We start from the raw sequence: 72,089 nt of genomic DNA, 5'->3' as shown, positions 1-72,089 counted from the left end.
CAAATAACATAAAATCTTACTTTTTTTTATTTTCACTAATAAATTGTAAAAACTACTATAGCGACATCTCTCTTACATTATATAAGGGGTTGTTTGGGATGTCCTAAATAAGTGTTTTTTATGAAATATGGGTTGGGTATGGGTTGAATTTGAAGTGATGCGGTAGAAAAATGATGTGACTTAAATAGGATAATGACTTTTTAACTTTTTTAAGAAATGACAAACAAGGCCTAAATTATTTGTTTTGATGGCATTAAATTTTAATAATTTAATAATGTAGCTACAAAAAAAAAAACACACACACACACACACACACACACTAAAATTCATTTACAATTCGAGTAATTCGGGCAATTCGGGTTTAACTTAGGTCGGGCTTGGGCAGGCAACCTCAGGTTACAATTCGGGCCTGAACAGGTCTCAGCACAACTTAGGCTGGACTTGGATAACCTTCCAACCCGACCGAGTTATACCTCTAAGATAGTCATGGTGCAAAAGTGACACAATGAATTAGCAAAAGGGGCGATCAAAGTGGAATAGAAGAAGTCGACAAAATAGCCTTTATTGGATGGTTTATATGAAAAGCTCGCAATAATCTCATCTTTAATCATATGCTAGTTATCCCAAGTAAAGTCATTCAGTAGTATTACCAAGCTTGGTTTGAGTATAAACAACATTGGAATCGGTCATCCGCTAGGCCTTTTTGGAGGGTCCTACATTGTATTCACCTTCTATAGGTGGCGTTTAGCCACGCACGGTGGATGTACGAGCACAAAATATTCTTCTCGTATAATCCTGTTGATCAAGTTTGCGCTCCTCCGTACGTCGTCGCTTTACTCCCTAAAAACACAAACGTGAGCTAGCCGGCGAGTGTGTGTCGGATACGTCTCCGATGCCTAAGTCAGCAAAATAGACAAATAGACAAAAGTTCTGTGTATTCGGGAATCAAAGTCGTGTTACCTCTTCCATAGGTTATGTTGTAAGCTTTTATAGGTTCCGTGTGGCACAATCCTAGTAGGACTCTTATTCCTCCATATAGAGTCCTCCTAGGAATCACTCTCCTGAAAGATAATGCTTATCCTTCAACACCCCCCTCACTACTTAAACCAAGTGAGATGGTTTTACCTCGGTAGTATGACAAAATGACCGAGATAACATAGCCATACTAAACTGGCAGACACGACCGAGCTTTAACTATCTCGGCTTTTCCTTTTACAGCTTGTATCTCGATTTCACTTATTGAGACCGCGCTATCCACAGCGTGCTTGGACCGAGCTATTCAATAGCAAGGTTCTGAGAAAAAGCCCAAAATACCCCGATCCTTAGTGGTATGACCGAGCTAATGCTGCTGCTCAGACTGTAGTAACCAAGCTAACTACAAAACTCTTTTTGGACCAGGCTAACTACAAAACTCTTTTACTCAGCCCTTTTTACTGTGGCCCACAGAACGACCCATCACCCGCTCGGCCCAATTTACATATAAATTACCCTCTCAATTGCCCCTTAATTCCATCTGCGCATCATGATAGGGATTATCTTTTACTAGCCGAGCTAAAAACTTTAGCCTTCAACCGGGCTAAACTCACACCGAGCTACCAACCTGTCCGGTCAGAACGTCTTTCAGCCACTATAACTGAATCGCTTCCCATTTCGTCGACACGTGGTGAACACTTATTGGCCCAGCGTAGCTGTCACGCCGTCTTCGTACTTTGGGAAATTTGAACAGTCCCGCCCTTTTTCCTTCTTTTCACAAAACCAAACCCCTAAGCCTTGAACCATCCATTTGCACTATTCATCTTCTCTCTCTTTCTTGCTCAAGCCTCCATTTTTCCAATCTCAGTACCTGCGAAGCTTGCACCCTCTTCACCATTTCGTGGTTTCAGATCTCCATTCTTGCGTCTTCAATCCGTAAGTAACTCAATATTTTCTTGCTTTCCATTCATTTTGCAGATACACATAATATAGATATATACGTATACATATATATCACAAAGCATGCTCTATATAAACATGTTATGGGTAAGAACAGAAAAGGCAAGACCCCCAAACCATAGGTTCATGTTTTTTAAGAGCACACCCTCTGGGTGTGACCGAGCTACAAACCTGTTTGGGCAATCTCAAGGTTTAGATTTAACCGAACTAGGGAACCTTCTAGGTGTGCACCCAGCCAAACTAGATAACTCTTCAACTAACCGAACTAAAACTTCATGCCGAATCTGAAATTTCAATAGGTCCAAGTACCTCTTGCTTTACTTAGCCGAGCTAGCAAACTGCCTTAAGTTTGCGCAATACCGCGCTAGAAAGCCCTAACCACCGACTGAGCCACAACTTGGGGCTAAACCAACTTCCTTAGTCAAAACCGAACTAAGAATGCTGCCCCAAATGCTCAACCGGGCTAAAGACCCTTGCTCAAACCGGGTTGAGAATGGACAGTATCCCATGTAGCCGAGCTAGGACGTCATTCATCTTGCCTTTGTTTCTTTTAGCACGGTTCAACAATCTGTGCTTAACACCTTTCTTTTTCACCTTGCTGACTCTGACTAGGTTGCCCAGCCACTCATTTGAAAGTCTAATCGAGATAACCAACGTCATCTCAGCACCGAGCTAGTACTCTGCTAATTTATACGTAATTTAAGACCTCATGGGTAAATATAGGTTTTTGGTAAACACACCAGGTGCTATAGCCGAGTTCCGAAGGGACTACCATATCCCTGATGATGTCCATCTTACCTTAGCCGAACTAGATACCACACCCTGGGGAAACCCTGGCTTTGTTCCCTTTACCCTTTTTTCAATTGTAGAAACTGGACTTAGATTCCCTGTACAGCCTCTTCTTTGCGAATTCCTTAGACAAACAAACCTCTACCCTACCCAGCTTTCCACAAATTCATACCGCATAATAAATGGCATCGCTGAGCTAAACCGCCAGGCTGGCCTTAATCTCGGTTTAGCCGAGCTCTTCCACCAATATTCCATGGGTTCAAATAAGGATGGCTGGGTTTATTATTTAAGAATAAGGCGCCGGCGTGAAAAGATAATAAAAAATACCCCAGACAATGATGTAAACGACGATGATTTCTTCTGGGTTTCTGGGAACTTCGAAGACTATGAAGCCCAAATCCCGAGTGACCGAATAAACTAGAACAAAGGAGTCGCCGGTATAATTACCTCGGCTCAATTTCGTGTTTTTCTTTTACTTCGATTTTCTCATTCTTGACTGGACTAACCGTTGTCTTTTTTCTTTATGCAGATTTGAACTTTCTCAAGTCCCAGTACAGCTACCCAAACCTTGATGCCCTCCACGCCGCACTAAGATATCCAAATCGAAGTTGGGTTGAGCTACTAGACTTCGAGCTGACCTACAGATACAGTAGTAGGAGGAAGACCAGAGTAACAAACTTCCTCTTAGAGCCCTCTCCTGAGCCTGATCCAACCCTTCCACAAATCAATCTTATCTCTTTGACCGCAGAACAAGAGATGGCGAAGAAGAGAGCAGTGAGGGCTCTAATTACCGAGACAAACCCAGCCGAGTTATAATAAGCCGGACAAACTCAAGAGACTATGGTGGCACTTCCAACCCATCAGCCTTCATCATCTCAGCCTCGCAAGGGTGCTCGGTCTGCTGCAATCGAGCCACACCTCGTTGATGAAGACGAACCTGTGCTTCTCCCAACCGCACCACCGAGCCCACAACCTGAGAGCTCAGACCGAGCTAACTCTTCTGATTAGGCACCGAGACTATCATACCAGAACTGAGCCATCAGAGAGACAGACTCAGTGGTGGCAGACAAGGACCACATGTTCGCCTTCAACCTGGCTAAGAGCGTGTGCCTGCCCCCCTGACATGGATCATCATGCCCACCTTATTGAGCTAAAAGCTATCTGTTCGGCCACCAAATCAATGGTGCTGGTGAGTACTCCTTCCTTTGTTTTCCCATTTTGTGCATCGGTTAGCTCGGTTCTGACTCCAAATTTGCTTACCTCTCTTATGCAGGCCATGCAAAAAAACCATATTGCACATAAACGTGTGCTAGAGCTGCAAAAAACAACAAGGCAAGCTATGGCTGACGCTGATAAGAAAATGGCCGAGCTAAACAAGGCCAAACAAAAAATGGCCGAGCTTCAAACTGAGCTCGCTAGGCTCACCAGGCTCGTAGACTCGGCGGAAGTGGATAAGCAAAAAGCTTTGACCGAGCTGAAAAATCATTATCTGCGCGAGCTTGCCACAGTTGAGCAGAATAAGCAGGCCGAGATAACTGCGCTTGAAAAGAAGATGGAGGACGCGGAAGACCGCGGTTATAAAGAAAGTGAAGCAATCTATACCCTGCAGTGCGAAGCTGCTAAGGATATCTTTTTTAAGTGTAGGTGGAAAGCGGTCATGGTTCAGCTCGGTCACGGATCTGAAACCGAGGTCTTCCTCAATCCTCCTCCGCACTTCATATCAAGCTATATGGCAGAGTACGCTCAAGCCATTCAACAAAAATTCCTTCAAACTGAGGATGATGAAGAAGAATCCAAGCCTCACGACACCCCGATCGTCAATGATCCCGCTGTTCGGTCGAGAGGAGCCACCGGTGGAAGACTTGGTTGACAATGTGACCGAGCTACCTGCTGAAACTGGGCTTCGAGTTGACCTGGATGCAGATCTTGATGACCTCTTTGCTTAATCTTGTATTTTTTTCTTTTTGTTTTTGGAAAGAAATTGTAACCGGGCTGAGGCCCACCTTTTGTTCTTGACTTGAATTTCTAATGAAAATTTTCTTTTGTTTGCCTCTACTGTTTGTTCGATTTACTTTCATGCTTGTACTTTCCAATTGTTATATGAATGTATCATAACATTTTATGGCTGAGATACCTATCTCGGTTTTAACCTTGAAATCTACCTGGTCATACCTGCCAATCTCTTCACCCAAGGTTTTTACCTCAGCTGAAGATCATAAAAAGGTGTTTGTTCCAGCCAACCACTCTTCAGCCTGGATCCTTATCCCGGTTGAAGAGTACTAAGTGCTGGTTTGTCCAGCTAACCACTCTTTAGCCTGGATCCTTATCTCGGCTGAAGAGTACTCAAAGTTGGTTTTTCCAGCCAACTTTCTTCAGCCTAGATCCTTATCTCGGCTGAAGAGTACTCAAAGTTAGTTTTTCCAGCCAACCTTCTTCAGCCTAGATCCTTATCTCGGCTGAAGAGCAATAAATATTGGTTTTTCCAGCCAACCACTCTTCAGCCTGGATCCTTATCTCGGCTAAAGTGTACTCAAAGTTGGTTTTTCCAGCCAACCACTCTTTAACCTGGATCCTTATCTCGGCTGAAGAGTACTCAAAGTTGGTTTTTCCAGCCAACCTTCTTCAGCCTAGATCCTTATCTCGGCTGAAGAGCAATAACAGTTGGTTTTTCCAACCAACCTCTTCAGCCCAGATCCTGATCCTAGCTGAAGAGAACTCAAAGTTGGTTATTCCGGCCAACTCTAAGTGAAGTGTTTGGTTTTTCCAGCCAAACGTCCTGCAGCCTGGATCCTTACCCTCAACTTAAGAGAAGTGTTGGTTTTTCTAGCCAACCTCTTCAGCCCAGATCCTAATCCTAGCTGAAGAGAGCTCGAAGTTGGTTATTCCGGCAAACTCTGAGTGAAGTGTTTGGTTTTTCCAGCCAAATGTCCTGCAGCCTGGATGCTTACCCTCGGCTTAGGAGAAGTGTTGGTTTTTCCAGCCAACCTCTTCAGCCCAGATCCTGATCCTAGCTGAAGAGAGCTCAAAGTTGGTTATTCTGGCCAACTCTGATTTTATTGCCCCCAATTCACTAAAACAACTTTTACAGAATAAAACAATATATGCTGGAAAAAGAAACTACTTGTTTTATTGAAAAAAAATAAAAAGCTACAATTATGTTTTTTTTTTAAAAAAAAAACTAAAAATAAAACAGTTTGATATTGACAGTGTTCCATGGCCTGGGAATGGCTTTGCTGTCCTCGTCTTCCAAGTGATATGCTCATTTTCCTGCTAACCCAATCACTTTGTAAGGTCCTTCCCAATTGGGCCCTAACTTGCTGTCTCCGGGTACCAGGGTGTTTCCCATTACTTTGCGCAGTACCCAATCTCCAACCTTGAATTGCCTTGAATGTACTGTCTTGTTGTATTTTCTGGATAACTGTTGCTGGTACGAGGCAATGTGAACCAGTGCTCTTTCTCTTCTTTCTCTGCAAGGTTGAGCTCCAATGCTATGGCTTTTCCATTTAAGTCTGGATCGAAATTTTCACTTTTAATTGTGGGGAGGCCAACTTCCAGTAGGATTACTGGTTCCACGCTATAGGCCAAGGAAAAAGGTATTTCTCCAGTAGACCGCCAAGGTATGGTACGGTAAGCCCATAAAACATGAGGGAGCTCCTGCGCCCACTTGCCTTTTGCTTTCTCTAACCTTTTCTTCAATCCATCCAAGACGACTTTGTTTGATGCTTCCACTTGGCCATTTGCTTGGGGGTATGCCGGTGTAGAATTGTAGAATTCTATCTTGTACTCTTCACAAAAGCCTCTAAAGATTTTGCCATCAAACTGAGTGTCGTTGTCGGATATTAGAGCTTTTGGTATTCCGAACCGAGTGATGATATTCTGCCAGACGAACTTTTTCACATCTTTCTCCTTTATGGATGCTAGTGCTTCTGCTTCCATCCACTTTGTGAAGTAGTTTGTTGCCGCAATGAAGAACTTTCTGTTTCCGGGTGCCGTTGGAAGTGGTCCTACTATGTCCAAGCCCCACATTGCGAAGGGCCATGGGCTAGTTAATGGTAGAATCTCTCTAGCTGGTTGATGTATTTAGTGTACGAACTTCTGACATTTCTCGTACTTCTTGACATACTTCTCTGAATCTGCTTGCATGTAAGGCCACCAATATCCTTGCGGGATTACCCTGTAAGCCAATGATCTTGCCCCTTGGTGGCTTCCGCATACGCCTTCGTGTATCGCGAACAAGAATGCTTCAACTTTGCTGGGATGAACACACTTTAGGTAAGGTCCTGTGAAGGATTTCTTGTACAAGGCCATTGATAGGGAGAGCCAAAATCGTTGCGACTTTGCTCTAATCTTGTTGGTTTCATTATTTTCTTCAGGTAAGACGCCGTCTTTTAAAAATACTATGATGGGATCCATCCATGAAGGGTTTAGTTTGGCGTAACATACTTCAGCTACTTCAGGCTCTTCGATGCTTGGTCTTGGCAAGAAGTCGATCAATAATGGGTGTGAGATGGATGTATCTGCCATTGAAGCAAAGCATGCTAGTTCGTCCGCTCTACTGTTTTCTTCCCTGCCTATCTGCTCTATTCGCACTACTTCAAATTTCTTGATCTCTTTTCTGACTAACTCTTGGTACTTACCCATCCTGTCATCCTTTGCCTTATAGTCACCTGAAATTTGGTTTACCACCAGCTGTGAGTCATTGTAAACCGTTAGCTTGGTGGCCTTCATGTAGAGTGCTGATTTTAGGCCTGCCAGAAGCGCTTCGTATTCCGCTTCGTTGTTTGATGCTGGGAAGCCAAGGTTGACTGCTTATTCCACTATTAGGCCGTCTGGTGAGATGAGAACTATGCCAAGTCCTGCATCGTGCCTGTTGGATGCTCCATCTACGAAGAGCTTCCACATCTCTCCAATGAACAGCTTCCAGCAAGTGGAGGGATCAGATGATGCCTTGGGGTCATTAGTGTTACTGGTATTTTCTTCAAAGTCCACACTTATTGTCTGCCTCTAATTATCTGATTGTACCAAGTTTTTACTTGTTGATGAGTCTTTGCTTGGTGTAGCATGGTTTGTTTTTTCCTCCCTTCGTTCACTCTGGTCTGTTCTGGGATGTGGCTGGGTATCCTGTATCATGGGTTGCGCTATTCCGGCGACACTTTCCATCCCTTTTTCGATTGTACCTGTTAAGTCAACTAGGCAGATGTGATGACTTCCTGGTGTGAATTCTGCGACAAAGTCTGCCAAAGCTTGGGCTTTTATCGCGGTTCTGGGTTGAAACTTGATGTCAAACTGTCCCAACTCTACTGCCCACTTCAAGATTCGCCCAGAAAAGTTCGCCCTCTCAAACAAAGCTTTTAATGGAAAAGTTGTAAGGACGATTATGGTGTGGGCGTGAAAGTAATGCGACAACTTCCTTGAGGCAATCATCAAGGCTAAGGCCAATTTTTCCAATGGTAAGTACCTGGTTTCTGCGCCCAGCAATGTCATGCTGACATAAAAGATGGGCCGATGTTGGATTCATTCCGCTCGGACCAATACTGCGCTAATTGCGTACTACGAAACTGCCAGGTACACAAATAGTTCTTCTCCAGGTATTGAGGTTACTAGCAATGGTGGAGAAGACATGTATTCTTTTGAACTTTCTAGGGCGCGGTCGCATTCTTCGTCCTACTCAAACTTGGCCTTTAATGCTTGAAAAAATGGTCGACATCTGTCAGACGACCGACTTATGAACCGGTTGAGCGCAGCTGCCATACCGGTGAGATGTTGTACTTTTTTTACTGAGTTGGGCCTCTCTAGATCCTGAATTGCTTTGATCTGAGAGGGGTCTACCTCTATACCTCGGTTGGTCACCAGGAAACCTAGGAATTTGCCTGATCCTACGCCAAACGCACACTTAGATGCATTAAGGCGTAACTTGTGCTTCTTCAGGATCTGAAACATCTCACCTAGGTCCCTGAGATGGTCATTCTTATCCTTGCTTTTGACTACCATATCATCGATGTAAGCTTCCATTGTTCTGCCTAACAATGGTTCAAAAATCTTGGTGACCATCTGCTGGAATGTTGCCCCTGCATTTTTTAGGCCAAAGGGCATGACCTTGTAACAATACAGTCTTCTTGGCATTGTAAAGGATGTGACCTCCTGGTCTGGTTCATACATAGCAATCTGATGGTAACTTCTGTACGCATCAAGAAAGCTAAGTCGATTGTGTCCTGCCGTTAGGTCTACTAGTTAGTCTATCCGTGGTAGGGGAAAGCTATCTTTTGGGCACGCCTTGTTGACTGTTTTGTAGTCCACGCAGACACGCCATTTTCCATTCTTCTTGGGCACCACTACTGTATTGGATATCCACTTGGGATAGTGCACTTCTCTGATAGCTCCTGCCTCTAGAAGATTTCCCACTTCTTCCGCCACTATCTCGGCGTGGTGGAGTGTTGATCTGCGAGTGCGCTGTATAATTGGTCTGGCAGTTGGGTGGACGTTCAATTGGTGATAGATGAAGTTTGGGTCAATGCTAGGCATGTTATACGGCGTCCAGGCAAACACTTCGATGTTAGAGGTAAAAAATTCCATGACCCCTCTTCTCTCAGTGCTAGACATAGATGAGCCAAGCAAAAATAACTTTTCTGGGTTCTTTTCATCTATTCTTACCTGTACCAAGTCTTTCATTGCCTTTTGTTCAGCGGCTTTGCCAACATCCGCAAACAATTCATTGCTCTAAGGTTCTTCCACCATTTGAACAAACCCTTTGGTAGCGCGGCTGCCATTTACGGTGATGAAGCATTGTTTGGACATGGTCTGGTCTCCAAAAACCTTTTCAATTACTCCGGCTTCATTGGGGAACCGCATTACTTGATGGTAGGTTGACGCTACTGATCGCATGGCATGCAACCATGTCATTCCCAAGATTATGTTGTCAGTGAAATGGACTTTTAATATCCAGAATTCCACTTGTTTCGTCATGCTTCCTGCTCTGACTGGGAGGATTATTTTGCCAACTGGCCACTCTGGCATTGAGTTAAATCCAATCAGGGGAGATACGGCGGGTGCAAAGTCTTTGTCCTCTAGTTTCAGTTGTTTGAAGGTTTCGTAATACATTATCTCACATGAGCCCCCTTGGTCAATCAAAATTCGCTTGATATCGTAATCCTTGACGTGGAGAGTGATGACCAGTGCATCACTGTGAGGGCAACATATCCTTGCCAAGTCTCTGTCTGAAAAAGACATGACGTTCGTGGCCTCTGTTCTTCCCTTTTTAATGGTAGGTTATGCACTTAATACCTCCCTTAAGTGCTCAGCCTTCTTGATCATTCCCCTGAGCTCACATACTCGCTCAGGTTCGAATACCCCATGTATTACGTTTATCACATCTTGAGGTGGGGTGTCGATCGGCATTCCGTCTGGGTGGTCGTGGTTCTGGGGGGGCTGGCTGTGTCCCTTCTTCTATGTATTTGTCCAAGTGCCCAGCTGCCACTAACTCCTCCAGATGCTGTCTCAACGGTGTGCAATTCTCTGTACGGTACCCCTTTTCATTATGGAAGGTACACCAAGATCCTTCGTCATAGTCTTTTTGTGCTTCCCCAGCTTAGCTGGCCATCGGACGAAAGGCTCATCGCGTATCTCATTGAGAATTTTGTAGACTGGTTTTTTGAACACCGTGGTAATGGCAGTGCGGACTCTTAGCCACTTTTTGTCTGAGTCCTCTTTATTGGTCCGCCTGCCTCGCCCATTCCTGCTTGATCGTTCTACCGTGTTGACTTTTGCCGTAGTCTTTTTATCTGACGTTGCTGTTGTGCCAAATTTTGCTTTAGCACGGGTGCCATCCTCCTCCACTCGTATATGCTGGTACACTATCTCCATCAAGGCCTCTATCGTGAGGGGTGGCGTCATGGTAATTGAGTCCCTCAACCTGTTTCCGACTGGAAGACCTCTTTTGTACTACGCGATAGCAAGATTTGTGGGGCAATCTCCTATCTGGTTGAAGGTCTCCCAATAACGACTGTTGTAGGATCTCAACGGCTCTTTGTCGCCCATGTCAATGGAGAGTAGCTGATCGATCTCCACTGGCGTCTTGGTGCTCGTTCTGAACCTTGTCACGAACGCCTCTGTCAATTGCGCCCATGAGGTTATGCTGCCTTCTGGTAGCCTTTCGAAAATGGCTAAGGTGCGTGTAGGGGTCTGTCTTCCCCTCATACGTGGTGAATTTGAGCTGAAGAAAGCCTGAAGGTAGGGGCGCGTTCTCAATCGCTGGAACGAACGGCGAGGTCTGCAGCCTTGCTAATGCTTTGTCTGTCGGTTCGTAAGTAAGGTGCGGTATTGGCATTCCTACCTCGACGCTCCCATGCGTCTGAGGAGCCAACCGCTGAAGGGCTGAAACTCTACGCGGGTCGCGCGCCCTGGTATCTTCCTTCCATCGCGCCCTCTCTTCTAGCACAGTTCGCAAATCAGATGATCTAGGTAGCTCCGTCTGCTTGGATGACGTTTGGTGTGTGCGCGATGGCCGATATGTGCTTCCCTCAGTATAAGACCTCAATGTTCTCGCTCTCTCAGACTTGGAGTAACGAGTCCTGGAAGTACTTGATTGAGTGTCGCCTGTTTTGAGGCTCCTATTCTCTACTTGCGATGGCGTGGTATGCCTACCACGATCTTCTGAGTGGCGAGGAGGCGTGTTGCTTTTGTGTCCCTCTCTTGTCGCCACCCATTTTCCTTTGATCTGGCATTTCATAGCCTCCATATCCGCCACCATCTTCCTTATTAACTCGTCTTGTTCCTTTACGCGATCCTCCAGAACTTGAGGATCGATCCTCCGCCTCTATCTTTCTGGACTTTGAGAGCGACGGGGGTTGTTAGTCCGCCTCCCCCTTGCATCCCTCCAGGGGTTTTGTCGCTGGGGCTCTAAACCCGCCATGGAAGGGATAGAAGGCAAACCTTCGCGCCTCCCAACCCCCTCTGGGGTTTGTCCGTCGATGACGGACTGCGGCAAATCTTCATTGTGCGCCATTATTTCCAATTAGAGAGGGAAAGCTTGATCAAGAGGTTTTGTTCTTTCTAGTCTTCCCACAGACGGCGCCAATTGTACGAGCACGAAATATTCTTCTCGTATAATCTTGTTGATCAAGTCTGCGCTTCTCCGTACGTCGTCGCTTTACTCCCTGAAAACACAAACGTGAGCTAGCCGACGGGTGTGTGCTGGATACCTCTCTGATGCCTAAGTCAGCAAAATAGACAAATAGACAAAAGCTCTATGTATTCGGGAATCAAAGTTGTGTTACCTCTTCCATAGGTTATGTTGTAAGCTTTTATAGGTTCCGTGTGGCACAATCCTAGTAGGACTCTTATTCCTCCATGTAGAGTCCTCCTAGGAATCACTCTCCTGAAAGATAATGCTTATCCTTCAACACCCCCCTCACTACTTAAACCAAGTGAGATGGTTTTACCTCGGTAGTATGACAAAACGACCGAGATAACATAGCCATGCTAAACTGGCAGACACGACCGAGCTTTAACTATCTCGGCTCTTCCTTTTACAGTTTGTATCTCAATTTCACTTCTTGAGACCGCGTTATCCATAACGTGCTTGGACCGAGCTATTCAATAGCAAGGTTCTGAGAAAAAACCCAAAATACCCCGGTCCTTAGTGGTATGACCGAGCTAACTGCTACTACTTAGACCGTAGTGACCGAGCTAACTACAAAGCTCTTTCTGGACCGGGCTAGCTACAAAGCTCTTTTACTCAACCCTTTTTACTGTGGCTTATAGAACGGCCCATCACCCCGCTCGGCCCAATTTACATATAAATTACCCTATCAGTGGAGTTAAGATCAATTGCGATTCAAGTTTAAATCATGCACATCTGAATGCATTTGTAGTTGCTATTATGCGTGACTTAAAATGAAGGCTTTTGGACGGTTTGGTTTCATCTTTCTCAGCGTCCTCTACTTTATAAGCAAAAGCTCATGCAATCCATCTGGCTGTTATTTAGCTCAAACACATAATGCCTCAATGGTTGAGATTAAAAGTGATAATCAAGCTTTGTGTACCACCTTAGGTGATTGAAAATGTGCCACCTTAGGAGTGTATGGCAGTGGTGCTTGACATTCATAGTCTCTCAAAGCTGAGGCAATGGAATTTTGGATGGACCTGATGAGCAAACAATAGGATTACGCACTGGGTCGCTAATTCCTACGCTGGAAAAAGGGCTTCTTACTAATTGGGTAGACTATTCACCTTTAGCCTTTATAGTGATGTATCTAGTCCGATGTTTTAATATATATAAAGCTTCATCTATTCAAAAAAAACAAAAAAGAAAAGGAAAACAAAAAAAGAAGTGATAAAGGTTGGCAATAAAAGGGCAGTGAAAGTTTGGGGGTGAATTTGTAGAGTAGAGAGCGTTTAGATTTTGGGTTTTGAATGTTGGAAGATTTTAAATTTCAGGTTAATAAAAAATAATTTTGAAAGTAAATTATAAATATTAGGGAAATTAAGAAAAATATAATTTAGAAGTCAAATTCGAAAAATTATAAAATTTAAAGAGACAAGCAATTTACTCATTTTAAATTGGTTTGGAAAGTTGGTTATTCTCTTTATTTTTTAACTATTTTAGCCTGACAAAAAAAATTGTGTTTGGGATAATAATTAACTTTTTTTTTTGTTGTTGATTTGATAGTTTTGAAAAAAAAAATGAAATGATTATGGTTTAAATATGATATTTTTATCTTATTGATTATTTTAACTAATTTTGTCTTTATTAATTATTTTATCCAAAACTATCTTCCCAAACGTATTAGGTTGTCAACGTCTTATATTTTTTTTTTGGTCCAAACTAATTAGGCATATTGAAATGTCACAATTTTAAGGAAAAACTATTTATAAATCCTATTATGATAACTTATTTAATATGAAATCCTGTGTAGTTTCTTATAAAGTTGTTAGTCTTATTTAAATTGGAAGGTATTCTATAAGGTCCTATGCATTGTGATTAAATGGTATTAGTGTACTATTATACCCTTTATATGTTTCCATATTATAAATTATTCTATCATTTATCCTATTTCCCTTTTGGAGACTTTTACGAAAGCGTAATATGTATGCGCAATCCGTTGGAGTGAATGTCGCATTGATCGCAGATTTCGATGGATTTTGAAAATGTTGCTGGTTTAGATCTAGATATAGGTGATGCTATCGTCAAGGTTGGGGGTGGTGTTATTTGTTTTTGCCAATTTGGACTCCAAGTGTTTGAGGGAAAGAGGTAAGGTTTTTTGCTTCTGATATGGCTTTCACAATCTAGTACAGCCATCCAATGTTAACCCACATATACAATGTGGTTATATATTGCGTGTTATGTTTGGTTGTATTTGTCTTTGGATTTGTGCTGTGTCGATGTTATAGTAAGTGTTTACATACGTGTCACGTTACGTTTCGCAAACTTACTAATTTTTTTAATTTTTTTAATTAAATGTGAAAATGTTACTGATTTATGAAAAATGGTACATTCATACATTGACACACTTTCATTAGCCTCCAATGATGTAATATTTAGGTTGTAATGTTAACCCACATCTGCAATGTTGCCATGTTTTGTTCGTGTTACGCTCGGTTGTAGTTGTCTTTGAATTTGTGTTGTGACGTTGTTGTAATTAGTGTTTATGTACGTGTCACGTTATGTTTCGCAAACTTACTGGGTTTTTAATTATTTTAATTGAATGTGAAAATGTTGTTGGTTTATGAAAAATGATACATCCATACATTGGCACACTTTCATTAGCATCCAATGACGTAACATTTAGGTTGTAATGTTAACCCACATCTGCAATGTTGTCATATTTTGTGCATGTTACGTTCAGTTGTAGTTGTCTTTGAATTTGTGTTATGACGTTGTTGTATTTAGTGTTTATGTGTGTGTCATGTTACGTTCTGCAAACTTACTGGGTTTTTGATTTTTTAACATTGAATGTGAAAATGTTGATGGTTTATGGAAAATGGTACAACCATACATTGGCACACTTTCATTAGCCTCTAATGACGTTACATTTAGATTGTAATGCTAACCCACATCTGCAACGTTGTCATATTTTATGTGTGCTACGTTTGGTTATATTTGTCATTGAACTTGTGTTGTGATGTTGCCATATTCGATATTTCTGTATAAGTCACGTTACGTTTCGCAAACTTAATGGGATTTTGATTTTTTAAATTGCATGTGAACATGCTGCTTATTCGTGGAAAGTCTTGGAATCACTATGAATGAAACTTACTATTTTCATTATATATTATTGAATTCGAAGTTAGATTGTTTATCTGTAAACTAACGTTTGGTTGTATTTGTCTTTGAATTTGTGTTGTAATGTCGTCGTATTCAGTGTTTATGTATGAGTTTTCAAATGAACCAACAGTTCACAATATAATAAAGACACAAAACATATTTAATTTATTTTATTTCCTAAAATTTTGCCTAATCAAAGCAAAAATATCCAAATATCACGTGGATTTTGAATTTCAAATTCACATCCACGTAGCTATGATATATGGTAAAATTTAATTTTCTATATATGGTTTTGTAATTATTTATGATATTAACAACTAATTCTGAGGGTAAATGTGTCAACCAACTTCTCACAGAACTTATGAGAACATAAGTTTTTACTTAGGATCATATGTAGCATAAGTCTCTATAATAGGACTTAAAAATAATTTTCCCTAATTTTAACTAAAAAATTGAAAAGTTACTATAAAAAAGTTAATTACTTTATTTACCTTTTCGTATATATATATATATATATATTTGCATCAAATTTTTTAAAAAATACTGAAAAATCAATTCTCAAAATAATCTTTAATTTTGAAATAAATAAAAAAATTACAAATATCCAAATAATTTTGACCATTGTAATAAATTTTAAATTTTATTAATTTAAACACTAAGGTGCCATTTGGTAACACTTGGGTCTGTTTGGTAACATTTACGTTTTCAGTTTATATTTACAAAAATTTTATAAACTGATTTTTGTTTATTTTTTATTTATTTTTAGAAAAACATAAACTACAAACGCGTTTAGTAATTGACAAAATGTTTAAAAAAATTTAAAAATATAAAAAAATGAGAAATGGCAAGTGGTGGCAAGTGGCGGCGGATGCGCGGGTGGTGGCAGGTGGTGGTGGTGGGTAAGTGGGTGACGATGGCAGGTGGTAGCGAGTGGGTGGTGGTGGTGGTGATGGTGGCGGGTGGTGGTGGTAGGTGGGTGGCGGATGGCGGGTGGTGGCGAGTGGGTAGTGGTGACGGGTGGTGGTAGTGGGTGAGTGGGTGATGGTGGCGGGTGATGGGTGGTAGCGAGTGGGAGGTGGTGGTGATGGTGATGGGTGGCGGGTGGGTTGGTGGTGGTGGGTGGGTGGGTGGGTAACGGTGGCGGGTGGTGGGTGGTACCGAGTAGGTGGTGGTGGCAGGTGGGTGGTGGATGGTGGGTGGGTAGGTGACGGTGGCAGGCGGTGGGCGGTAGCGAATGGGTGGTGGTGGGTAATGGGTGAGTGGTGGGTAGTGGTGATGGTGGTGGTGGGCGGTGGTGGCAGGTAGGTGGCGAGTGAGTGGTGGCTAGTGGTGGTGACAAGCGGTGGATTGTAGTGGCGGGTAGTGGCTGGTGACGGGTGGATGACAGGTGGCTGGTGGCTGCTAGTGGCAGATGGTGGTTGCAGGTGGGTGGCGGATGGTGGTAGCGGGTGGGTGGTGGTGGTAGTGGCGAGGGGTGGGTGGTGGTAGCGAGTGGGTGGCAGGTGGGTGGCGGGTGGTGGGCGGAAGACGGTGGTGGAAAATGGTGGCAGGTGGTAGCTAATGTTGGGTAGTAAAAAAAAAAAAAAAACTAAAAACTCAAAATGGAAACACATTTTTTGAGTTTACATTTTTTTGCCAAATTTATAAACTGAGACCACTGATTTATAAATCAAAAATTTACCAAATAAGTTTTTATTTGAGTTTTTAAAATTTTTATAAATATAAACAGAAAACTGAAAATGTAAGTGTTACCAAATAGCACCTTACGTTTTCAGTTTTCTGTTTATATTTACAAAAATTTGAAAAACTCAAATAAAAATTTGTTTGGTAAATTTTTTATTTATAAATCAGTGGTACAAATTTATAAATTTGGCAAAAAATGTAAACTCAAAAAATATGTTTCCGTTTTGAGTTTTGAGTTTTTTTTTTTTTTACCACCCAACATTAGCCATCACCCGCCACCATTTTCCACCACCGTCTTCCGCCACTACCACCCATCACCCACTACTACCTGCCACCACCATTCACCACCCACCTGTTACCACCACCCACCACCCGCCACCACCACCCACCAGTTACTCACCAACCACCACCCACCTGCTATCCACTCGTCACCACCACCCACCCCTCGCCGCCGCCACTACTACCACCACCCACCTGTCATCCACCCGCTACTACCATCCACCGCCCGCCACCACCACCCGCCACCGCCACCGCCACCACCACCACCACTCACCACCTACCTGCCACCACCATCCACCACTAGCTACCCACCACCACCAGCCACTAGCCACTTGCCACCACTCACCACCACCACCCACCACCTACTACCACCACCACCTACCACCTGCCCGCCACCCACCTGTCACCACCATCCACCACCCACCACTACCACCACCACCACCACCCACTCGCTACCACCCACCCCTACCGCCGTCACCCATCCACCCAGCCACCACTACCACCCATCCGCCACCCACTTACCATCACCACCCGCTGCTACCACCGCTACCCACTACCCGCCACCGTCACCCACCCACCTACCATCACCACCACTACCACCCACCACCACCAGCCACCGTCACCCACCCACCCACCCGCCACCACCCACCACCACCCGCCTGCCTCCACCACCCGCCACCACCAACACCACCACCACCCACTGGCTACCACCCGCCACCGTCATCCACCCACCCACCACCACCACCCTCTACCCACCACCAACTGTCACTACTTTCCACCGCCACTTGCCACCACTTGCCATTTCTCACTCTTTTTCATATTTTTAATTTTTTTAAAAACATTTTGTCAATTACCAAACGAGTTTGTAGTTTATGTTTTTCTAAAAATAAACAAAAACCAGTTTATAAATTTTTTGTAAATATAAACTGAAAACGTAAACGTTACCAAACAGACTTTAGTTCGTTTTTAATCTAAATATTTATCTATTTTTGTTAATAAAACCAATAAAAAAATATTTTAGATATTTTATGTACACTTATATTGAGTTTAATGATTAAAATATTTTGTTTGTATATTTTACTTAGCAAAAATAGATAAATAATTTAAATTGACAATAAATTAAAAAAATTTAAATTTAAATTGATAAATTAAACAATTCATAATTTATTTTATTGTAAGAGTGAAACTCTCTCTATATATTTTTTTGTATTGTATTTATCTGAAGATTTTATAATAAGTACCAAGAAAACCATTAAAAAAATAGATATTTACCAATAAATTTCATTTCACACACAAGTATTATAATTAGTCTCAAGTTTTTTTTTTTATTGATGTGTTAAGTCTTATTAGTAGAGAATTTTTTTTCGTGTGATCTTATTTTCAATTTTGACAGTGTTTTAATGGACGTCTATACCTTTTATTAATTTGACAAATATGATGTGACACCCCAATATGACAAGTATTAATGTAACACTTTAAAAAAACTAAAAACTTCATAGTGTATTTTTTCAAATGTGACGACGTAGTAAGTATATTAAGATCCAAAAAAATAAAATAAAACTCATTAATATAATTTTATCAAATGTAACATATGACACTCCAACGTGGTAGGTATGACAGGTATGATGTGATAATTAAAAATTATTTAGTGTATTTTTTCTAAATGTGATATCGGGGGTATGATGTAATACTCAAAAATAATTAAAAATTCTTTAGTAATATTTTTTTTCTAAATGTGACAACATGACGGGTATGATGTGATACTCTAAATAAGTTATAAATTCTTTAATGTAATTTTTTCAAATGTAACATGTGACAATAAAATAAATTAAAAATTTTAATGTACTTTTTTAAATATGACATACTAATAGTAATATGACAGATAAATGAGTTATTACAAATTCACAAGAACTAAGGGGTTGTTTGGGATGTCCTAAATAAGTGTATTTTTTGAATTTTTAGACTAAAATGTTGAGAAAAAAATATGAATATTTGGGTTAACTTTTTGACTTTTTATGAAAAAATTTGTATTAAAAAATTGTATAAATTAGTATGTAGGGGAAAATTAAGATTGAGAGTTGTGTAGCCGTACTTTTTGACTTTTGGTGAATAGTGATAACTTTTTAACTTTTTGAATAATTTTTTAATTTTTTAACTTTTTGAACACATGCCAAACTTGACCTAAATAAATCAAAAAAAAATATAAAATTATAATAAATCACAAATCTGAAATATGAAATTTATTGATTAACCTCCCTTCAAAAAAACACTAGTGGAAACCAATCAAAACGGTACAAGCACAGAACCCCGTTACGGTACAAGCACAGAACCCACTTATGGTGATCCGACGTTCCAAAGCGGGTCCGCTGTAATTAGGCGAACAATTCAGGGCAAACATGAAAGTTTGATTTCCCGCCCAAAGCTCCAACCCAGACCACCGAAAATGACAATAATAAGGAATAATTAATTTAATAGTGTACTCAAAAGTCCTATATAGTAGCTTTTACGCCCTGTATCTCTCCCTACTCTCTCTCTCCTCTGTTCTCTGTCTCACTTTCTATACCTCTCCTTCATTTCTCTGCGACTATCTCTCTCCCAAAAATTTCAAAGTAAGTTCAAATCAAACTGGTTTCATCAACGTTCTCGTGATTGTTCTATTTTTATATCTGTGCCCTAATTTTGAAACAATCAAAACAGTTTAGATTCTCTGTTTTTCAAATTTTTGCCAACAGTAAACCCTTGTTTCTTCTTCTTCTTCTTCTTGAGAAATTTTATTGTAGTGTATTTTTAGTAGTTTTTGTTGTTGTCCATTTTCAGGATCTGGAACTCGGAGATGGTGCCTGAGACCGAAGTGAAGAACGAAGCAGAGTCTCCGACTTCCGTACTGGAGGACGAGGTTTGGCTTCATTTTCTTTCTCTTTCTCACATTTTTCTTGTTTGTCTCAAATGTGCATTTACAATTTTTTTATTCTGTTCTGATTTTCTTCACCATTGGAGTTTTGGGTTGTTTTTATTTATTTATTTTTTAAGATGGTTTTTGTTTTTTTATGGGTGTTTTGTTTTGTTTTGTTTTTTTTTTGGTAATGGAAATAAAAATAAGGAAACCTTGGAATGCTTGATATAGTAAAAACTAAAGAAAACATGGAAAATACTTTAGATAAACTAGTACTTTCATTGACATTGTTCCCTGTCCTTTTTAATTTTACTTTTTCTTGGGTACCAAGCAGATCCTTAGCTATCCGTTTAGTTCTAGGTACTAAACACAGTAGAAAGGATTGCTTTGCCCTCTGTTTGATATCAGTAAAAACGAAGGAAACACATGGAAAATGCTTCAGATAAGAAGCCTTTCATTGACATTCCTTCCCCTTTTTTTTAATTTTCTCAACTTTTCTTGGGAACCAAACAGATCCTTAGCTTTCACTTAGGGTTGGTTTAGATGAAAAAGTTCGAAATGTTTGGGAATGATTTTTTAGTTTTTTACAAAAAAAAAAAAAAAAAAAAAAGTTGCAAAAAGTAGATAGAAGGGAAGTAATGTTGGACTTTTTTGTATGGCTCGTTGGTTTTTTGGCTAACCTCGTTTGGTAATATATTATTTTAATAAATTTTTGATTTTTTACGAAAAGATGTGCAGAAAAGTAGATAGTGATGCAATAATTTATAGTATTTTTTTGGCTAAAATGTACCCTTGACAAATGATGAAGCCCATTGCCAAATGAGCCTTTATTGTAGTTTTAGCAGTTGTGAAGTGGTTAAAGTAGTATTTTGTTCCCAGTTCTTTAGTTCTCCAATTTACTTCCACATTTTTTGTTATTTGAAAAGTTACTGTGACATGATTATTAACTACTACTTGGTTTCATTTCATGTTATTGAATTTTGCTGCATTGAATGTTTATGTTAGATTTTAATAAAGTATCTGTTAGAAGATTGTGTTTAGGCTATTACTTGATTGACACATTCAACATGGAATACTAACATGCCTGGTCATATGTATTGACTCTTTTTCCTACTGTCAGTTATGTACAGGACCTTAATTTGTTTTTTCTTGTTATCTCGGAGTTGCAATTCCCCTTCTTTCTTGCCCCATTCCCATTACCATGTCTGGTTTTAGGCGAGAGGGTTTAATTACTAGTTTAGTAGTTTCTACTTGATGTGCCTTCGTAAGTAGTGTTGGATTTCTCTCAATTGTGTAATATCTAATTAATATTATGATACATTTAACATGAAGGAAATCTGTGATGAGAAAGCTGGAGTCAAATTGGAGGAGGAAATACTCCTTGATGCAAAAAATGGAGATTCTTCTCTTATATCAAAAGCCATGGCTGAGGAAGAAGAGAAGTTGCTGGAAGCTCGGGTGAAGGAAGAAGATGACAGAACAAATGAGCCTGAGACACCACAATTGAATGACACCCAGTTCACCAAATTGGATGAGCTTCTAACACAAACCCAGCTTTATTCAGAATTTCTGCTGGAAAAGATGGATGATATCACAACTGTAGTCTCTCATGCCCCTTTCAGATGAAACTTTTATATGGGTGCTTTTTATCTTATTGCTGATTTAAATTATTATATAATTATATTGTTAGAATGGAGCAGATGAATACAATGAAACTGTTAAAGGAAAAAAGAAAGGTCGTGGTATGAAAAGAAAAGCTGCTGCACAGTTCAACAATGTAAGCCTTGCCTTCTCTTTTTTACTTTTCTCAGATTTTGATACTGAACTTACTGCTTGGTCCCCTTGTTTCATCTTGGAACACCATGTTCTTTTTACACTATATGTTTTTTGGGAATGGGTATGTGTACCAAACATGACAATATATATGATGCTTTGAAATTTGACCACCGGCCACAAACTGCAATCGAAGTTCATGCATGGTCCATGTAGTTTGTTTCTATCATGTGTATAGCAGCAGCTTTTGTGCAATATGGAATTCATGCTACTATGTCTATAATATGTTAATTAAGTAAAAGAAACTGAAGCTTTTGAGTTCTGAGTTTATCTATAAGAAGAGTAAAGAACCATTTGTGATGATTGATGATAACAAGTTTTTCTACTGAAATCAAGGATATTGAGCTGATTATAAATTTTCAAATCTGAATTAATGCCACTGTTCTGCAGTGTCACTGGATTGGGTTTAATTGAAAGCTCAATGGCCATGTTACGTTATAATAGTTGGAACTTGGAACCTTCTAAAAAATGTGAAAGTGTTCTTGGGATTGTTTTAATAAAAACAGTTGTAGTTTATATCAACCTAGTTAAGCTGGGAATAATGATTGTTGCTGCTGCTTTGGTCTTTTATCTATATTGCGTCAGGTTTCTTTTGGATGTATATATGTTAGTTTAAGAATCATAAATGAGGATATTTGACATGACACGGACACGCGACGCAACATTGATGTGTTGACTTGACAATTTTTAAAAATTGCAGAAATCAACACTTGAGTAACACATCCAAAATATGCAATTTTATATATTTTATTATGTCATATATATGAATACTGCAATTCCATTATCCTGATTTATCAGAGCATAGAAAAAATGCCTTTGATGATTCCTTTGTATGTTTATTTGGCTTGTTTGTGTCTTGTTCAAGTGTAAAGTAGATCTTGTCATTTTTTGGTCACTTTATTTTGTGAGGTATTTAAAACTTGGCAACTTATTTCCTGCCCTGCAAAATCTGTAACATGTCATGTATTTTTAACCTCCTCAGAAAAAGGCCACGAGAGCTGTTGCAGCCATGCTTACAAGATTTAAAGAAGGATCTGCCTCTGAAGATATGAACCTCACTGAGGATGAGAGAGTTGCGAAAGAGCAAGCTGAACTGGTACCCCTATTGACTGGTGGAAAGTTGAAGCCTTATCAGCTTAAAGGTGTGAAGTGGTTGATCTCTCTCTGGCAGAATGGATTGAATGGCATCCTTGCTGATCAAATGGGGCTTGGGAAGACAATTCAAACAATTGGCTTCCTTGCACATTTAAAAGGGAAGGGGTTGGATGGTCCCTATTTGGTCATTGCTCCACTGTCTACTCTCTCAAATTGGGTTAATGAGATATCAAGGTAAATTTTTTTTTAATTTTTAAAATTTATGGTAGCGTTTGGTAGAGTTTTGTAAATGTGACTTGAAAGTATGAGTTGTATTTTGAATTTGTGTGTTGTGGAATTATGATTTGAGTGTAGAAAATTTGTTTGGTAAATAGTTTTGAAAAGGGTTTTGATTTGAGTGGAGAATTATTGATGTGACATTTGATATGTGATACAAAAATTTACAACTCATAACTAAATATACAAGTCAAAATTATTTTAAAGCACATAAAAAATTTTAAAAATTTTAGAAAATGTTTTTTTTTCGATTATATAAATCAGTTGCCAAAAAAAAAAAAAAAATTCACTATTCCGGTCAACCAGCTGGACGTCCCGTCAGGCAAAATTTTCAAAAAATAAACGCTGAAATGTGCGGCTGAGATAAAGCAGAGACAGAGCTTTCTGCAGAGCGTTTGAAACGTGATTCCAAAACGCTAAACAAACATTATACTCAAACTATAGTGTAGAATCATGTTTTGAAATCAAAACCAAACACAGCCTATATCTCTGTATATTTTATGAATTGTATTGATTCATATCATCCTCTATTCAAATTCTAGTTTTTTTCTAATATCAAAGCATTGTTTTCTTTTCTTTTTTGTTTATTCAAAGGTTCGCGCCATCAGTGAATTCAATTATCTACCATGGTGATAGGAAAGAAAGGGATGATTTAAGAAGGAAGCACATGCCAAGAACAATAAGTTCCAAATTCCCCATTGTGGTTACTTCTTATGAGGTTGCACTAAATGATGCGAGAAAACACTTGAGGCATTACAATTGGAAATACATGGTGGTGGATGAGGTAAATCCTCTGGCTAACTAGTCTCTCTCTCTCTCTCTCTCTCTCTCTCGTGCGCTTGGGCTTTTGTGTTAGTAAGCATATGCTGAATCTTGAATTTCCCATTGGACACTTTAGCTCTTGTATCTAAACTATTTATCTTTCCTCTTAAAGGGGCACAGGTTGAAAAACTCCAAATGCAAATTGCTGAAGGAATTGAAGTGGTTACCTGTTGAAAATAAGCTTCTATTAACTGGCACTCCTCTGCAGAATAACTTGGCAGAACTTTGGTCATTGTTGAACTTCATTTTGCCTGATATATTCTCATCCCATGAAGAATTTGAGTCTTGGTCAGTATGGTTTGCCCTTTTTGTTGTTCACAATTTAAATATGATTTTTCTTTTTGTTGATATACTTGTAAGCTGATTCATGATATTTGCTGAATTGGTTCTCTCTCTCTCTCTCTCTCTCTCTTTGTGGTAATAAACTACTCTGAAAAATAGTTATAGAGCCCATATTATGCAGGCATTGATACATGTATATATACACTAATTAACATATAAATCCTGTAGGCACTTTTATTTATGTTATTTCGATTCAGAACCAAGTCATACAAATTCTATGTTGATCCAGACATTATCCAGTATATGTGGCATTGAATCTGAGAGAAGAAAAGAGAAGAAATGAAAGATAACAGGTCCGGCAAGTTCTCGGCAGGCATATCCAGTATATTCAGGCCTTGTTATTCTGATTCAATGCCACATAAATGACTTGGTTCTGGTGAAAGATCAAAATTTATACAATTATTTTTGTGGAAGATTTCCATTTGCACTGATGTAAAGTTTTTATCCTCTGCCTCTAAAGTATGATTTTGAACCATAGTTTGCTCCTCTTAGCTGTTTGTCTGTTTCTTTTTTTATGCATTTATTTTTTGCACTGATAAGTGGTTACTTGCATTTCCCTGGTTGTATAACGACATGATTATATATTTAGGTTTGATCTTTCGGGCAAGTGCACCAATGAAGCGATGAAGGAAGAAATGGAAGAGAAGAGAAAGGCCCAAGTGTGTATTCTATTCTGGTTTTGTGTGTCTTTACTCTCCCCTTTTGACACCATTTTAGTTGGGTTCTATGCATAATACTTGGTGGTTTTGATGCTGGCAGGTGGTTGCAAAACTTCATTCCATCTTGCGTCCCTTCCTCCTCCGCAGGATGAAATCAGACGTTGAGCAGATGCTCCCTCGAAAAAAGGAGATCATCTTATATGCTAGCATGACTGAGCATCAAAGGAACTTCCAGGATCATCTTGTTAATAAAACACTTGAAAATTATTTGCGAGACAAGGTGGACACTGGTAATGGATTTTCTTTGCTTAAGAGCTGCATCAGCTACTTGTGGAACTGGAAAAAAAATGAATTAAGAGAAATATTTTTTCCCTGTTTCTTGTTTACTGCTTGCTGATACTCTTTTCTGCTGTACTGGGGAAATGAAAATTTCTTTTTGAACTCTAATGATAAAATTGGCAGTTTCAAAGCACAGTTTGTACAAATAAGGATTTGAGATTATGTTGAAGATAGTCTTGAGGAAATGGAAGGTGTCAATTTAGTAGTTTGTAGGATTGTTTACCTATCAATGGCATAATTCCAGAAGAGGGTATTCCTTCTGGGGCTTTGTCTAAGATATTGACTAAGCATGATTTGCTGTGGGGAGCACTGTGCATGCTTCTGTTCCTAGAGTAAGATTCTTGATGTCTTTTAGGTTGGTGATCAGATTCTGGTAAGAAGTGTATCTGGGTGACTTTATGACGTGGTATCATGCTTCCACTATGTTGGTGTATGTAGCTCCAACCTGGTTTTTGATCTTGGGTGTGCATACTTGACATACATAGAGGCAGTCTTGACTTGAGTATTCATCGGTTCCGGCCATTTTTTTTCCCCATATTGTACGTGAAGGTTATATCTAATGGTTGACTTGCCTCTTTATTAAAGTGATATTTTACAAATTTTTGTGATGGCAGGACGTGGCATGAAAGGGAAGCTTAATAATCTAATGGTTCAACTTCGGAAGAACTGCAACCATCCTGATCTCTTAGAGTCTGCCTTTGATGGGTCTTGTATGTATTTTGCAATGTCCTTAGATTTAAAGCAAGCTGGAGTTTCAAATTCTTTACCCATTTTCTTGCTTGTCTATCTTGACAGATTTCTATCCACCAGTAGAACAGATAGTTGAGCAGTGCGGCAAATTTCTGTTGCTGGACAGATTACTAGCAAAGCTATTTGCTCTCAAGCACAAAGTATGTTTGCAAGTAAAGTAGTAACTTGTTTTATTTTTATTTTTTTTCCTTCTAGTTATCGGATCTTCCTTCTCATAATCTGTTGTATTGGCAAACAGGTTCTGATCTTCTCTCAGTGGACTAAGATTTTGGATATCATGCATTACTATTTTAGTGAAAAGGGATTTGAAGTTTGTAGAATTGATGGCAGTGTGAAATTGGATGAAAGAAAAAGACAGGTCAGTGCTACACTGTCTGAAGTCTTTTTTGTACACTTAAATATACTGGATAAAGTCTTTTAGAGAATTCTGGTCCTTTCAAAAAAGTTTTTATTTATTTATGTTTTGGACCTATATAGATACATATATATTTCTCCATAAAATGTTATGATGTACCTTTGAGGTTGAAAGTACAGCTAGCCAGCTAGGCTAATGATGATGGAGGGGAAGCTATTAACTATCCCTGGAATTTCATTAAAAACTGTTCTCTACAATTGTAATCTTAATAGATTGTCCAATTTATGGGTGTTTTACTCTTCCAATTATCTTCTGTTTGTTGTTGCATAATCAATTCATTTCGATTCATTTTTTATATTCCCCATTCAAGTTCATGGGCTTGGACCTGGTAGTAAGTTATTCTGCTTGTTTCCATCTCTTGTCATCTTTAATTTAAACAAAGAATTTCTTTTGCACTTCCTGCACTTATTTTTAGCAAAGGTATTATTTATGGTGTCTACTGATTTGTTTATGCAAATCCCATTATTTCTGATTTTGCTATCATATTGTTAGAGTTTTGCTCAGCCATAACTGCAGTTGGTTGCGAGCAAGCTGAAATTGGTGTTGCTTTTCTTCCAATCTTACACAACCAAACAGGCCCTTAGAGTTTTAGATACTTGAAGTAGAAGGTACTATTGAAATTGTATGGGTGAAGTTTTTGAAATAGCTCATTGCTGTTGTTTAGAGAGAGTGATTGGTAAATGGTAAGCTGAATTATATTCATCCATAGAGTGGTTTTTGTAATTTTGGTTTTTGGTCCAGAATCTGTTAGTATAGATGGCATATCGACTTCCTCTATGTTGTGCTGTCAATTATTTTGTTCTGTTGTGCCACAGACTTGCTACTTTTTGCTATTGGTCAATTGTTGATAAATGTGAATTTATTTTTTGTTTAATGACAAATTTTTTGAATTCACATACAGATCCAGGAGTTCAATGATGAGGGGAGTAATTACAGAGTATTTATTCTCAGCACTAGGGCTGGCGGGCTGGGTATCAATCTTACTGCAGCTGATACCTGCATTTTATATGACAGTGACTGGGTACATTTTCGTTTTGTTTGTGCCTCTTTGGATGCATTTGACATTTTTGAATATCTAAATATGTATTTTATTGCTTTTGCATCACAGAATCCTCAAATGGACTTACAAGCAATGGATCGGTGTCACAGAATAGGTCAGACAAAGCCTGTTCATGTTTATAGATTGTCAACTGCTCAGTCTGTTGAGGTAACTCATGGATGTCCTTGTCTTTCTTGTTTGAAAATAATTCAGCTTAATTCTATATATATTGTGAAGAAACTGAGGAACTGTATGCTACCAGGGTCGAATTTTGAAAAGAGCTTTCAGTAAGTTGAAGCTTGAGCATGTGGTGATTGGGAAAGGGCAATTTCAGCAAGAAAGGATCATGCCTAGTGGGATAGATGGCATGGAGGTTTGTGATATCTGTTGTAATCATATTCAGTATGTTTCTGTTTTAGTTTGTGAGATCTGCTTTTGGTTAGAGTGCCAGGGTCAGATCTAAGATTTTCTCAATGATGCTTTCTTCTATTATAATTTCTTTTTTCATTCCTCGATATTTTTGTAGCAACAAATTTCTATGGTCAGATGAAGAGTACAGCTATAGCCCCTATTGTATATCCTCTACCCTTTCTCTGTTAATTAGTTTTATCCTCTACCCTTTGCATAGGACATAGTATATGTTGAAATGTTCCTTGCTATTTATCTGAGTAAGTTCTAAATTTGTAAGTAAAGATTTAACATATAACTTTTTATCACTGCTTTTAATTTCATTTTTAGTCAGATTAAAGATTCATAGTTTTCATACACAAACATTTGTGATGGTCTTTGTGGAGTTTTGGTTGGGAGCTATGTGGGTTGACTTGGCCAAGTTCTATATAGGGGGCCAATTCTAGATATGAGTATAATACCTTTGGAAGTAGAAAGCACAACCATTTTCTTTTTCTTTTCTCACCTAAATGACAGACCAGTCTTTTTCTTTTTTTGTTGCACCAGCCAAATTCTTGATTTTTCTCACTCGTCCTATATGTTTTGATCGGGGAAGGTTGGGATCTAATGGAGATGTTAAAGTATTTGCTTCTCTATAATATTGGACTACAACAATAAAGATGTAATTTTTTTCAGGAAGAGGAGCTGCTGGCTTTGCTTCGTGATGAAGAAGATGCAGAAGACAAGATGATACAGACAGATGTCAGTGATGAAGATTTGGAAAGGATCTTAGACCGCAGTGATCTGATTGCTGGTCCATTAGCTGAAGATGGGAAGCCTGACTTTGCTGTCAGTTTGCTTCCTCTGAAAGGACCTGGCTGGGAGGTTGTGTTACCAACTGCAACTGGTGGCATGCTCTCCACCCTTAACAGCTAATCATCAGTTTAATATTCATGGGATTTCTTTTGGAGTAAAGTTACAGGTTTGGAGGATGCTCAATGTTCAAGAACTAAAAAAATGCTCAATGGGAAGGCTTTCTTTATTTTTGTAAATGGATGGAATGAACCAGCATTCCATGGAAAGGGAGCTGTATTTTTGTTGGAAGTGTATTAATGTAGAAATCCTGTGTCTTGGATAGGACTAGTTGAAATTAAGTAGTACAAGATGAGCATAGACATTGCTCTATGAAGTTGCAACACCTTTTGTGATTTGAATCTGTTTGCAATTCTTAAGGGCACAGTGCATTTGATTATTATCTTGTCTGTGTTTGAACTAATTATGCTGATTGTGCAAGCTTCTAGTATTAGCAGGATTTGTGTAGATTGAACCTTTCATTAATGGTAGCATTGATCATGCATTTGTTCAAATGTTCAGATTGATCCTGTCGTTAATCATCTATTTGGAGATCAAACCTTTCATTAGTTAAAAAATTGAAACATGCAGTTTTTTGATAGTTTGGATTTGGTCCATCGTGTAAGTCATCTATTGTATTTGTTGATTTTTTTTAATCCTTTTGAAGAAATCAACTTTTGAAAAAAAGGAGATTTAACTTGAAATCACTCAGATTTTATCTATGGTTACCTTGTGAGAACACGTGATTGGGATGTGTTTGGATTAAAATTCGATCTAGAGAATTTATTTGATTTTCTAAAGAAATTCTTTCTAGAGAAATTTTCTTTGGATTTCTTACTCTTTAGAGAAATTTTAGACTTTTTAGAGAATTTATTTTAGAGAAATTATGGAAATTTTTCTTAGAGAATTTCTTTCCAGAGAAAATCACATTTTTTTCAAAATTGTTAACAATCTGAAGCTCTAATACCTTGTCATCACCGGCTGCAGAAAATTATTTCCTTAAGTAATTTTTTTTGATTTCTCTAGACTTTTTAGAAAATCTCTCCAGAGAAATTTAAAAAGGTCTGAGAAATTCTCTGGATTTCAGTCTAAAGAGTTTTTCTGATTTTTGTAAGAATTTATTTGGGTTTAAAAAAAAAAATTTCTCTGCCTTTCCAATTACTATGTGTAATACACAAATTGATTAACCAAATAAACAATAACAACAATCAATATATATATATATATTCAAATTTCTCTCTATAGAAATTTTGGGAAGGTCAGAGAAATTCTCTAGATTTTAGTCTAGAGATTTTCTCTGAATTGCCTTCTCAATCACAATGTGCAATACACAAATTGATCACCAACATAAGCAACAACAATACACACACACACACACACACACATATATATATATATATATATATATAGAGAGAGAGAGAGAGAGAGAGAGAGAGACTGACTCATTGAAAGAAGAATTTCTTTGGTTTTTGCAAGAATTTTTCTGAGTTCAAACCAGAAAATTTTTCTACCAAAAACAAGAAAAATCAAGATTATAGATGGATGGGGAAAAAACATAGGAATGAAAGAAATCCAATTAATTGTAAAGAAATGTGAGATGAAAGAATAGAGAACCATCTATATAATTAAATCCAAACAAACTCATGAAGACAATTCTACTTTTCTGTGGTCAACTTGAGTCCATAGCTTCAAAAGCCCAATCATACTTTCTGTATTCACTTCCAGACCTCTTAATCTATTCTTCATCCATTACGTATCTATCTTCGAACACAATCTATAAACTCACTTGTAACAATTTGTGCAACTCTAAAAACGATTCTTTACATACCCATCAATTATTTTTAGCCGAGGTACGTCGTGGAGCTGGAGGCGGCGACGGCCACCACAGACTCCTTGTTTTGCACCATTTCTACCATTCCTCTAGCCTTCGAAGAGTAGTAAAGCACAAAGCACGGAAACTTGTGAACGCTTAATCGAAGAGGCAGCGAGCAAGAGATCAAGTTGAGCTTGGAAGACGAGGAGATTAAAGATGACAAAGAAACCCTAGCTGTGGTGGAGAAGATGTATTTCTGAGGCTAGGAAGAGAGGATCAACATAGTCTGTGTAGAGAGAGAGAGAGAAAGTGTTGTAGAGAGACAGAGAGGTGCAGGGGGAGAGTAGCTCTCTAGTATGTCAAATTTTTCTGTGATTTATAGGTTTTGAGTTGAGAGATTTTAGACATTACAAAATAATATTGTGGATTTCTTTCATTACTAAAAATGTGACAGAGACTTTAGATTAATTTTCCCAAATAAAAAAGAGAAACTATATTTGCAACAATAAAATTAAAATTCCGATATGTTACATAGTAAGAGTTTAGTAAATTAAATCAGCCAAAAAATCAAAAAATATAAACAATGCAACTCATAATTTATGAATAGCTAGAGTTAAACTCAATTTAATTCATTAAGCTTAAATTTATTAAGTAAATTTTAAAAAATCATATAGGGGGAAGTTATTTATGATCGGAGGTCAACAAAAATAGGAGTGTGATATGATATGAAATTAGCATAAATAAGCAATGGAAATTTATTTGTGATATTACGAGAAATGACAAACATAATAAATTAAATAAATTATTATGATTATGGAATCAATTTCTATCTTCTTCTTTTTTTTTTTTTTTTAAATCGTTCAGATCATGAAAAGGACCCGTGATACAGCATTCTGGACGAGAGGCAATCTATTTATTTTGTTTGTGGTCATGGTACAATAAGTAGACATTGATTAATTATTCCTAACTGTTATGTTTGTTATTTTTTTTGAATAAAAATGTTAGAAATTTTAAAAATTTTATTAAATATTCTATTAAATATGTCACATAACTGTAGGATTTATATAAGACTCACATCTTTTACATGGGTGTGGGATTAATTGTAGTCAAATAACATACGAGACATTTTAATAAAATGTTTAGTAGAATTTTTGGGGGCTTTTCTCAAACTAAACATAGTTTGGTCGAAATTTTCAAAATAAGCTGAAGCGTGTTTACAAAATACATTTTCAGCATGTTTCTGGCCCAAGTGCACAAAATGAATAAAATCGTAAAAGTGTGGTTACAAAACATGCTTTTAATTAAGAAAATGTTGTTCCTATTAGCGTTTTCATTTGTAAGTAAAAGGGTTATTTTTAACACGCTTTTAAGATATATTAAAATGTAATCAAAATAAAAGTCTTGCGGGTTGTAGCTCAAATGGTAATGCTCCACGCTTTGCATGGGTGAGGCATGGGGTTCAATTCCCTGCATCTCGAAACTCTTGTTATTTTTCAAATTCAACTCAACTCCTCCTTAATTTTTTTTTTTTCACTTACTCTATACTTTATATATTTATTATGTAATTTTTTTTTATCAAAAAAAGTAAAACGTTTATTTGGTTAACTTAAAAAATTCTCTATAAAATACAATTTTTTTCAAAATGTCAACATAATTGTTTAAAAAATATTACTATTTAGGTCTAAAAGTTCATTTTCTAGACCTTAATGATGTGCCAAGAAAATTATTGGTTCAAAATTAAATATTCTTTAATTATCAAACAATTATCTTTTTGACACATCATTGAATTTATAAAGTGAGTCCACTGATGTGTCAAAAGATAATTGTTTGACAATTAAAGAATATTTAATTTTGAACCAATAATTTTCTTGACACATCACTGGGTCTAGAAAATTAATTTTTAGACTTAAATAATAATATTTTTTAAACAATTATGTTGATATTTTGAAAAAATTTGTATTTTATAGAGAATTTTTTTAGTGAACCAAACAAACGTCAATAGTCTCTATAAAATACAAATTTTTTTGAATAGTAATATTTTTTTTAGTTAACTAAAAAAATTCTCTATAAAATACAAATTTTTTCAAAATGTCAACATAAAAAATATTACAATTCAGGTCTAAAAATTATTATAAAGTGGATTGTCAAAAGATAATTATTTGACAATTAAAGAATATTTAATTTTGAACCAATAATTTTCTTGACACATGGAGTTTGGAGATGCTGGGGATTGAACCCCGTGCCTCTCCCATGAGCACTATCATTTGAGCTACAACCTTACTTGACTTTTATTTTGATTACATTTTAATATATGTTAAATACTATTATAAAGTGAACACATAACTCTTATGGTGTCTTGAGATGGGCAAGGCTTGAACCCATGACCATGGGTTTAAGTACGAGAACCCATACCACTTAAGCTAAATACACATTATAATATTAATTTCATTATTATTTTTTTTTATTCCTACTTATTTAAATTGCACACACATCGTGTGTGCCACCCACTAGTATGTTAAAAGCGTGGTTAGAAATAGCTCAGATGAAAACGTTAATAGGAACAATGTTTTCTTAATTAAAATCGTGTTTTGTAACCACGCTTTTACGATTTTATTCATTTTGTGCTCCTAGACCAGAAACATGCTGAAAGCGTGTTTTGTAAACACGCTTCAACTTATTTTGGATGCCTGTTTTGTAAACACACTTCAGCTTATTTTGGAAATTTCGGCCAAACTAGCTTAGTTTGGGAAATAACTTTAGGCTTAGTTTGGGAAAAGCTCGAATTTTTGCGCTATAGCATTACTCTTTTTTGAATCCAAACTCGTCCAGCAACTGGTATATTACCAGATCCCTTATCAACATCACCTCCTGGTACCCCCCTCTCTCTCTCTCTCTATATATATATACACACACACCATATATATATACATTTGTATGTTTTGTTATATTTTGTATTTTTTAGATTTGATCTTCTTATTACATCTATTTATTGCCCTGATTAGATTCTCATGTCTGTATTATGTTCCTCGTTTTGAAATCTGCCAATTGATTTGTGTTATTGAAACAAAATTGATATGGAAAAGCAAGAAAAGTACTTATTATAATGTAATAATCAAACCATGCCTGCACATTTTATGTTGTCATTGGTGTTATTACGGAGGACAACAATCTAGTTCAAGAAAAATTCAGCTTTTGAGTAGTTGTGGGTGTTCTATTTCTATTACTCTGATAATAAGAGTTGGTCAATGTTTGGGGTAAAAAAACTGGACCACACTAAATGATGTAGATGATTACTGTAGAAATCAATGCCGGTGTATTCTTCGCCGATGACCTGCAACCACATACAGTGAGCCCTTGTCGGTTGAGGGTGTTTAGCCGGGGCACTCCAAGGGCTTGTTTAATTTGTAAGACTAATAGTGAGGTGATTTAACAATTAATGAAATTAGCGTGGAATTAGTTATTCAGCTGGTTTAGTGAGATGCGTAATTCTCTCTTGTCCATATTTGTTTTGCAATAGATATGAAAATATATAGTTCTAATTATATGTATGTTTTGCATTATTAGTTGTAGGATTAAAAATTTCGTCACTTTGGTGGAACAAGCAAAGCCATTGGAAATCTAATTTGAATAATAAAATTTTCAACCAAACAATTGAATGTGAGTCTCATAGATTAATAATCTCAATCCTAGCCCAATCAAACAAGCCCTAATGGTTTAGTTGGTAAGTACTTGCAGGTGAACTCTCAATATGGTGCAAATGTAATGTAATTGCTAAGGATGGCGTACCTTGAACTGGAGGGTAAGAGACCTTCTTATACTCCCTGAGTTGATCTTTGAGAGTTTTGTGCTACCACCTGCTCATGTTACTCTACCGTAGGTGGGAACGTGTCCCCTGTCCAACGATTTTTGCGGAGGCGATGAGCATAATCCTACTCTTTGTGGACTCATCCTTGAGGTGGTCCACCCTTGGGCTTAGCTGTCTAAACTATATGGCTAACCCAGGATTTGACCAGACATCTGTTTGGACAACTGACCACGAGTCTTGCTTGGCCGCCATTCTACTTGCTCGGTTCATAGTTTTTACATAGTTGTTGAGTGGGAAATCTCTTATGTAAGATACTGTGTTTTTCACCGGCGATTACTTATGATGATTTTAATGATGTAAATGTAGAAATAAATCTATTCATATCCACTCATTTAGGCATGCGGAAACCATTGCTGAGATACAATTAAAAGTTTTGCACTATGAATATTGAGATCAATCCTTCCTTTGCATGTTTTTGTATTGAAAGAGCAAATTGAAGCTTATAATTGATAATGAACTTTGTTCAAGAATAAGAAGAGGTCACACTCACCGAGGGCAATAAAGTTGCACTGGGGGCACTGCTGCCTAATGGTGCGCCATTTTTTTTTTTAAAAAGTACATGTCTGCTCTGGCTTTGGTGAGCTTGCTGCACATGTATAATAACAACTGTACCAAGTAGAGTGAGGCTTAAGGTCCATCAATTATAAATCTCCAACCTGCAACTTGGCACACATTTCATCACTGTAATTCTTGGGTTTTACTTCTATATAAATAGGTTGAGGCCAAATTGGGCTTGTTTCCTGCCCTTCTTTTATTCCAAGAGTTCTCCTTCAAACTCATTTGGATCTCTCACTGTATGTACGTGCATGCTAGTGCTCCCATGCAATTTTGAAAAATCACTTTTTCTTTCTGGCTGTTTCCATTTGAACAGCTAATGAGTGCACAAATTTGTGTTGCTGCAATTAGTATAGAAGTTCTGGGCTTCCCATGTGCTGCAACTGAAATATATGAAGCTGTATTATTTAAGGGATTTAAAGGAGAACCTAAAGTAATTTTAGTTCTGTTCTTATTTGAACTGCTACATGAATCTTCAGGCTACATATTTCTAATGAAACTGCAAGCATTTAAAGTTCTGAACCGAACATGCTGTTCAGAAGACTGATTTCAAAGGGATGGCTTTCAAGGGTGCTTGAAGTCTAGTTGCATATGAAACTAAAATTATGCTTGTGTGTGCTTCGAAAGGGAAAGCAATTTCTTCTTAAGTTGTGCATATTTTAAAGTTTCTTTCGTCTTAACCTATGATGTGTGGCCGGTGGCCATGAGTAGAGTTTCTTTCTAGGGTTAGGTTCTATAAGGGAGAAGAAAGAATTTGTGGTTTCTTAGAAGGGAAAAGTTTTAAATTGGTTCAATCTTCAAAAGTGCAGGTTGAAGGATTTTCAAAAAGAGTGGTGCTGGAAACTCTCGATATCAATTTGCTCTTAATTTCGAAGGTCAAAAGATAGGGTCAAGGATTGGGTTTGTTTAGGCTTACTTCGGTGGTGTTTTGATACTGGAAAGGTATTGTTCTTGGTTGTGAATGGCAACCTTGTTTCTTTCCAAAGAACATAAAAGAGAAGAAGAAGAGAGGAAAAGGAAAGACATCCTCACAAAGGCAAAGCAAAATTTCAGAGACACAATACCAAATTCTCCAAATGAATAACAAAACTGGTTCTATTTCTACTAGGACTATGAATTTGAAGATTAGGCAATTTGAACTCTGACTACTAGATTATTAATTATGGACACGGACTCGGACATGAGGCGCGGCGATTTTGAAAAAAAACAGAATATGGACACGGCATATACGACAATTATTATTTTTTATGTGTGATATATATGTGTAGACATAAATTTTAAAACATGAAGTATTTCAACACATTTTAAAATTTTATGTTACAAATATCCACTGTTTAGTTTTTGGACTAAATAGTGTTGATTATTTGAATAGTAGGTTCTTATTTCTGATCTGTATTTCAGATCGTTAATTACACATTTTAGACAAATGAAACCTCCAATTAATGAAGAACAAAATAAACAACAAAAGACAATTTAAGAAAAATAAATATTTTATTGAAATTATTATGGGTTTTGAACCCTCAAATACAAAATACAATTCTTGGGTTTGGAACCCTTCACTTATTCATCACCATTAGCGTAGGCTCTTGAGTTCTTTAGGCTTCTCTTCTTCTTCTTCCTTGTAACGACTTTAGCTCTCGATTTCTTTCTTTCTTTCTCTCTCTCTCTGATCTTTTCACTTCTGATTTTTTGATCTCCCGTCTTGTGTGATGGTCCTCATATTTGTAGAGGGCCATCAGGTGATAGGAATGCCTTATCTTCAATTTGAATTCCAAATTGAATGATAGCGCCATTTGAATTTTGAATAATAGCGCTATCTGATTAATCGTATATCTGATTAACCGGAATGATCTTTGGGGTTTCATCCTATGTGGTGTCCTTGCTGTAGGTTCTACATGTGTCATCTTTCGTAGGCTCCACGTGTCATTTGAGTATCTTGAATAACGTTGTTGAGATACAACGCCGTTTTATTTATGTACTTCAACGGATCATATTGATATTTTTTTAGGGAGTGATTACCTACAACCTTTCTATCATAGGCTCTATACGTGTCATAAATTTAGTTGAAATTTATGTGCCAACAAATGCCCCTCGTGACTTGCACAAGTGAATTTTCTTAACTGTGCGAGTCACGATAATTTGACACTTTTATCTGGATGATCTTTAGGTCTTGGATGAGATTATTTCTTTGCTTTGGTCCCTGGCCTCTTTTTTTTTTTTTTTTTGGGTTGACGGCTCTTTTTATATGGGCCTTTTTACTTTTGTTGCATAGGTCCTTTTTGTGGACTTGATCTTTTTTTTTTTTAAAAAATAAAGGGTTAATTGCCCTTTATAGTCCATGGGCCATTTACTTTTGTTGCATGGGTCCTTTTTATGGACTTGATTTTTTATTTATTTATTTATTTATTTATTTTTTTGAAGGGTCATGAGTAAGGTCCAAGATTTAATTGGGCATTTTCTTTTGTGAGCCTCCAACTTGCCACCATTTTTTTTATAGTAAATTTTTTTTCTAGGCCATCATGAATTTTTCTAGACCATCATGGATTTTTCCTTTTCTAAGCCACAATTTTTTTAATTGGGCCTTTTCTTTTGTGGACCTCTAACTTGTCATCATTTTTTTTTTTACAATAGATTTTTTTGGTAGGCCATCATGGATTTTTTTAGACCATCATGAAACTTTCCATTTCTAGGCTACTATTTTTTAATTGGGCATTTTCTTTTGTGAGCCTCCAACTTGCCACCATTTTTATAGCAGATTTTTTTTCTAGGCCATCATAGATTTTTCTGGGCCATCATGGACCTTTCCTTTTCTAGGCCACCATTTTTAATTGGGCCTTTTCTTTTGTGGGCCTCCAACTTGCCACCATTTTTTATAGCAGATTTTTTTTTAGGCCATCATGGATTTTTCTAGGCTATCATTTTTTAATTGGGCCTTTTCTTTTGTGGGCCTCCAACTTGCCACTTATTATTTTTAAGATTTTTTTACAGCATATATATATATATATATATTTTAGGAGTTTGTCTAATTGGAATAGGATGGATTGACATTGGTAAAATTTCTAATCCTACACAAACTCTTACTTAGTATTTCAAATTCTACCTAAACTCTTGCTTGTTTGAAGTATTTTAGGAGAACACTACCTCCTTTCTTAAGCAAGAATTTTTGCTTATATGACACCTATCCATGCATACAGCCCACATATTTTCCCTGTAACTTTTTTTTTTTTCCTCCCAGCAGATTGTTTCCAGCAGTCTTTTTTTTTTTTTTCTCTGCAGATTTTGTGGTGCATATTAGGTCTTCATTATTTTAGTATCTTTCCAGCAGCAATTGCTCTTTGAGTATACAAAAGATACAGCCCATATATTTTCCTTGTAGCTTTTTTTTCTCCCAACAGATTGTTTCCAGCAGCCTCTCTTTTTTTCTCTGCATATTAGGTCTTCATTATTTTAGTATCTTTCCAGCAACTTTCCAGTAGCAACTTTCCATCCATTATCTTTCTTCTTTTTCCAACAAAAGTTGTTCTTCTTGTACTTTAAAGAAGACTCAAAAGAATCTCTTTAAACTCCTTTAAATTAGGTATGCTTTCTTCTCCATAAAATATTTTCTTTGAGCATGTATATCACCATGTGACAGCCCTTCCCAAAAATTTTTACTAGACCCTAAGTCCAAGTAGTCCCAACTAAGACCCTTCTTGAAAGGATGAATAACCTACTGCCTTATTTCATAACAAAAGCTGTGGCCTCTTTTCTTTTTATTATTTTATTATTTTTATTTTTACTTGAACAAAAAAAACCTGTTGCCTTTCCAGCAGATTTTTTTTTCCTAGCCCAAAGACCTTTTTTTTTTCACAGTTTAATCTGCTCTCTTTTTTTTTACCTTCCGGCAGAAATTTTCTTCTCTGTGAACCTTTTTTATAACCCTTGAAAATTTTCATGAACCTTTTTATAACCCATATGAACCTTGTGTATAACCTGCTGCCATTGGCAAATATGGCCTAGAAATAAAGAGAGCCCATTTTTGCTAGACAACAAACCTAAAACAAAAAACTACGGCCCCTTTTTTTAATTGCTGCCCCATTTTTTCCTTGTTGCTGCTAGTCATCAGACCAAACAAACTTTTTTTTATATGATGGCAACAAAGACGGCCCATTTTGCTAGACCCAAATACTCTAACAAACAAAGACCAAGTAAAAAAAACGGCAATCCCTTTTAGCTGCTGCCCCTTATATATTTTGTTGTTAGATCATAAACTTAACTAGCCCAAAGAAAGTCCTTGCCCTATACAAACAAAAAAGCCCTCTTTTTTATTTTTATTTTTTATAAGCATCAAGAATTTTTTTCTTTCTTTTTTTTTATTTTTTATTTTTTATATTCTTATGATAGAACCAACCAACACAGGTTGCTTTGCCTATCATTTGGGGAACAAACTATCTATTTATTTAGCAAATTTTTGCAAAGACAGTCCCCTTTTTTTTTTTACAGCAGCAACCTGTTTGTTGCTGTGTTGTGTAGCAGATTTTTTTTATGATTTTTTTTTTGAACAATTTTTTTTTTAAGCTTGCTACCTTTTATTTTATTTTGTATTAGTAGCAATCCTTTGTACAATTGGCCAATTTTTTTTGTTAAAAGTCGAATCAGCCTTGCCCCCTCGTGATTCGTGCAAGTGAATTTTAATTGTACGAATCATGATGGCTAATTTCCTTTTTTTTTTTTTGGTCAACGATTATTTCATGTCTTTTTCCCTCTTTTACAGGCAACCGCAAGGCATCAGAGTTTGTTTGCAAGTATCATTGCCCCTTCTAGCTTAATGGCAATGAGTGGCTTGAATCCTTGGCAGTGATTGTGTCCTTTCACCCCAATGGCTTGAATCCTTGGCAGTGATTGTGTCCTTCACCCCAATGGCTTGAATCATTGGCAGTGAATGTGTCATTCACCCTAATGGCTTGAAACCTTCGCAGTGATTGTGTCCTTCACCCTAATGGCTTGAATCCTTGGCAGTGATTGTGTCCGTCACCCCAACGGCTTGAATCCTTGGCAGCGAATGTGTCATTCACCCTAATGGCTTGAAACCTTGGCAGTGATTGTGTCCTTCACCCCAATGGCTTAAATCCTTGGCAGTGATTGTGTCCGTCACCCCAACGGCTTGAATCCTTGGCAGTGAATGTGTCTGTCACCCCAACGGCTTGAATCCTTGGCAGTGAATGTGTCCGTCACCCCAACGGCTTGAATCCTTGGCAGTGATTGTGTCCTTACCCCAATGGGTTGAATCCTTGGCAGTGAATGTGTCCTTCACCCCAACGGCTTGAATCCTTGGCAGTGATTGTGTCCTTCACCCCAACGGCTTGAATCCTTGGCAGTGATTGTGTCATTCACCCCAACGGCTTGAATCCTTGGCAGTGAATGTGTCCTTTACCCCAACGGCTTGAATCCTTGGCAGTGAATGTGTCCGTCACCCTAATGGCTTGAAACCTTGGCAGTGAATGTGTCCGTCACCCCAATGGCTTGAATCTTTGGCAGTGAATGTGTCATTCACCCCAATGGCTTGAATTATTGGCAGTGATTGTGTCCTTCACCCTAATGGCTTGAATCCTTGGCAGTGAATGTCCGTCACCCTAACGGCTTGAATCCTTGGCAGTGAATGCGTCCTTCACCCTAATGGCTTGAAACCTTGGCAAGGGGCTTTCGTCAATTTCTTTATATTATGACATTTTGCCTTCACTAACCTCTTTTTTTTATTTAGGAAGCATGGAAAAGACACTTGAATATCTTCGACGTGACGAGAGGGATGTATTGGATAAATCTGGTCCGAAAATAATTCGGCACAAACCTATCACTACTTTATTGTCATCTACCAAGTTGGACCCCTACATCCCTTTACATACGGCTTCCGAAGACTTGATCTATACAGAAATTTGAAACTGCTTTGAGATTCCCGAGAAAGGGCACTCCAAATCAATCGGTTCATTCCCTGTGTCAATCCTCTGTCCATTTTCTGAAGACCTTGACTGCTCTGAATTTAATACTCTTCTTAAGAGAATGAAACATGAAAAATTAAAGTGGGGTAATTCTTTTAATGTCCGCGGCATTTCTACCCATTTGCAATCCCCTAAATGGATTTTTTGGTTGAATGACGTTCTTTCCACATTTGCCACTATTTTGAAGAAGTGTGAGATTTATGCTGCAATCTACGTATCCCAATTTGCTTATGCTAGGAATGTCTCCTTGCTCAAAGGATTCTTAGAGCGGTGGTCACCCGACACCAACACTTTTTACACTATTTACGGCGAACTTGGGATCTCTTTATGGGACCTTCATCGCATTAGTGGGCTATCTATCCGTGGCGAGTTTTATGAAGAGTTCACCCCGTCCAATGACATTTTATATTCGTCCCAGACATCCAAGGCGTGCCGTGGGCTTTTCAACATTTATGCCAGCTCTTTTCAATCCAAGAAGTTTAACCACTGGACTTTCAAATTCATTGACGAATCCCCAATTTCGATTAGTGATTTTCAACAAAAAGATAGAATTCCTGATGATGTGTATCTTTCTGATTTTTTGGCGAGCTAGCTTAGCGGATTTGTCTTCCCTCACTCTTCCGGGGAAATTCGTTCGACTACGTTTCATGTAGCCACCAAAATGGCCGGTGGAACCTTATTTAGCTTGGCCATCCCCGTCCTTGCATACCTCTATCATTCTCTTGGTAAAATGGCATCATCACCTTCACCTGGGAAGGAAAATATTCAGGGTCCTTTGCATTACCTTTTTGGATTGATTTCACTATATCTTGTTAAGACTTACTCTCATGGGGATCCTCAGTTGACTTGTCCGATCCCTGATATTCATTTCATGCCATATCTTGGGTTTATTGGAAACCAATCGCCTGCCCAGTTTTTTACTGATAAATTTCCATTTGTGGACTCTCTCCTAACTTATCGTACGGAGTGTCAGTTTAGGGCTCTTGCCCATGAACGTGAACCCTCAGGCATTCTGGTCGACTCTAAAAGGATATCACATTTCCACCTTAGCTATCTTATATCTTTGAGGCAAGGGATTTTAACTTTTAAAATGAGATTTAATTTCATTTCTGAACCGTACTCCCCTAACCGATACGGTCGTCAATTTGGGTTTGCTCAAGCGTGCCCTACACCGCTTAATGTATCTTGTCGGCAGCCCTCTGAGTGGTCTAAATTTATTACAACTGGCGCCATATGCTATGCTGTGGTACAAAAGTCTCATTGGAGTTACCAAGCTCCCGATCTACTTCTCACGTAACCATGCCTTATGCCAGTTGGTGGTTGGGAACTTCTTTTACCGTGCTCCAATATGTTACTCATACCCAGCCGAAATCTTCATGTAAGAGAAAACTGGATATGTCAATTAAAGACCGAAAGACGAAGAATCCTTCTTACTCTAGAGCTAGGTCATCATCTTCACCTATTGCTCTGGAAGCATCATCACCTCAGAGAATGGATAATAGTCGACCACTTATTGCTCCTTCTCGATCTAGTTACTCGGTTTTAGATCTCCTTCATCTTTTCGAGGATATACGTAATTCTCAATTTAAAATGAGATTTAGCTTTGAGCAAGTAGATTATGGTCCCCAATTTTCTAGTCTCGCAAAGTTTTTTCCAGAGACTATGTTTGTCAGTGATTGTACAGGAACTTCCCAAACCACCGTAGCGACCAAAACCCCAATAGATCAATTTCGCACATACTTGTACTCTTTTCTTGAAGATAAAGATGAGAATATGATTCAAGAACTCTTTGAGGGAGACGGGTATGAATTAACTGCCTTGGGTCGTATTCACATTAAGAGTGTTGAAATTCCTTCTCTTGCCAAATCTTTTGATTGTTCTCTCAATGGAAGTAGCGAGAGTGAAGATGAGTTTTATGACTACACCCCTCTTTTAGATGGCACACCGACTAAGATGAGTAAATTGCCCCTAGCAAATGTAGATTTTTCTTCTCCTTCTTCGAACAAGCCATCCAAGCTATTAGAGAAAGGTATAATTCTTTCTTCCTCTTCTTCTTCTTCTTCTTCTTTTTTTTTTTTTTTTTTTAACACCTCTCATTTTCTTAGGCACTGCACCTCAGACTTCCCCAGCTGCCTTGCATATGCCATTGGCTACCTTTAAGGGTATTCTTATTCATTCCTTGTATCTCATTTTATTTCATCATGTATACATACTCAAGGAACCTTTTTCTCTTTAGATCATGCCACATTGCAAAATCCGTGGTCTACTTGTGGGAATCACAACTTGTCTCCTCCTCCACCTAAGTCTCTTCAAGCTGTACACCAAGGTATACTTCATTCATATATATATATATATATATATTGTTTTTACCTTCTATGTTTTCATTGAGTATCTCCTTCTATTTTCACAGAAATTATTTCTGACACATTGGAAGAGACAGACGACATTACTTTTGATACCTCGAAAAAGGCCCAAATTCTTGCAGACTTACTTGAAGCAAATGGGGTTAACAAATTATTTGACAAACTTGAAGCACCCTTTGCTCCATCTAACCTTCTTTTGGGAACTTCCTCTAATGAAGCAACCATCCATATTCAGAAAGGTCTTACTATTTCTCTCCAATCAACGACGGATGTTAATGGCATGATTGTTGTAACAAACAACGTTTTCATGATTTTGAAGAGTTTGGGTGTAGACTTCATCTCCTTTTACGAGAAGGTGAAGATATTCCTTAGGCGCTTTGCTTTGAAAACCCAACTTGCAGATTCTTCAAACTTGTTTACTGCAGAATTTGAGGCCCAATACTATGAGAAGAAGCTTCATTTCGACAAAGTTTCTAGTGAACATGAACAGTTGTCTGCTTCAAGTCAGATGAGCACATTGCGGGTCTTAATCAAAGGATTATTCAAACCAAAGAGTTACTCAAACAACTTGAAGAGGAATTGTCATCCACCTAAGCGGAACATGCATCCTTTATGTGTGATTTTGCACAAGCTTCCGAGAGTGTTTCTAAATCAAAAGAAGACGTGCAAACTGCTCTGAATGTTTTGAGCCAACACAAGAAGAAGAATGGACAACACAGTGTTATGGAACGTGCTTTTGAAAGGGCCAAGGCTTCTCTTAATGAATGAATGCACTTTTATTTTTTTATTCATCCGAACATAATGTATTTATCTATTTTCGCTCAGTGATAGATTTATTTGTTATATGAAATTTCTCAATACAATACATTGATTTGTCTTATTTTAGCCGTTCACAGTTTATACTCTTGCTGGTCTGGAGTATCCAATGTTTTACCACCTTAGATTTCAGTGGGATATTTTAGCAGTTTAACCACATACAATACCGTTGTTGGGATTCAACTTTTGTTTGGCCGTACACAGTTTATACTCTTGCGGGCCAGGAGTATCCAATGTTTTACCACCTTAGATTTCGGTGGGATATTTTAGCAGTTTAACCACATACAATACCATTGGTAGTTTTTGACTTTTGTTTGGTCGTACACAGTTTATACTCTTGCGGGCCAGGAGTATCCAATGTTTTACCACCTTAGATTTCGGTGGGATATTTTAGCAGTTTAACCACATACAATACCGTTGGTGGTTTTTGACTTTTGTTTAGCCGTACACAGTTTATACTCTTACGGGCCAAGAGTATCCAATGTTTTACCACCTTAGATTTCGGTGGGATATTTTAGCAGTTTAACCACATATAATACCGTTGGTGTGTTTTTTTTTCTTTTGTTTGGCCGTACATAGTTTATACTCTTGCGGGCCAGTAGTATCCAATGTTTTACCACCTTAGATTTCGGTGGGATATTTTAGCAGTTTAACCACATACAATACCGTTGGTGATTTTTTTTTTTGCCCTAACTTTTGCCTTGGCCGCCCTTTCGGGTTTTCAACCTAGCAGGCTTTCTTAAGGGTAATATCTCTTCAAGAACCTTACATTGGTTGGGGGAATGATTCTGTCACCATCCATCGTTATCAACAAATAGGCCCCATTAGAATAAACCTTTTCATTCACATAAGGTCCTTCCCATTTGGGCTCAAGCTTTCCTTTGGTTCTTCGTGAGACTACTATAGGCGTTCTAACCATTAGTACCAAGTCTCCATTTTTAAAAGAACGAAGCCTCACTCTTTTATTGAATGCATTGCCATCTTTTGTTGGTAGATTTCCAAGTTCTGTTGAGCATACAACCTTCTTTCATCCAGGGTCTCCAGCTCAGCCAACCTCACTCTTGCACTTTCATCTTCTATTAAGGACTCTTGTATTGCCACTCGCAATGATGGTATTTGAACCTCAAGTGGTAACACTACTTCTTCTCTAAAAACCAACGAATAAGGGGTTGCTTGAGTAGGAGTTCTGTGCGAAGTCCTATAGGCCCACAAAGCTTTTTGTAACTTTTCGTGCCAAGCTTTTTTGTTCTTATCCACCATCTTCTTAAGAATTTTGCACAATGTCTTGTTGAAAACTTCTGCCAAACCATTGGCAGGTGCATGATATCTTAACGAATGGTTGTTTTTGATTTTGTACTTGGCAAATAACTTATTCAAAGCATCACTCCTGAATGGCTGTCCATTATCTATGATGATACTTTATGGAATCCCGAACCTGTAAATGATATGGGTTTGGATGAACTCAGAGACAACTGTGCTTTTTATATCCTTTAAAGCCACGACCTCTACCCATTTTGAGAAATAGTCAGCTGCAGCTAGGATGTATTGATATCCTGCTGAAGATGGAGGTACAAAAGGACCAATAATGTCCATACCCCATGCTGCAAATGGCCAAGAACAAGTTGTTAAATGTAAAGGTTCTGGGGGTTGGTGGAGAAAGTTCCCATGGAATTGGCAGACTTGGCATATTCGAGCATAATCTATGCAATCTGCAATCATAGTCTGCCAATAGTATCCCAACCGTTTTAGCTGCATATGTAATTTAGGACCACTTTGGTGTGTCCCACATACACCTGCATGTATTTCTGCCATTACCTCTTGAATACGCTCCTTGGCTATGCACCGCATGAACATTCCATCCAAAGACCTTTTGTATAACCCATCCTTCCACGAGACGAATTTGGTAGCCCTACGTCTCACCTCAATTCTTTTTACTTTATCTTCAGGCAGCCTACCATGTTGGAGGTAAGCTATGAATGGTTCCCGCCTATCCTTCTCGTTTTCTCCTTTCGTGGTGACGACCAAGATTGGAACCAAGTCAGAAACTTCTTTTAAAGGTTGTAACACCCTTCTTTCACCTACGGTGATAGTAATTGTTTTGCTATCTGGTAGGGTGAGTGATACAGCCAAACTTGCAAATGAATTAGCTCGAGCATTTGTTCTTCTCTTCACGTGGAAAATATGTGTTTTCCTGAATTGCGATAGCAGTTGATCAGCCCTTTCATGATACGGGATGAGACTTGTTTTTTTAACAATGTATTCTCCACGGAGTTGCTTTACTACCAGTTTCGAATCTCCATAAATTGAGAGTTCTTCAATAGGAATTTGTAATGCCAATTCTAATCTAGCAATTACAGCTTCATATTCTACCTTATTATTGGAGCATCCTTCACTTAAGGCGAAAGAATGGGTAAGCATAGCATTGTCTGGAGTCACAAACACAATTCCAATTCCAGCTTTATTGTTTTTAGGATTTTCTTGCTTCTTGCCATCTGGACTCCTTGAAGCTCCATCGAAGTACATCTCCCATCCTTTCTGGATTTCTACTTGTATAACCTCTTCATCTGGTAAATCAGTTACTAGAGGTGAGTCATCAGGTATAGGATGTGCTGCCAAAAAATCTGCTAGAGCTTGCCCCTTTTTAGCTCTTTGGAGAACATATTCAATTGCGAATTGTTGGAGAATTACAGCCCACTTTGTAATTTTCCCTGAAAGTATGGGCCGTGAAAGTATATATTTCAAGGGTCTACTCTTGATATCAACTTGACTTCGTCTTCCAGGACATAGTGCTTTAGTTTTTGCAAGGCGAACACCAAGGCAAGACATGTCTTTTCGATAGGAGAATAACTGACTTCTGCCCCAACCAGAGTACGACTCAAGTAATACAAGGCATTTTCTTTCCCATGCTCATTGTATTGTGCCAACAGTGCCCCTAATGAACCATCCAGGGTTGTTATGTACAACAAGAGTGGTTTCCCTTTTATTGGGCTCATGAGTACTGGAGGCTTCAAAAGATACTCCTTAATACTATTAAAAGCATTTTGGCACTGTTGATCACATTCAAATGGAACACCCTTTTTCATTAATCTTGAGAATGCCAAGCATCGACCAGTCAAGTTCGAAATAAATCTTCTGATATAAGCCAACCTCCCTTGTAGCCCCTTTAATTCCCTTAAATTTCACGAATGAGGCATTTCAGCAATGGCTTTAATCTTAGTAGGGTCAATTTCAATCCCTTTGTTTCGAACCACAAACCCTAGAAATTTTCCTGGGGAAACTCCAAATGCACATTTTAGTGGGTTCATCTTGAGTTTGTATCTCCTCAAACGTTCGAAGATTCTTCTCAAATCTTCCATATGGTTTTCCTTCTCCTTTGTCTTGACGACAAGATTATCAACATAGCATTCAATGGTGTCATGGAACATATCACCGAAAATTACAGTCATCGCCCTTTGATACGTGGCCCCAGCATGTTTCAGGCCAAAAGGCATTACCTTATAACAAAAGACTCCTCGCGGAGTCCTGAATGCAGTCATTTCTTCATCTTCAGGTGCCATTCGGATTTGATTGTATCCTGAGTATCCATCCATAAAAGACAAGGTTTCATACCCAGTAGTTGCATCTACAAGAAGCTCAGTGATGGGCAAGGGAAAGTCATCTTTAGGACAAGCCTCATTGAGATCACGGAAATCAATGCAGACCCTTATTTGACCATTTTTTTTCTTGACCGGCATTATGTTTGCTAGGCAGGTTGGATATTGGACTTCCCTAATGAATCTTGCATTGATAAGCTTGTCGACTTCGGCTTTAATTTGGGCTGTAAGCTCTGGTCGAGTTCGCCTCTGAGTTTGTTTAACTGGCTGTTTCTTAGGGTGAATTGCAAGCTTATGAACTGCAATCTTTGGATTAAGACCAGGCATCTCACTGTAGTCCTATGCAAATATGTCACGATACTCCCGTAAGAAGGAAATATATTGCCGAGCTTCTTCTTCTTTTAAATTTGCACTAATGAAGGTTGGTTTGTTTTCTCTTTGATCATCTAGATTTACTTCATAAAGGTCATCCACGGTGGCTTGGCCTCCTGCTTCAAATTCTGTTGGTGCAGGTTGAGCTTTATCTTGGTCAACATTTTCCAACACATCTTAATGATAGTCATGTTTACTGGAAATTTTTCCTCATCCCCCTGATAGTCTATCCCTTCTGTCCTGGCGGTGATAATACCGCCTTGCTGGATAGCCTGCCTTTGTGAAGGTGTTAATACAAAGTCAAATGGTGTCATTGTTCCTGGTATTTTTTCAAGATCTAAACCAACTTTTACCAACATCTGTGTGATTTCTGCACTGAAGGTAGGCTTCTCAAAACTCGAGATGTTTTCTTCTGGCACTTGTTCAACTTTCACTTTCTGTTCAACATCTCCAAGTGAGTGGAATATGATGGGTTTCGAACCTTTTCCTTTAGAAGGGACCACAATCTTATTATATTTCTCCACATAGGTGCATTCTGTCCTCCTTAATGGCAACGTGAACTCACCCTTGAGATCCAAAATTGGATTTATTGGGGCTAGAGCCTTTGCCCCCAGTTTCCTTTCGGACTTTGGCACATATCGAAAAGTTCTTTTTGTTGAAACTGGAGTAGACTCTAGAGCGTCTTTGACATTCGGAGTATCTTCAGACTTCTTCACATCTTTTCCCTTTCTTTGTGAAATTTTTGTATAGAAGCGAGCATCAGCATAGTAGGCCTCTACTTCTCCAAATGGATCATTGTCAGCCACAATTGTCCCCTCTTTTTTGGGTGAAGACAACGGGTACTTAATACATTGGTGATAAGTCGACGGCACTGCATGATGATTATGCATCCATGGTCTCCCAAGCAAAGCATTGTAAGAGGTGTCTACATCAATAACCAAGAACTTAGTGCTTTCTTCAATATCCCCAAACTTGGTTCACAATTCAATTTTCCCCATTGGGCATTGCTCATTCTGATTAAATCCTTGAATGACCAAACGACTTGGGCGAAGTTGTGAAATTCGAACCCCTAATAAGTTTAAGGCCCTCCGAGGCATGAGGTTTACCGCAGATCCTCCATCAACCAGAATTCGAGAAATTTTCACATAATGGATAAGCCCAGTGATAAACAAAGGCCGATTATGGTCTGTCATTTCAGCACACATGTCTTTGTCACCAAAGGTTACCATAGCCATGCATGTAATTGCCTTCTCTTGATTTCTACCCTTGATTTCTTTGTGGAAATCCTTTGGCTTGGACAAGGCATATATTAAAGACTTTCGAAGCTCTGGAGACATTTTTAGTGCATCATATACGCTCAACAATTCTGGAATTTTCTTTAGATGAGCTAGTACATCATATTTCACTTGTTTTTCCTCCAGCAAAACCTGTGGAACTTCTGACGTTTGAGGGTCCTGAGGATTTCGTAATTTCCTCCGGTAGGTCAAGTAAGTCTGGCATACTTCAGCAACCGCCTTTTCGTTGACCTTAACTTCTTTTATTCCATCACTTATTTGGACCATGTTAACTGGTCCAGCTGCAGGGTGATCATCATCATCAGTCACTTCTTCATCTTCCTAGAGCTGCATTCTTTTCCCATTTCTTAGGTACCGGGAGTCACGCCTATAAAAGCATTGAGATTCTTCAAAACCATTCTTCATGGCCTCCCAACTAGGCACCACGACTCCATCGAGGGAGTAATACCAGTCAAAGGCGATTCCCTCTAAGGAAAGGGGGAATTGTTTTAGGCAAAGTGCTTGATTTTGAGTTGTTTCCCCACACTGTTTCAAAAAATGCCTAATATGTTTTTGAGGATCTCCATACCCCTCATATAGGACAAAATTTGGAAGTTCGTATCCTTCAGGAAATGGTGTTTGCTCTACCCATAAAGGGAACAAATCCCTTGGGCGATAAGTGCCCATCTCTCGAAGGTCAAGGGCAGTTTCAATCTTCTCCTCAATTGTACCTTCTATGAAATCATATGTTTGAGAAGATGTACCTTCATCATCCAAATGTTCTGGCACCTCAATTTCTATTGGCCATGGTTTATAAAATGTCCTATAGAATCGATCAGCCATGGTGTCCTAATCTGGGATTGAATTAGGTGGCAGGTTGAAGTACCAATCTGCTGCCCATCCTTCCAAAACAAGAAAGAATTGCCGTAAAAGTAACACCTGACTTTTTACTGTGTTTCCACATTGTGCAAGGAAACGAACCAAATGGCGCCTTGGACAACCTGTCCCATTATATAAAGGAAAACGAGGTACTGCATATCCTCGTGGGAACTGAACCCATTCGACCCAATTAGGGAAAAGGTGTCCAAAAATTTGATTTCTTTCAGTAATCACAAATTTTGATGGGCTTCAAAACCCTCATCTTTCAAAGAGACTGTTACTTTTGCCTGATGTTCCGCTTCCCTTCTAGCTTCAATTTTTGCTTTATCATCATCACCTAGATTGCGAATGATATGTATTTCTCGCTCTTCAAAATTTACATCCACAGTGCTGACATTAGAAGGAAAGTCAAAGTGGTCACTTGGTCATTTTCTCCATCGTATGTCCTAGCTGGGGATGTGTATGGTGAACCATCAGGCGAAAAGTCAAGTTCCCAATCTTCATCAGGATCCTCTTGAGATGACTTTGCTTGTTTACTTGAATACTTCCATACTTCATCATCCGAATTACACCTGCCATTTACCTCATCATCCTTGAAGTGTAGTCATTTTTTCGCCTTTTTCACAAGCTCAGAGTTGGACCTACACCCGATGTCTCCTTGTTCTGCTCCCTTACATATTTTGGAGTGCTTTGATAGTACATTGGTGGTACTGGCGAATATTTTGGAGATAATGCTTTTGTTGTGTACTCCGGAGAAGCTGGTATATACTTTGGTGAGGCTGGTATGTGTTCTGGAGAAGTTGGTGTATACTTTGGTGAGTCAGGTATGTAGATAGGAGATGTAATGCAATCTCCTTCCCTAACTTTTGAACCAAATTCACCCTCATCTTCCTCGTCATCACTCAAAACAATGATGGTTAGGCAAGGGGCCAAAGTAAACTTTTCCTCCATTCTTTTATCAAAGTATGTCTGCAACTCCACAGATTGAAATTTTAAAGGTAGAAATTCCTCCAATGTGACTGGGACAAGGGGACCTTGCTCTAACTGCTCATTAGGGACCAATTTCTCCCATTTTTCCTTTCTTTGGGTTCTTCTTTCCTTTTCTCTTACTTACTTTGGCTTTTTTCTGTTTCCTAGAAACTTTTAGTTTTTGCTTTTTGGAAACTTTTGGCCCTTGTGTTGTGTTGTTGAATCAACCACACTTCTAGCTTTCACTGTGGCATTTTGTTTTTTCTTCATGCTTTTTGACTGATAAACAACCCATTCACCTTCATTATCATTGTCGATAGTGATTGGGTTAGCAGATGCTTTCCCTTGAGGAGGGAGCTCGATAATCTTAGAGTCCAAAAGTTCTTGAATTTTATCTTTCAGAACAAAACTCTCTTTTATCGGATGGCTAATCAAACGATGGTAGGGGCAATACTTTGGATCGTTGGTCTTTCCTACCTCATGTGGTCTTTTCACCTCAGGGAGAGCAATCAACTTTTGCTCTAACAGATCTTCAAATAGGTCTTCAACTAGATCATCCATGAAAGAATATTTCTTCTCCAGCCTCTCTTTTATAGTCACCTTTTTAAATTCCTTGGGCTTTTTAGCCCTTACTACAACGGGACCCTTCTTTCTGGTTTCGATTGTAGCTGCAGTCGAGGACTCAACCCTTTCAACGGCCCTAGGCCTCCTTCATTTAGCTAGATGCAGCTCCATATCATGAGCTTTAGTGCATAGATCATTGAATCCTTCAAAAGTTTGAGCCATAAGAGCCGTTGAGAGCTCATGTCGGAAGTTGTTAAGACGCATCCGAATTAACTCTAATTGCGTAAACTTTTGAGGACAAACAAATGTCAAAGCTCGCCATTTTGCAATGAAATCTGTAACAAACTCATTGTCACGTTGCTTGGTCTCAATCAATTCTGGTACTCCAACTCGCCTTTGTGTGTTGCAGAACTGTTTAAGGAACTCCTTCACCATAGAATCTCAATTTAGGATTGATATCTCAGGAAGGTTAGCATACCAAGTAAATGCAGAACTTTCAAGTGATTGGACAAATAGTTGCAGGCACAGGGCCTCATTCTGGGCTATTGGCCCACACCTTGAAAGAAAATAAGCCACATCTTGTCTTGGATCTCCTGTTCCATCAAACATTTTGAAATCTGGTTGGGAAAAACCAGAAGGGAATGGAACAGCATCTACCCATGTTGGGTAAGGTTTTGTAATTATTCGAAAGTTCTCATCATCTTTTTCTTTGACTTTCTTTACTTGTCTCCTCACCATATCATCAATCATGGCTATGAGCATTGGATTCATACCACCACTGGTTAGATCAGAGTAAAAAGGACCATTGCCCCCTAGGGCTAGTGTACTTTGTATGCCTACAGATGTCCCCACAATAGATTATGTCATTTGTTTGGGTGCACTTCTTGGTCCTGTCATTTGGGCCTGCAACTGTTGCATTTGATCCAACATAGCAGCCATTTCCCGTTCTCTTCTCTCAAGTTGTTCTTGTAGGGCCACCACTTTTTCCTTAAGACTTTGGTCTTGTTGGACCTGCGAATTTTCATATTCTTTCTCAACCTCAGTCATCATAACTGTGACTTTGTTGATATCTTTCAATTCATTGTTTCCAATATTCGTTGAAACAAACGACATAGAATCATCTTGTTCGTACAAAGGATTTTCAACCCCCACAACATTACTCATATTTGAAGCATCTGACTGCGATGCTTTGTTTTGAGCCTGACGGGTTATGGACCTTGTTACAGGCCCTTTTCTTATTCCCTCCATAGATAGTTCAACCAAAGTAGAAATATTTTTTAAGGGTTGCTTACCCTCTTCCACCTTGGATTTTCCAACAAAGACAGGACTTTCAATTTGTTTTTGGCGTTCATCTTTCGAGAGAGCCCTTTCAATAGCTTCTATAACATTTGTTGCCACTGTTCTTAGTTCCAGTTTCTTTAAGGCTTTATTTCTTCTTCGCCTTTGTCTTTTCGAAACTGGACCCGATGACATATCAAGTCGAGCCCCTAGGGGCATAGAAGGAACCATTTGCGTTTTTGCAAATTCCTCATGAATTTTCAAAACAGTCCTTACATTTTTAGAGCAGACCAATTGATGTTGATTCAAATCCCGTTGGGCCAACAGGTGTTCTTTATTCGAACCTTGTCGGGCCAACGGGTGTTCCTTATTTTGTCGGACCAACGGGTGTTCCTTATTCGAACCCTGTCGAGCCAACGAGTGTTCCTTTGGCTCCTGAGAGTTGACTGAGATTTGGTTTGACCGATTTTGTGCTCTGAACAGAACTATCGGGTTGTAGGCCGAAATTGTTTTTTCAACAACATGGGCCTTTTTTCCATCAACAGGAGTTTGGGTCATTACCTTTCTCCCAATGGCCCTAATGATGGCCATGTTTGCAGCAGAGGCTTTCTTCTGGGCAGACTCCACCATTTTAATGGAGTCTTCTACCTTTTTGAGTAGTTGGGCCATAACATTTTTTGTTGCCCTCGTTGAAGCTGCAACAAAAGTCGTAGTTGCAAACTGATTAGCCTCCTTTGCCTGAATTAGAAAGCTCTTCGTTCGGGTTGTGGCCCTCACAGTTGCGTACTGCTTTGACGCTTTCACATAATCTTCAGTAATTTTTCTCAAACTTTCAACTTTCTGGAGAAGTGTGACTTTCTTTGTCACACCAATTACCTTCGGGACAACCAAGAGCTTTCACTTCGGAACCCCTTGGGTGATAGGGGAAAGAAGTGCATCTTTCCAAGATTTCGCTGGTTCTACCTTTGGGACAGCCAAGAGCATTCGCTCCGGAGCCCCTTGGGTGATGGGTGCTAGCTCTACCCTTGGTGATTTTAGAATCACTGGAGTGTAGGTTTGTCTCTTGACAGTTGCTTCAGCATTCTTATAACAAAAGAATACGCCAGTAAGTTTCAACTATATATATATATATATTTTTCTGTTCTTCAAAAGATGAGAGGAGAAATAAGTCCCACTGGGCGTGCCAGAATTTGTAGACACAAATTTTAAAACATGTGTTTCAATATATTTTAAAATTTTATGTTACAAATGTCCACTGTTTAGTTTTTGGACTAAACAGTGTTGATTATTTGAATAGCAGGTTCTTATTTCTGATTTGTATTTCAGATTGTTAATTACACATTTTAGACAAATGAAACCTTCGATTAATGAAGAACAAAATAAACAACAAAAGACAATTTAAGAAAAATAAATATTTTATTGAAATTGTTATGAGTTTTGAACCCTCGAACACGAAATACAATTCTTGGGTTTGGAATCCTTTACCTATTCATCGCCATTAGCGTAGGCTCTTGAGTTCTTTAGGCTTCTCTTCTTCTTCTTCTTCCTTATAACGACTTTAGCTCTCAATTTCTTTCTTTCTCTCTCTCTCTGATCTTTTCACTTCTAATTTTTTGATCCCCCGTCTTGTGTGATGGTCCTCATATTTGTAGAGGGCCATCAGGTGATAGGAATGCCTCATCTTCAATTTGAATTCTAAATTGAATGATAGCGCCATTTGAATTTTGAATAATAGCGCTATCTGATTAATCGTATATCTGATTAACCGGATTGATCTTTGGGGTTTCATCCTGTGTGGTGTCCTTGCTGTAGGCTCTACAGGTGTCATTTTTTGTAGGCTTCACGTGTCATTTGAGTATCTTGAATAACATTGTTGAGATACAACGCCGTTTTATTTATGTACTTCAACGGATTATATTGATCTTTTTTTAGGGAGTGATTATCTACAACCTTTCTATCATAGGCTCTATACGTATCATAAATTTAGTTGAAATTTATGTGTCAACAATATGAATATAAATTCAGGGCACAAAGATGTAAGAGATATCCTATGTTACATGGACTCGGATACGGGTGTCAGGTGCGGGTATGTATCTAGAGGTCGGACTCATCAAATCATAAATTTAAAGATACGCGAACTCGGCAAAAAAATGTCATATTTTTATATTTTTAATCTAATATGTGAGATAAAATGGTATTATATGTAACTTATAGTGTCAAAATGACATTTATAGCAATTATATAACAATATATACATATAATAATAGTGTTATATACAATTATATAAGAAGTATCCGTTGAAAAGTATCCGACACATATCCCATACCCTTGTCCGAGTGTCGGGTGTCCGACACGGGTATTTGATTTAATTTGAAGAGTCCATGTAACATAGGAGATATCAATAAATATGTGGTTGTACATATATATTTTCATTTTGCCTCTTTTTGTTTTCATATATTTTACTTTAACCCCATATTAGCTTTTTAAATTATAAAAAAAACCTCACAAAGGTGTCTTTAGGCGTGTCCCAACATAGGACAAGTGTATCCACAAAGTGTCGTGCAAAACATTAATAATTAAAAAAATTGACATGCCACGTGGTGTGTTTGACATGTGGACACGTGGGTATGTGGCTTGTTGATGTCCAAGATGTATCGAACACGGACACAGACATTGGACAACACCCGTTTTGAAGTGTCTGAACTTCCTAGACTATTATATACTTAAATAAAACCACATCGAATGACGTAACTTGACCTACAAGATGGTCCGAATTCTACAACTCATGTCAAACAAATTGCAAAATTATCAAAAAATTCATAAAATCGCAGGCTGCATTCTAACATATGAAATACACAAAAATATAACTCAGATTGCCCCTAAAACAAGTAAATAAATCATCCAAAATGTACTCCATATAAAATTTTAGTTATTTCATATTTCAAGTTTGTACGTCTCTCTTACATGTTAATAAGTTGAGGTTGGTGTTGACATCTATAATAATGACAGTAGCAGACCTGACAGTCAACTGTCACGTCTAAAAACTTTACTTCAATAAGGAATTCGCCCCATAAATTACCTAATTCATGAATTAGCCCCAGGCAATTCACCAATTTATCACGAATTCAGAGCAGAAACGTAAGGATTCTTAGACGGATTAGGTGACTAAGGTCCACATGTAACATTGATACATGGTTCTTTTATTGGTGTCATTCAACAGCAGCCTCGTGTTGGAGTAGATGGTGTGATTCCTTTTTCTTTCCTTATGACCAGACACAGCCATTAGAATTTGCATAGAAGCTGTTTGTTGACATGTAAACTTCACATGGTTGAGCCAAGTTAAAGGTCTGCCCAACTGTTAAATTTACTCTACTGGCATCTAAATCTCATTTTGGTATATATACTTGGGCTTCAGATTGGGTTGTTAGATGTTTTGCTCTATAATTTTGAGAAGGTCATGTGGTACCAAGCAGGTAGCAAACTTTATGAGGACTGGTTAAGGACTTCAAAATGAAGTATTAAGGACATAAAACCTAAGTTTTTATGTTTTCTGTGCTCACAAATTAATTATTTAGAATTTGACACGTTCAGTCTGCTTGTCGTGTTATTTATTTTTGTCGTGTTAGGTATACATATGTGCACACGTACACATGCTTGTTTGTTTATGTGTGTGTGTGTGTTGGGACAGTGATTTACCATCTTGCCCATGCATGAGCTCAGCGCGTTCTCTAGGGAAGTACAAACTCATCTTCTCAGTGTGAAATAAAAAGCCCAAGGCACCACAATTACTGTAACAACATTATATGTGGGTCTTAGTGGTTATGCTAGCTTCAAAAGTGATATTATTTCATGTCAAAGTAGAGATCTAATTATCTATGAATGATAGTTGCATATTCCATATAGTGACATTTTGGACAAAATAAAATGTTTGCAAATAACTTTGTGAAATTTTTATACCTGGAACATTGGAACTACTAAGTGCTAATAGTTTTTCAGGTTTGATGTAGAATATTAGTGCTGCTTTTCAATGACTTGTCAAAATATAAACTTCTGTTTTTTGTTTATCTAATTCCTGTATAATTTGAGATTTGAAAGTGTTGTTTCAGTGTATAAGTTTGGAATGCTTCCACTTCTCTAATCACCCAAAAAAGATGAAGCTAATTTTGCTGGGTGAACGAGATAAACTGCAATTTAGTACTGTGGCCATATTGATTATATTGGGTCTTTAATATATTATTACTGGCTATTGCTGCCATAAGCATTCAAGTTAGTAAAACATGTGGACCATAACTTTTTTTATTGCAGATTTTTCTGGTTTAGTTCGTAGTGTAGAAAATTAAAAAATGTTTGAGAGAGTTTTTATCTGACCAGTCCAAATTATGACATTGATTGTTTGTTTATACTATATATATTTTACAGACACCTGTTCTGTCATGGTCCCCCTTTGGGACCATTCCTTGTGTCAATGGAGGAAATAGGAAATTAGAATGGAAAAGTCTTTTTGAAGTGGTACGCATTAATTCAAGGGACATGATTGCTCTCACTTAATGGGTGTGTGGCCCTCCAACTCATTCCTTCAATGGAAGCACGGTCCTATCATGTTTTACGTTAGATCATAGATGGCTATGGAGAATTGTCATAAATGATGGCTGCATAACATTGTTTCATTTCCTCTGATCTTACGTTTTCAAACACAGTTTACTTCATTTGTTATAATCATTCTTTAAGGGATGTGATTTCCAACTGTTTGCTCCATTTTTATAGATTTCCTAATCCCATTGGATGCCATCAGGGTGCTGCAACATGCAGTTGCTATCAAAGTGAGTGGATTTCATGTGTTAGTAGGGACTAACAAGCTTTATATATATACATGTATAATTAATCCATTTGGTGGGAGAGATGGTTATAATTTTTTTTCCCCCAGTATATGAACTTTGGGGTGATGGTAGTGCTCTGGTGGAATGATTTCCTTTGACTAGGGTGTTTTTGGATGCCATGTGATTCAAATGTGCGTGGATATTGAGATGGATGACTGGCACGACAAGGCACAATTTTTATTAATACAACCCCAAATAATTTAGGCAAGAGCCCTTTCTTGGGTTACTTTGTTTGAGACTACTAAACTTTTCATCTTGAATTTCATTATTAATGGTGTGTTTGGTTGAGGGATTTGGGAAGGGATTTAGAAAGAGAAAGGGAAAAGGTGTGTGAAATTAGGTGAAATGTAGGTATATTTTATTCACATTTCACCTAACTTTTCCCCTTCTCTTTCCAAATTCCTCCTCAAATCCCTCAACCAAACACAGCGTAAGGGAAACTTATCAGGGACAGTTGTGCTGTGAATTTGAGCTCTTATTATTCAGATGAAATTATTCGGCTACCATTTTTTTAATCTTCCAAGGGGACTTCAGAATTAAGACCATGGCTGCTACTACAGTCTAGTGGTTCTGCCTAAAGTTTGCTTTTCGAACAACTCGGCTTTTAGAGCGATTGTCCTATTTAATCTATGGGTCAGTCTGCTGTGTGCAGTGTTATGAATCAGAATTCCTAACCAGGATCAGGATCGCGATATTAAAGTTGAATAAATAAATAAATAAATGGGAATTGTAAATTATACGCACACAAAAATACAAATTTATGTAATTCACTCCAGAATTAAGGTTAAAAATTCATGGTTGTCATGGTTCATTATGACATGAAAGAATTACAAATGAGAAACAGAGATAGTTTCTTTCCCATATATATATATATATAGAATTAGGGTTAAATGCTACAAGTGCAAAATATTAAAATAATATGTCTAGTATTTTTCAAGATTCACACTAGCCAATGTGATTCGATTACTATGCATTGTGGTTGTCAGTTGTAACCCATGATAATTACGACATAATGTAATTATAGTGACTTATATTAAGTTATAATTTATCACGTTTAATTGTGACTTTTTAGAGTGCACACCGTAATTTTTTTTTTAATCTATTGATATTTGAGCATTCATTTGCCTAGTTGTCACATAGATGATTAACCATCCATCCCATTAAGTTGATTAGACAAAGCAATGCTAAATTTTCGTTGTGCAAAAGCCCAAAGTTTCGGCCAATCAATGATCCACTAAAGTCTAAACTATAATGCAAAATTGTTTTTATTGTTTCCTTTGGGGTTTATGTTAGGCTAAAGCCATTACTGGGGGCTTTTAATTGCTTATTGGTGTGCTAAAAAAATGATTAATAATACACGTTGCAGTAAGTGTTGCTGATGTTAACTTCACCATGAGTTTTAATATCATCACTGCTGCATAAATCCTGACCGTCCAACCACATGAACGTGGACCACTTCCACAGGTTTGATGTGATACAGCCGAAAGCAAAAAGTTAGCCCTAATCAGGATTTTGATAAGTAATTTAGTGGTCCTGTGCAAGTCGTGTCTGTCCCAAATTCATAGTCATTGGTTTAAATGGTCTATCATTTGTTTTTCGATGGGTAGTACATCATTTTTATGTTTGTTTGATGTCACTCGCTAAGAGTGTTTTATTTATCAGGCCAATTCTTTGATTTTTAAGTTAGTGTTTTGAGAGAGAAATTAATAATAAATATGAAATAATACTCAAAGAGTACTAAAAAGTTTTTTGGTTTTTGATCCTAATAATTTATGATCCCATGGTATGGAGCACCTAATATTTTTTCTAAATTTTCCAATCCCTAGCTTAAAGGCTACGTATTATTATTATTGAACTTAGCTTGCCATTGGTCTACAATGTGTCTAACTCAATTGAACCATTCATTTTAGAAGATCCATTGAGATGATTAGTCATGCAACAAATTAAGTTGATCATATATTGTTATTTATATGATCAGAATACAAAATAATGAAAGAACAAGAAAAAAGAAAAAAAAGACGACGAGTGTGGTCTTAAGAATAGATTGTTTATTGTTTTGCATGGTTTGTGGTTCGATTATATAATTATTGATATCTGATCAATTTAAATATTTTTCAATAAATAATTTTCTCGACAAGTCCTAACAAAATAAACGGTTCAAATTATTGAGATGACCTCAAAGTGTGCCTAGAATAAGCAAACTTAAGGTCCAATTCAATTATTTGAACGGGAGAGAAGCTTTACTCAAAACAAAACTATTATGAAATATTATGATATTAAAAAGTAGATGAGGAAGACTTGAACCTCCAAAGTCTCCTAGGAGAGTGTTGGAGACTTGGACTGATGCCATAAGGCATAAAGGCCATTGGCTGGCAAAATATAGGTTTATAGCATTGCTTTGTGACGTAGTTCTTTTGTTGCTTTGGTGATCTCTCTTTATCTTAACCAAAAATTAAAAAAAAAAAAAATATTTTTCTTTCAGATATTTAGGGTTTCCTACATTCCTATTCTTTTAACCCTATTGCTTCAAGGATGAGTCAATTATGCCTATCTCTTGGGGAGTTGTTGAAGGGCTTCATGTGTTTCACCCAAAAGGTTCTTTGCCCATGACTACTAGAGATTTTTATGGCATTCAGTGATCCTTTTAACCAATAAAAGAGAGAGAGAGAGAGAATAGTCATTCTTGTGAAAATAATGTGGTGACTTTTTCTATTCTCAATGAAAAATTGTTTAGTACTCTTAGAACACTATTATATCATGTGTATGTGGTGTTTCTGATTAAAGTAGGTCAACTTAATTCCACCTATGTCTGTATGAAAAGTTATTTAATAATTTTGACCTATTTCGTAACTGTGTGTGCCTAATTTATAATATAGAGGACATGTGACCATCTTTACTTAAAAATAGGAGATAAAGTAATTATGTGGCTTCTCAGTATTAGGAAGGCATACAACATGTGCTATAGGTCAGGCCTATTAGATATTTCTTCTATCTAGTAACTAGTGCTTTTATTGATTTGGGAGTAGCATGTCAATGTGATGAGTTTTGTGGTGAGAGCAATTTGTGTTGGGGGATGCTTTCTATAGTTGCTATTGTATGTAAAGCGAAATGATATTTGTTACCGAATTTGTTTCACGACTCGATTTCATCTTATCTGAACATCTATGCAAAAATAATAGCATTCAAAATTTCATATATATATAATAAATAAAAAAACCCATATAAGATGTAACGAGTTTCAATAAAATAGTATGGTGATATCTAATAGTTCTCATATGTAAAACATTGAAGTAATGTGCTTCTTAGCATGTTTATTTAAATGTAATCAGTTTATATAATGAGTTCAAGTACTTTTGTGTTAATATTTTGTTAAGGTGTTAGGTGATGATTGGTATGTATCAATAATGTACCAACTTCTAATTTTCCAAACATATGGTCCTCATAAACAAAACAGCAAAGCAATCACTGTTTTAGGGGGGCTCCATAATCCAAAACACTGTTTAATGAATTTGAGAGACGGGTAATGCAATAAAGACTACAAGTGGTTGTATATTTCATAGTATATATAAGAGTTTTAAATATCGATTATTAAAATTAAAGATTTTCATACTGTTATTTATTAATATATTAATTAATATTGTCTCATATTATTATCAATAATATTGATACATAACTTGTTATGTGAAATTATGGTATATATAATAATGATTATGATTTGGGGGCCTATAGAATTCTCTGAGCATGTTGAGGCCACGTTTTAGGCTCCAAACGAAACAAAGCGTGCGCAATGATTGAATCTGCCTTTGCTTTGCATTTCAATATCATTAAGTTGGGTTGTGGGTGGGAGATGGATTGGACCATCTCATCTCTCTCTAGTTTTTTTTTTTTGGAATCATTAATATTCAACTCATTTATGGTGGGGTTTGGCAATTATTTTCCTAAGCTTCACCCCTTTATTATTATTATTTTTTTAGCTGCAAAGAAGCTTTTTTTGCAAAAAAAAAAAAAATTTATATTTTATGTCCCCTCACCGTATGGTTATACTCTTTTTCTTAAGCAATTCGCAAGCATTAAAATTTAATTATTTATTTTCTTAATATGTAAGAGACATCCCACAGAGGAGAGTGGGATTTCATCTCTTTAGAGATTCATGGCGCTCCTTTGACAACTTTTTAGCATTTTTTTAGCGAGTTTCAAAAACACTTCTATCTTGTAGACTTGAGATTTTAATGCATTAGAAGAGGGTTTTGAGAGTTTTTCTAATTTCGATCCTTAACAGATTTTTAGATTTTTAACACCCACAATAATATCTTTTACTGTTGTGGGTGTTTGCGAGTTTTGGCCTCCAATGATTTTTGATGTTCATGGTGGCAACAGTGGAGTTTGAGGGGATGATTGTGGCGGCATGGGCAGTTGTATTGGTGATTTTCCTAAACTTCTTTTTTTTTTTTTTAATTTTTTTTTTGCAATTTCTGTAGTTTGTGTAGGATTTCTTTGTTGGGGCATATGGACTTTCTTGTATATGTTGCTTGTTTTTCCTTTACTATATAAACTGCATTTACCTCAATCTAAAAAATTCTTCTGCTTATGTATGATCAAAATTTTCCTCCTAAGCAGATCAAATACATGTAACTAGGACAAAAAGATCAATTACTTGTTTTATTTTTATATAAAATTGTTGGTTATTAACATATCTAAAATTTAAGTCATTAAACTTAACAATAACTTAATTATTCATGTCCCAAAATGGGACAATTATATCTCTTCTTTGCTTAAAAGATCTGCTTTTCAATTTCATCCTCAAAAGGGTTGGCTTTTCTTTTAGGCACCTCAACTCAAACATAGACTTGTCAAACAAACCTTTTAACTAATAATTTTTAGTAGATTTTATTATAAAAAAATCGCTTGGTGGGTGTTATGGGAAGCTGTCGGCTAACACAAGCTTTTAAAAATAGTTCTTATCTTTTATTCAAAAGATGATGAGAGAAATTAATAGATATGGTGCCCCTTTTTTCTTGGGAAGTTTCCTTTTTTATTAACAATAATAACAAAAAAAAAAAAAAAGGTTCATACATGTGTTTGATTTTTTTTTTGGGCACATAATACAACTATAATAATAATAATAATAATAATAATAATAATAAAGTATTGAGGTCCATTTTTAAAACTCTTGGCCCTAAACTTAAGTCTTTTTGAGTCAAAATGACATTATTAGGTCAGAAGAACACTTATATGTTCAAACAAGTAATACTACGCATCATGAAAAATTTCATGAAACCAAATATGATTTTGTAACATACAATAAAATATTACAAACTAATTTAAGGATAAAGAATTTTTATGAAAGCTTTTCATGATATTTTTCATGATATTTTTACTTATCTGTCTATCAGATCAAATGTCCCACTACCTGTACATGTGTTATCTATTTGTGCAACTTATTGTTCAAATGTCTCACTATCGGTGCACTTGTTACCTATCTATTTAAATACCCTACTATTTGTACATTATTTATTTATTTATTTGTCATCTTACTGCCACCAACTATTATTGCTGGTCACCGTTGATGACTTTCGGGCTACTTTTGAGGTAAATTTTTCAATGACTTTTATAACAACTTTTTAATGCATATTTTTATCAAGATTAAATCTTAGACTAAGACGTCGTTTGATAAGTGACTGTTTTAACTTAAAAGTCAAAAAGTTATTAAAAAAATTAAAAAATCAATAATTTATACCAAAAAGTCAAAGATTCTCTTTTCTCTCTACTGTTTGCACATCTTTTCGTAAAAGGTCAAAAAGTCATCCCAAATATACTAATTTTTTTTACCTCATATTTTAATCAAAAATTTAAAAAGTTACTGGGCTCCGTTTGGGAAGAGCTAAACGGGATTTTTTTTGACTATTTTAGCCACAAAAGACAAAATAGGCTATTTTAGCTACAAAAAACAAAATATCACATGCAATGTATAATCATTATACTCTTCTCCGACAAAAAAAGTTAAAAAGTTAAAATTTTTTTTCTAAATCAAACTTTTTAACCCAGATTAAAATAACTAAAAAAGTTAAAAAATTAAAAAGCCAACTCCCTTCCTAAACGAAGGTTAAAATAACCAATTTTCAATCGAGGTTAAATGATATACGTCACTTTCTCACACAGAGACGAGCATATCATATTTTCTACTGTAACCTCTTTTGCAGTAACATGCAAGACTTTATTATTATTATTATTATTATTATTATTATTATTTAATAAAGTACAATTTCAAGAGATGAAACCATACTTGGAGCTTTTAAAGCAAAAATACAAAACCAATGTACGCTTGAATTTATCTTCAACTTTCACCACATGACATTAGATAAAAACAAGAAGAGGTAGGCCCACGCATCCAAATGAACATGACCAACGATTACGATAATACGATTATGATGTTGCGATTCTCTTCACACTCTTTTGTATTAAATAAAAATAAAATAAAAATTATAAGAAATCCACATAAATTGCCCCAAAGAACTTATATATATATATATATATATATGACAAGGGAAAGTACATATATTGTCAGCCAAATTAATAAAAAATATGTAACCTTTTTTAAAATTTAAGAAAGTATATTAAAGAATTACTCGGCATACAAATGAAATTAAAGGCATACTCACTTCACCCAAAGGTCATGTTTGATTCACAAGATTAATAGTGAAGTATTAATAATCCTATTAAATTAGTGTGGTAATCACTATCCAATTGGATTAATATCCATTGGATTAATAATCTCACCCCTACCCCATTACTAATAATCCTACAAATTTGTTGGATTAATTATCCATTGGATTAATAATCCTAGACTAAAATGTTAAAACAAACATAGGATAATTGGGCCCACGGATTAATAATCCCAATCCTATGCTCTAATCCCCTCAATCAAACATGCTCAAAAGGTACGACAACAACAATGTGTCAAGCCTATACCAAAAGGGGGGTAGGCAAGGAAGGACGAGAAAATAGATACGATGTCAAAAGAATCGTGTAGAAGTCAGAATAAGAACAACCTTAAGACAACGACGAAGCATGATCAAGCTTAGCGTGGAAGCTATGCCCGATGCATTTGAACACGAGCGCCAGGTGCGCTCTCAGCAACAAGAGAGCGAGAAAATACATGCCAATTACTTCTATAAGTAAGGGATGACCTCCATAAGGAGAGGCACTGTGTTTCCACCCCTTAACAGAAGAAACCCATTTTATTTGAGTTTAAATTCAATCATCAGAGTGCATATCTAACAAAAATCTTTGTTGGGTTGTAGTGGCTTGTTTATTTGTGGAGGGTTAACATAAGATCGCTTAGAAACAAATGATCAACTATATAGGAGAAAATGTAAATATATGCGGCAGCGGGAAAAAAATTGCATTACAAATAGATTTTTTATTTTTTATTTTTGTGCAGTTCTAATGCGTAGGAAGAGTTGCACCAAGTATTTATATTATGCACACAGTAAAGTTGCACCATCATAAAAATATATTTTTTTTCACTACTCCACTTGAATACAATTTTTTCAAATATATAAGTCTCATCCCAAGTATAACTTATCCGAAATTAAAGAATAGTAAAGGCAACTCAATTATGAAAGTAGGAGTCACTTTCCCAAATCAATAAATAACCGTTGAGAGATATAAACCTGTTTTTAAAAGGTTTCATTTTCCTACGTAGGAAAGGAATTTAAGCAAATGTTGGCAAAATTGAGTCCAGAACTTTTTTTGAAAAAAAACTCTGAATTGTCTCTTAACAGCAAATCTACTATAGTAGAATCCACACTGTTTGTCTCGTTGAAGATCTTCGGTTTGACTTCTTTTGATTGTTGTTTTGTTTTGTTTTTTATTTTTTTGCTTTTACTTTTGCTTTTGCTTTTGCTTTGGTTTCTAAACAAATCGGAGTCTAATCAAATCTGGTTGTAAAGGAGCTTCTCAAATCTGCCATCATATCATGTCATTATATGGCCCTACACTAAAGTACGCGGTTGGTGCGCAATTAATTCCTCCTCCTCCTCTGTCTCACCACCACACGTGTGGTTCGGATACGTGGAAGCATGATATGAATTAGTATTAAAAAAGAAATGGGTAAATTACACTCTTTGCATTTAGTTTAGAAAAAATAAAATTAGTTTCACATTTTTAATATAATAATATTAATTTTTTTAAAATTTTAATTCATATAATATATAGATTATTTTTTTATCATTTATTCGTTAGTTGTATGAATGAAAAAAAATAATATTATCATATATATATATATATATATTTTAATATTTATTTCAATTTTACCTACTATTTACATCAGTTTTAGTTATTTGTCTTATTAAAAAAAATCAGTGTAATTATGTCAAAAGTATAGAACTAATTATATTTTCTCCAAATCTACCTAAAAAAAAAAAAATTCTATTTCATTAGAATGATTTGATAATGACACACTAGTAAATTATATTACTAATAATGGGTTTGTTGAATGGATAGACCACAAGAACTTACATAATTCTATATAGTAATTTTGTATAAACTTTCAACTTTGTATAGAATTATTTTATTAAAAATATTAATAAAGATTTCATTAATCTCAGTAGACATGTGAAAAAAATGCATTAAAATGTACAAAAATAAAAAATGGCCACTTATTAAAGAATAAAAAAATATTTTATTTTATTTTATTTATTGAATCTTAGAACTTGATGATTATTTTCATTCATGAAAAATATAAAATATTAATTATAAAATATTTTATATAAATTCAAAAATTATTTAAATATCAAATAATAAACACATGTAATTTTATGAAAGAAAATACTAAAACTAAAAAGTTACTGAAATTAATACCACTTACTAATATTAGCCTAAAACTATATAGAAGTGTTTAAATATGTAAAAAAATATTATGAAAAAATGTCATACGAAAATTAATAAATTTTACACTTTTTTTCTTATTCATTGGTGTGACATGTAGTAACAAAATTTTAAATTTTGAAATAAACCTTACACATATGATAGGTTACACATATATGTAGACTAAAAGTTTGTCATCTATAATTATCCTGATCTATTTCATTTTAAGTGTCCAAGAGAGGAAGACCAACTTTTAGACAACGCTGATCTTGCACAACCTGTTTAGCACAGGCCCTAACTTCATCTGGATCAATCAATATGAGATCTAGAGAGAGAGAGAGAGAGAGAGAGAGAGACGGTGGAGCTCGCTACCTCGCCGGTACAGATGACGGTGGCAACAGAATCTCGAAATCAATTTGAATCTTCGAAAACGCTCTGAACAGCCGATTGATATTGATCTGAATCTTCGAAATCGCTCTGAACAGCCGATTGATATCGATCTGAATCTTCGAAATCGCTCTGAACAGTCGATTGATCTTTCGAGAGACGAAGCTTCTTCGTAGAGTTATCTCCTCCGTTTTCTTCGTCGCTGAGAGAGAGAGAGAGACAGAGAGATGTCTGCGTATAAGGTAAGAGAGAGGTGTGCGTATAAGAGAGAGGGGGCTCAGATTAAAAAATAAGGGTTTCAGAAAAGGAGCGCGTGTATCTACCGCATTTGGAGGTGCTTTTAGATGCCTTTAAATAGAAAACGGTGCCGTTTTGGTTAAAAAAATATGTGACGGTTATAAAACGTCGCTAAAAATTAGAAAAAGTGACGTTTAATTAAACGCCGCTAAATCCTTGATTTCCTGTAGTGACATCAATTAATAAAATTTATTTATTTATAATATTAGTGCTTTAAATTTAGAAACAATATACAAATACAAGTAAAACTATTTTATAAAATTTTTATACAGATTGATGTGACATCCTATGATACCTTCATTTTGTATCAAAATACTACCGTTATTTTCATAATTTCAAATGTTCCATTGACACGTTACTCTAAATATATTTTTGTATAAATTTTCTGCTTCTAAATATTTTTTCTATTCAGGGATGACTTTGACATTTTTAAAGCCTAAAGCGGACTCTCGATATACAGGGCCGGCTTGAGATTTACGGGACTTACGGTGAATTTTAAAAATTAGGCCCTCTTACTTTGAAAAAAAAATAAAAAAATTTATAGATAAAATGATAAGTTACAACTTTTTATTTGTTTGTAGTCACAAAAAAATTACTTACATATATAATTATTAAATTTATAAACAAAACAATTTAATGAAACAATATTAAGACAAAAAAATTAGGAAAAAATTATTCAATTAAAATTGATGAAGACCTAGGTAAAAAAATTAGGGAAAAATTATTTATTTCACTAAAATCTAATAGATAAGGAAGGTAAAAAAAATAAATTAGAGCCCATATATTGTATGTATAGTTCTTCTTGAGTCCAAACACCTTTTTTTTTTAATATATATTTTCATTTTAATAAATATGGACCTAACTACACTTATAAATAAATATGGACTAAACTATATATGGATCCAATAAAATATTTTGGGGCCCTTTAAATTAATCCTAAACCAAAAAAAAAAAAAAAGAACATTGGACCTATAACATTTTACTAAATTTGAAGGCCTTATTTTTAGACCAAAATTTTGGAACCTAAGGCACAGGCCTTACAGGCCTTAGGCCACGGCCGGCCTTGTTGATATAGGGTCTTTTATACATTTTTTTTAAAAAAAAATTGTGATAAAAAGATTATGTACACATATATATTGACAATGCTTACAAAAAGATTACTTTCATATGTAACTATTAAAATTTACTTAAATATGAGCTTAAGTACTAAATTAATGTGAACAAATTGTAACAAAATATCACTTGAACATCATCATTCACACATTTTTAATTACAAAATTACTAATCAAAGTTGCATAATCTAACTCATCAACAAAATCATTTTCAATAGATAAAATTGTTGATCCATTTAATCTTTCTTGTGACATAATTGACCGAAGGTAATATTTAATTAACTTTAAATTCGCAAAGTTTTTTTTCATAAAGAACCGTAATAGGTGTAATTAATTGTATTATATACACAATTCATACATTTGAAAAACAATTTTTTATTAATTTCAAATAACTCACAATATCAATCGGCTCCTTGACATTTTGCAGTAAAAATAATTATTTAATAATTTTAAATAATTCACCATATTAATGGCCTATTAGTTTTTATTCATATATATATATATATATTGGGTTTCGTTGCGGAATGATTGGTTAGGACAGATGTTGATGTCAAAGGAGGGCCACCCGCACGAGTGGTTGGGCATTGGCTCTATCTCCCTGTTTTTTTTAGATTGAATTAGTTTTTTTTGGGGATGATGATGGTTAGGTTAGGCTAAGAACTTTTAGAATTAATTGGATGGCCTATTACATGTGATTGGGCCACGTATGCATCTTCTAACATTCAATAAACTAGACGTATATATTGATAGAAAATTTTGCGGAACATAAACTAAAAATCATTAAGAATTCAATTCTATACATGAAAATTATATGAATTTCTACAATACAACTTAAGTAAATACATACCTTGATCCATGATAATATGAAATCCTCTTGCAAGAAAGAGAAACCTTGAATGGAAAACTTTGATCTTTAAGTTCTTGACTTGTCTAAGATCTTCAAACCACTTCTCTCTCTCTAGGCAATGGGAGCCTTCTTGTGGTGACAACTTAAGTTTTTGATGGAGAGTATGGTTTGGGACCTTACACTATTTATACTAATATTCTTCCCATCAAAGAACCATTCATACAATAAACTTCATTAAATAGATTAATGTATCTTATACATTCATGATACATAATGCATAAGATTAATGTATCTTACATATTCATAATAGATACATAATGCATCTCTAAGATTCATTCATAATGAATCCATCACATTGAATGTGCATCTTTAAGATTCATTCATAATGAATCCATTACATTCAATGTGCGTTAGCATTAGTCTTCTATACATTGTATATATAGGTGCATTCATCAATAATTAGTCACCATCTAATTGATGTACATGTATCTTACTTAATGAGATGAATCTAGTATAATCATGCATAAGCCACATTAAGCCATATATTGTAAAAATTCTTACAATCTCCCACTTGGCTTGCATGATTATATTACGTCACTAGATTATCATAATATGGCCAACGTTCTCCCACTGGAAGATTGCACCATCACCATTAGATTCTGTTCAATGAAATTATTAGCACCAAATCATTGTAGTCAGTGATTTATACATTGATCAAGACTGTACAATGGTTATAGTGTTAATATTTTCCATCAACATGAATAAGTGAATCTTAAAACACAGAGATAACATTAGCAACATAATGGTGATTAATGCTAATTCATCTATAACGGTCCCGTTGTTTACATCTTCTTCTAAATTGTGCACAAGTATGAAGAATGAAAACAACAAACATAATCATTATTAACAGAAGATGATTATAACATAACATAATACACTTATTTCAAATCTAAACATGATAAACTTTTTACTAAGCCCATGCGCGCAACATGTTCTTGAAAGAGCTTAGGTGTGAGACTTTTAGTTAAAGGATCTGCTAACATGAGTGTAGTACCAATATGAGAGATGGAAACAGTCTGATTCAGAACCCTTTCTTTAACAACTAGATACTTGATATCAATATTCTTTGATCCTCCTGAAGTTTTGTTATTATTGGAGAACTGCACAGCAGCATGATTATCACAGTAAATCTGTAAGGGCTTCGAAATTGAATCGACAAGTTGTAATCCAGATATGAAATTCTTTAGCCATACTGCATGACATGTGGCTTCATAACATGCTATGAACTTTGCTTCCATAGTGGAAGAAGCTGTCAGAGTCTGCTTATGACTCTTCCATGAAATGGGTCCATTAGCAAGCATAAAAATGTACCCAGAAGTGGACTTTCGAGTGTCTTTACATCCAGCAAAATCAGCATCTGAATAACCAACCACTTCAAGGCTGTTTGTTCTTTGATAAGTGAGCATGTAATCCTTAGTGCCTTGTAAATATCGCAACACTTTCTTAACTGCTTTCCAATGATCAAGTCCGGGATTGCTTTGGTATCGACCCAGCATACCAACTACAAATGCTATGTTAGGACGTCTACAAACTTGAGCATACATAATGCTCCCAACTGCAGAGGCATAAGGAATTTCTTTCATTTGTTCCCTTTCTAAATTATTTTTGGGACACTGAAATTCACTAAATTTAACACCCTTAACTATAGGGGCAACACTACTTGAACAGTTCTGCATGTTGTACCTTTTAAGAACCTTTTCGATATAGGCTCTTTGTGTAACGCCCTCAAAATAATAACATTAAACCCATCAATAAAGACATGCATTGATATATAAAAACTTCACATTCTTCTATTCATCAGAATTCCATTACAAAAAGTATTACATGTTAACGACAAAAGCAAATGCCCTAAGGGCTTACAGCTTTTCAAGTTAACACTTGGTTATAATAAAAGAGTACTAACTCATTTACACATTAAGCCCTTGGCTTGAATTTACATGTAATACATCAAAAGAAATAAGACAACAAAAGTGTGTCCGCCTCTAGTCTCCCAAGCTATGTCCTTGGAGGTGGCATGCTACCTGTACCTGAAAATGATATTCCCATATAGGGTGAGCCACAGCCCAGTAGAGATATGCTAAACACAGTATGAGCAATGACTAAGACATTAGCAATTGATAAGTGTTCAATTTTCATAAACCAATTCATAATCCATTTCCATTTCTTATCAATTTCACAATTTTCATCAATGGCTCAGAACCTGGCCAACCACTTATATGAGACCAAGACTCATATTAAACGTTTTCCATTTTTACAATAGATAAACACACAAGTTATATCAATATCTCAACAGGTAAGCATACAAGCTATGTCCACATTTCAACAGATATGCATATTAGCTATATCAACACTTCCCATGACAAGCATATGAGCTGTATCAACACTTCCAATGACAAGCATATGAACTGTATCAACACATTATCTGACAAGCATATGAGCTGTATCAGTGGAGTCCATCCCCTATCTCCTCCCACACAACATCCGGTTTAGAGGTCCATCTCCTATCTTTCCCTAAACCGTGGAGTACATCCCCTATCTCCTCCCCCACACACAATGCATATATACACAAAGGTCATATACACAATCAATCAATACATAACATTAATGTATTCTATCAACCGTCATACTCTATGACATATTCAATTGATTAGTTTTAGTTTGCCTAATCATCATGCGTT

General features: G+C 36.8%; 2 protein-coding genes and 1 long non-coding RNA gene across 4 annotated transcripts; 2 read left to right on the top strand and 1 right to left on the bottom strand.

Annotated features, from left to right (window-relative positions):
- Nucleotides 1-19,290: 19,290 nt before the first annotated feature.
- Nucleotides 19,291-29,050, top strand: CHR1 (chromatin remodeling 1). 2 transcript variants are annotated; one of them, XM_028195573.2, is made up of 17 exons: nucleotides 19,291-19,554; nucleotides 19,763-19,841; nucleotides 21,171-21,437; nucleotides 21,529-21,615; nucleotides 22,654-23,000; nucleotides 23,637-23,826; nucleotides 23,977-24,152; nucleotides 24,796-24,865; nucleotides 24,966-25,155; nucleotides 25,819-25,914; nucleotides 26,000-26,094; nucleotides 26,193-26,312; nucleotides 27,271-27,390; nucleotides 27,478-27,576; nucleotides 27,671-27,781; nucleotides 27,935-27,981; nucleotides 28,492-29,050. In XM_028195573.2, the coding sequence occupies exons 2-16, from the start codon at nucleotides 19,779-19,781 to the stop codon at nucleotides 27,956-27,958; spliced, it is 2,055 nt and encodes a 684-aa protein (XP_028051374.1). In that variant the 5' UTR covers nucleotides 19,291-19,554; nucleotides 19,763-19,778; the 3' UTR covers nucleotides 27,959-27,981; nucleotides 28,492-29,050. The 2 variants fall into 2 exon arrangements, with proteins under 2 accessions (XP_028051374.1, XP_028051373.1); XM_028195572.2 differs by lacking the exon at nucleotides 27,935-27,981.
- Nucleotides 29,051-33,185: 4,135 nt separating this feature from the next.
- LOC145823198 (uncharacterized) lies at nucleotides 33,186-34,689 on the top strand. Its single transcript, XR_014365448.1, has 2 exons — nucleotides 33,186-33,331; nucleotides 34,196-34,689. It is a non-coding gene; the product is annotated as an uncharacterized LOC145823198 (long non-coding RNA).
- A 10,764-nt stretch (nucleotides 34,690-45,453) lies between these two features.
- Nucleotides 45,454-46,860, bottom strand: LOC114256071 (uncharacterized). Its single transcript, XM_082923943.1, has one exon. The coding sequence runs from the start codon at nucleotides 46,858-46,860 to the stop codon at nucleotides 45,454-45,456; it is 1,407 nt and encodes a 468-aa protein (XP_082780069.1).
- Between the last annotated feature and the right edge of the window lie 25,229 nt (nucleotides 46,861-72,089).

The sequence above is a fragment of the Camellia sinensis genome, chromosome 4, assembly GCF_055761805.1.
Source record: "Camellia sinensis isolate YWXY chromosome 4, ASM5576180v1, whole genome shotgun sequence".
In the NCBI taxonomy this organism is placed as follows: domain Eukaryota; kingdom Viridiplantae; phylum Streptophyta; class Magnoliopsida; order Ericales; family Theaceae; genus Camellia; species Camellia sinensis.
Note: the sequence above shows the minus strand (reverse complement) of the source record. Positions and strands in the feature narration are given on the sequence as shown.

Coding starts and splice junctions, on each gene's coding strand:
- CHR1 (XM_028195572.2), top strand. CDS start 19,779: ATGGTGCCTGAGACCGAAGTGAAGAACGAAGCAGAGTCTCCGACTTCC. Junction 19,842..21,170: donor CTTCCGTACTGGAGGACGAG/GTTTGGCTTCAT, acceptor TTTAACATGAAG/GAAATCTGTGATGAGAAAGC. Junction 26,313..27,270: donor TGGATGAAAGAAAAAGACAG/GTCAGTGCTACA, acceptor ATTCACATACAG/ATCCAGGAGTTCAATGATGA.
- LOC114256071 (XM_082923943.1), bottom strand. CDS start 46,860: ATGTCTTGCCTTGGTGTTCGCCTTGCAAAAACTAAAGCACTATGTCCT.